This window comes from Pan troglodytes, chromosome 4 (assembly GCF_028858775.2).
Source record: "Pan troglodytes isolate AG18354 chromosome 4, NHGRI_mPanTro3-v2.0_pri, whole genome shotgun sequence".
Taxonomy (NCBI): Eukaryota; Metazoa; Chordata; class Mammalia; order Primates; family Hominidae; genus Pan; species Pan troglodytes.
The window spans coordinates 89,440,303-89,512,391 of record NC_072402.2 but is presented as its reverse complement, the minus strand read 5'-3'; the positions used below and the strand labels follow the sequence as shown (position 1 = coordinate 89,512,391).

At 35.0% G+C, this 72,089-nt stretch overlaps 1 long non-coding RNA gene and 1 pseudogene across 1 annotated transcript; one reads left to right on the top strand and one right to left on the bottom strand.

Annotated features, from left to right (window-relative positions):
- Positions 1 to 22,654: 22,654 nt before the first annotated feature.
- LOC112209198 (uncharacterized) lies at positions 22,655 to 28,282 on the top strand. The gene is made up of 2 exons (XR_002943842.3): positions 22,655 to 25,308; positions 28,135 to 28,282. It is a non-coding gene; the product is annotated as an uncharacterized LOC112209198 (long non-coding RNA).
- A 14,032-nt stretch (positions 28,283 to 42,314) lies between these two features.
- Positions 42,315 to 43,996, bottom strand: LOC100614997 (tyrosine-protein phosphatase non-receptor type 11-like; annotated as a pseudogene).
- Positions 43,997 to 72,089: the final 28,093 nt, after the last annotated feature.

Here is a 72,089-nt window from a genome sequence, read left to right as displayed (position 1 = left end):
TTTTCCATCCATGTTTTTACCTTTACCAATTATTGCTTCATATGTTAAAATATCTTTTCAGGTTTATTCATCTTTTAACACAATTAAAAGGTGAACTACTTTTAATGTAGAGCCTGTGTGTTTGATTTTATTTTTCATTCCTTGTGTTCTTGGTTATTGCTAAAGATCCTTGTTTACATAAAAAAAATTTGTTAAAAAGTAGGTTTGTCTTCATTCTCTCCAAAAGCATTTAATTATTGCGATACAGACATTCTTATTTGTGGGAAGGTGACAGGATTCAGCATTTCTAAAACTGTAATCCAGAAATCAGTTGATCTAACCAGAGAGAAGCAAGAATAGTGAGAAGAGCCATCATCATCATCACAGGTACAGGGGGGCTCCAGAGAGGCTGTAGTGCAATTAGATAGTGTTTTCTGATGCACAGGAGCAGAAAGGATGTCAAATGCTGTGTTTCACTTCTGATGAATCTGCATGGAGCCCTAGGATCTCTTTGCCATGATAAATAAGACTTCCAAGTTTTGCACATAGATTTTTGACAAAGATTGAAAAATCATAAATAGTGCTGACATCATTATACATATAAATATATAATATAATATATATGTAAATATTGGCAAACCCCAAGGAAAATAATACATAATTCATATACCCCTTTTTGGGCCTCAAAAAATATGTTAAAAATTAAAAAAATTTTAGCTGTTCCTTATACTGACTTTCTTTCATAGTAACAACCACCACTCATGTTAGGCCCACTGAATAAAATTCCATATGTAAAACATTAGGCACATTATAAAGGAAATAAACATCTTGGTAAGAAAACAATATATTGCAAGTTTCAATGACTGGATCAGATCTGTAAAACGGCTTTTACCATAGAAGAAAACGTTTTCAAAAACACAAAATATTCTGGGGGGATTGGGTTTTATCCCGGTTTAAAGCTGAAACCACTTTAAGGCACGTTGTGGCAATACAGTGATGGCAGGGTGGTTCTGGAAACTGTTAAATCTACAGCGTTCAGGTAACAAAAAGAATGTTTTACTTTTTTTTTTTTTTTTTTGAGACAGAGTCTCACTCTGTCACCCAGGCTGGAGTGTAGTGGCGCGATCTCAGCTCACTGCAACCTCTGCCTCCTAGGTTCAAGCAATTCTCCTGCCTCAGCCTCCTGAGTAGCTGAGGCAACAGGTGCGTGCCGCCACACCCGGCTAATTTTTTGTATTTTTAGAAGAGATGTAGTTTCACTCTGTTAGCCAGGATGGTCTCCATCTCTTGACCTCGTGATCCGCCCGCCTGGGCCTCCCAAAGTGCTGAGATTACAGGTGTGAGCCACTGGCCCGGCCTAATATTTTACTTTTTAAAAACAGGCAAGAAATGGCAAAGATGACTACTTAAATATGGTACTAATGCTGTGCTACTTTCTTGAAGCAGTGCAGGTATTCTTGATGAGTGTAGACAATCTGACTTGGTATATTTTTTGGATCTTATTTATGATTTGGAAGAAAACAAATATTTACCAATAAATTTAGAATCAGAAAGGACTTTGCTGGTTGCCATTTTTAAAGTCAGGCCAGTAGCTGCAGACTGCAAGTATTTTTTCTGGTTTCTTTGCCACATTTTTCTGTCATCTCAGCCTTTGGAAAACTACCATCTGGGTCTTCAAGCTGTGTACTTATCAGTGGTAACCACTGTGGATAGCAGAGGCCTTTGAGGCCTTTTTCTGAGGTTACAGCTTTCTTGATGGGGCTCATTTCTTCTAAACACTTGTTCCCTTCCTGATCTAACATATATTCTGACCATCTAGTGTTGTGATCAACAGGGATTTGAAGGGTTATCTTGTTGTCAAAGATCGTGACTGTATCAGCTGTCTTGAAAGGACCTGGAGTTTACTGTCATCAGTTTCACCAGAATCCACTATTTCCTTGGACGGTTTTTGCATAGACAGTGGATTCCTTGTCCTAGTAATCTTATGCTAATCTCCTACACAATTTAACTTCTATAGCAAATTTATGTGCTTATCATTCTAAATCTGCATCATTTTAAATGAAGTAAGTATAATGATTTTCACAGTCAATAAATCATATATATTCTGTCACTTGGAGTTGCAGTAAGATGGGCTACCTGAAAGTTCCTAAAAGCTTGGAATCCTGAAAAGGCAAAATCTCATTATAATGATTTTAGTCCTGAAAAATTCTGATGTACTTACAAAATGTTTAATCCTGAAAGCAACCTTGATATTCTGTGCAATTCTATATGCTTGCTTTCTGTAGCACAGCAGAAACAATAATGGGCTATTACCTGGAAATTGTTGTGGAGAGGATAAAATACATATATACCGTCAAAGTAAGCATATTGTGGTGTCCAAATTTTTTTTGAAAGTATTTTCTTTTGGTAAACTGGCAGTCTTTCTTTTTACGCTGAATTGCTTTTTTACTATGCACACACATTTCACCTAACTTTTAAGCAACATTTTATTTTCTAATATATTAGTTATGGAAATGGGATAAGATATTTTGTAATTATACATTATGTTATTATTGTAATACAAAATGGCTTTTTAAATACCAGTAATTCCTGAAGACTGTTTGTATTTTTCTCTTCTTGTAAATATTTTTTCAATATTTAGTAGTAGTATATTCCAGGCACAGGGGCTCAAGCCTATAATCCCAACACTGAGGGAGGCAGAGGCAGGAGGATAGCTTGAGCATAGGGGTTTGAGATCAGCCAGGGCAACACAGTGAGACCCCATTCTCTACAAAATGAAAAAAAAAGTTTGAACCAAATAGTGGTATATGAGGCAAATATATAACATAACTACCTTCATTAGGTAATTGGGAGTTTTGAATGTAAACATTTTTTTTTTTAGCTTATTTCTATGTTTTCATGTCTGGAAAAGCAAGGCATTTGGAAATTTGTCTTAAGGAAAAAGTAAAGCAATGTATCACTTAATACATTCAATTCAGACATCAACCAAATTCATAGTTTAAGTTTAACTACCTTGTCTTTAACATTCATACTTCTTCAACAGATAAAGGGCAGAAATTGTGAAAACATGTATTTTTTAAAACTTAATGAGTTTAAAGAATAAAATAAACATATTTTTCACAAAGTGTCTGATGCTATTTGTAGATTAAAGAACCCATAAGATATACTTTATTGTATGGAATGCTAATAAAGTGAAAATATCTTTAGCATGAGGAACATTTGGACTCTGAAGTAGTTTATTTTAAATTCCAGGTCAGTCACCATTGCAACACAAGGACCAACAATGCATTAAAGTTCTTTCCTTCCAGAAAGAATTTTGAATGAAGTGTTGTCCGAATGCTAGTAAACAAGATTGGCTGCAATGTTCTCACCAAGAAAAACAACATTAAAACATGAACCCGTGAAGATACATAAGTGGCGTCCTTTTTTCTATAATAATGTATAGTTTCGTTATACAATGTGCTGTTGAATAAACACCAGGTAAGAGAATAAATATTTAACAATGACTTTGTGTTATTTAATACAGTGAATAACTGTATCCAATGTAATTTGATTTTAAGGCTGTAGCCATTTTAATACAGTATTGGTTTAAATTGAAATCTCAGTTTTAGTAGGCTTATTATTAATTATCAAATCTACCTTGATATGTAGGAACTAAAGCCATTCATTAAAAAAAATTATACATACTTAGAAACTTAAAGGCAAATAATTTTAAACCAAAGTCTGACACTCAAATTATTTATTATAGTTGTATTGGCAATTCCTTGGGTTATTGTATTTTTTTAATACAGTCATACGTGATGGAAGCTTTTCTATATCTTATAAAAAACATTGTTGTAGAATTACAGGGGTAAAATTATTGTCTGCATTAAGCCTTTATTATGATGGATGACAATGAAACTGGGTCAAAGGCAAATGAGTTTGCCAAATAACATGCTATTTGTAATCATGTTGAAAGATGGTCCCAGGACTCCTGAATCACAGCGAGTACCATTTGTGCTCACAATTATAAATGCTATTACTTGAAACGTCTGAAGAAGAAGACTAGGAACAGAATAATATCATTCCTGTGTGTGGGCCAATATTTACATTAGCATAATAATGTTGACAGGTTTCTCAGCAATCTCTTAGCTAAGCACAAAACATTTATAACAAAGTGTTGATAGACCCAGAAATGGAAATCCCTTTGGAAAGCTCAGTGAGTGTCAAATTCCAGACAGAGCTAATATATTTCCGTGAGTTCTGAGTCCACCATTTAAACCTCCAATTCTGAAAACACCATATTCATCATTTTTAGAGTATAACAGTTTCATCACTGTCAAATACGTCATACTAAAAAATGGAAAAACAGAATCTGCAAAACACATAGAATTCATTCAATTCAACAATGAAGCAGCGTTTATTTCAATGCAGCCTGGTGGAGCAAACCTTGCTAAACTTCAAGAAAGAGGTAGGTAAAGCACCTGCCAAATGGCAGTTCTATTATTTAGAAAGTAAAAAATCAAAGGGCATTCTCAGAAATGCAGACCCCCAAGATCTAACCACAGAGATTCGGTTTAGAAGTGGGGATCAGGAAACTGCAGTTTTAATAATACATTTCAGGCAATTCTGATGCAGGTGGACAGGGGCCACTCCTTGAGGAATGCTTTGTGATCTCAGTCTATTTAAGTCAAAACAATGAGCCCCTAGATGCTACTTATTCCTCCATTTATCAGTTTTCTTTGCATATTCATACCTATCTTACTCAGGATTTCTGAAAGTGTACATATTTTTAGGATTTCTGAAAGTGTACATATTTTGTAAAGCTGCCTGATAATTGATATGGGCAGTAATTGATAACAGTGTAGGATAGAAAGGAAAATTTTTATCTCACATGGAACATGGCAGAGAGAGGTCTAGAAAGAGAGATAAGGGCAACATAGAGCCTGAACACATAATACAGAGGGAAATAAATTCATAAAGTATTACAGACATTGAGCAAAGGCCTCCTCATATCTACTTTGAAACAGGGAAACCAAAACCAGAGATCCTCTCAACTTATCTATTGCAATGGATCTAACAGATTGTGTTAGGAAAAGTAAGTTAGAAGGAGAAGGGAAAGAGATCATAAATTTGTTTTCTACCTCCTCTATTTGATCTAACCTAAATATATGTACACATTTTCATTAGTTTAAAAACCAGTGATGGAAAATATATAATATATATAATAAATAGGCTCCATATACCTAGGTCTAAGAATGTTTTAAACCTCCATATGTTATGTGTAGTTCATTGCTTTTCTAATAATCAGTAATACTCAATTTCAAGTGAGTTAAAATGCCTTAATATTATATATCACTTTTAACTCACAAAGTCTTTTAATATGTGTGTATAGCACAGTGATAAACACACACACAATATATATAACATATATATATTTCAAGTCATGCTTTAAGGTGTTTCTAATTAAGCTAACAAACTATTGGAAAAGACTGTTAAACAATAACAATGTAATGAAATAAACAAGATTTATATTTAAAATATTTAATAACCAGTGGTTATTGGCCAATCAGAATAAATGACATCAACACTTCAAATTCAAATATTAACTAGATGCATATTACTTCACAGTTGTAAAGAATTTTTTTTAAATAAGAGAAAACAATTGTGTGATTTGGAAAAGAAATTAAGAAGATTGTAAGAAAAAAAAGGACAGTATCAAATTGGAACAATGGCAAAATAATATGAACAAAATCATAAAATCATTAAAGGGCAATATATGTTTCAGAAACACATTTTGTGTGGATTTCTGTCATATTGTGTGTGAGTGGCTACAAATGGCCATAAGATCATACTCAGTTTTTATTGGATGCTCATATTAGCCTCAGGAGTAGAGAGGGCAAATCCTGTGTGAGGAAGAATGTTTATGGCTCATGTTTTGTATATCCGTGGAAGCAAACTAAAAGAAAACATAAATAAAATGAATGATGAGAGTTACACTTCCTGCTTTTTCACACCCCATCATTGACCTCCCTAGAAGAGAAAGGATAACTGACTTGATGTGGAAGACTAATTGGGAGAAAGACTCTTTCTCTCTGCAGGTACTTTTCAGTTTCTCTCTTTCATTCCTGCCAACCTCCTGGCATGCCATGCTCTACTGTTTTTCCAGGACATAAACTTATTCAATCAGGCTTTGTCCAAGGAAGACTTGCAGGTAACAATTTAGTTGACTTTAAATAATGAGAAATTGCTTGCATATCCAATTGGAGGAGTTTCTAAAGTTATTTTAACCAATTAGCATTGTCATTATTATAAGTTACATTTTAATAAACATTTATCTCCTCTCATATTCTTTATTGAATCAGAACTAGAGAAGAATGAAGTAATGTTACATATTGATCCCTGAAAACTGCAACAAAAATGAAGGAATAAACTACCCAAGGGCATACATCCTGTCATCCATAAGGACCGAACTTGAGCCCAAGTCTCCTGCTTTTGCTTGGTAGGCAAAGAGATGAAAGGTTTGTGAAGCAATAAATCCATATAAATTACTCACCAAAGATGACTTTATATCCTGCAAAGCCTTCATTCAGGGAAAAAAATAAATCAGATGTACAAGTATCATCCCAAATAAAAAACGTAGTTTTAATATATGCTCAAAGTCAGAAGTAATATCGGCCTCTCATATATAGTATTTTGATTTAATTAACAAATGTAATTACAAATAGCCACAACAAGGTCTTTAGTAGTTAAGACCTCAAAACTTTAGAAACTATTTAAAGACAGTTAGATTTTAGGGACTAATACTAATACATTTCACAGAATATTCCTAAGGGAACATGAAAACTTCTGCTTCTAGCCTTTTTTACGTGATTTCACTGTAACTGTCAGTGTTTGTGACCAAAATTAAATTTGTGATCAAAATATATGTATATACACATGAATACACACACACACACTTACGTGTATATATGCATATATACACACGCATATACAAATGCATATGTATCTGTTTACTATTGATAAAAGAAAAACTTCAGCTGAACTAAATTTAAAGTTTAATTGAGCAATGAATGATTCGAGAATTGGGCAGCCTTCCAAGCCCAGGTAGGCTCAGAGACTCCAGCGCAGCCATGTGGTGGAAGAAGATTTATGGACAGAAAATGGAAGTGAGGTACGGAAACAGCTGGATGGGTTACAGCTCGGTGTTTTCCTTGTTTGAACATGGCTCGAACAGTTGGCTATATGTGCTTGGCCAAAACTCTGTGACTGGCACAAGTGTAGGCTATGGTATGTTTACACCTCCACTTGTTACAGTTCACGATGTACAGAAAAGCCTTTAGGCCAAGCTTAAAATATGTAAGGAGGCAGCTTTAGGTTAAACTTGATTTAACGCTATATTTTAAATTAAGAATATTAACGCAATGAATACAGTGAATAACACTAAAATATATTATAGCTCATTACTTTATAACTTAAATTGTTATAAAAGTAAGTCATGGTTATTTGAAAACGTGAAAAACACAATTAAAAGAAAAAAATGCATCTGTAGTCCTCACTCCTTTGAGGTCCCACAACACTAGTATCATTTGTTTATATTGCCATCTAGCAATTTGTATATAAAATCTGTATAATATTATACTACTCATATTCTAGTATTCAGAAAGACAAAATATATTTATGTTCTATACCTAGTTTTGGTGTAACATTCTACAGTTAATATTTTTACATGTTGTTAAATATTACTCAAAATATGTAAAGACTATATTCTATTCTATTCTATATTAGATTGAATAATAGCTCCCCCAAAATATTTTTCCTTTGAGCGTGAACTTCTTTGAATAAAGAGTCTTTGCAGATGTAATTCAATTAAGTATTTCAAGATGAGATCATCATGGATTAGCCATGGATTAATCCACAATGATATGTGTCCTATAGGAAAGAAAAGAAGACAAAACAATACCCAAAGGCAGGGTTCTTGTGAGGACAGGCTGAGATTGGAGTGACACATCTACTAGTCAAGGAACATCATGGATTGCAGCTTCTAACCAGAAGTGCAGAGAGAGACATAAAATAGGTCCTCCCTCAGAGCCTCTGGAAGAAACTAACACTGCCAATGCCTTGATTTTGGAATTCTGGCCCTCAGAAATGTATAGAATGAAAATCTGTGATCCAAGCTATCTGGTTTTTGGTAATGTATTACAACAACACTAAAAAACCAACACTATTATCTCCTCTTATATGTAAGGATGATGTTCCAAGACTCCCAGTGGATGCTCGAAACCTAAAATGATACTGAGCCCTATACAGTAATGCTCTGTTAGCAACTGACTGCATATACAATGGTGTTTCCATAAGATTATAATGGTGCTGCCCTATACAGGTGTATTTTTTTTTAATATTTTATACCATATTTTTACTGTACCTTTTATATGTGTAGATATGTTTATGTACATAGATATCATCATGTTACAATTGCCTACAGCATTTAGTACAGTAACGTGCTGTAAAAGTGTGTAGCCTAGGAGCAATAGGCTGTACCATGTAACAGAGGTTGTAGCAGGCTATATCCTCTAGGTTTAAGTTCAGTCTATGATGTTCACACGATGACAAAGATCACCTAACAACACATTTCTCTGAAGGTATCTCCATCTTTAAATGATGAATGACTATGTATGCTATACACAAATTTCTTTTTGCTTCTTCACAGTTTTATGGATAGAAGATTTGTTCATACCATAGATGTTAGCACTGTCGGCATATGATTTTTTTCATAATTAGGTAAAATCTAAATTTTTAACTTAGATGAAGCACTTTATAGCTTTTGTTGGACATATTTGAATTACCAACATCACTACTCTTGTGCTCTGAGATCATTATTAAGTAATATGAGTTACTTTAGTACCAGCATTTGGACACCATGGCAGTCAGTCTGATCACCAAGAAGACTACTAAGTGACTAACGAGCTGGTTACATATACAGTTTGGATACACTGTGTAAAGAGATGACTCATGTCCAGGGCAAGACAAAGTGGAATGGTACAACATTTCATCAGGCTACTTGGAATGGCATGCAATTTAATACTTATTAATTTTTAAATTCTGGAAAGTTTCATTTAATATTTTTAGACTGTAGTTAACCCTTGTTTGCAAACCTGCAAGTGAGTAAAGACCGCTATACACATCCTATAGCTATACCAATATTTATTGTATCTCATCACATTTTTAAGGTGCTATTTATTATCCCTATGCAAAAATCTTTATAAGCATGTTCGATTAAGCCTATATTTGAATTATCTAAACATTGAATTTTAATACATTTAAACAATAACAGAGATTTCCAAATTTCTCCCGGCTGGGCATGGTGGCTCACGCCTGTAATCCCAGCACTTTGAGAGGCCGAGGTGGGCGGATCATGGGGTCAGGAGTTCTAGACCAACTTGACTAACATGGTGAAACCCTATCTCTACCAAAAATACAAAAATTTGCCTGGCATGTTGGCGTATGCCTGTAATCCAAGCTACTCAGAAGGCTGATGCGGGAGAATCGTTTGAACCCGGGAGGCAGTGGAGGGGGAGGTTTCAGTGAGCCGAGATCACACCACTGCACTCCAGCCTGGGTGACAGAGCAAGACTCGTCTCAACAACAACAAAAACAAACCTGATATTCCCACTAGTAGTTAATTGTGAAAGAACTTTGAAAAGGAGCAACATTATATTGTATATTTACAATCTGTACAAAATATAGTATGAACAATACTTTTAGTTTGTATAGATTGTAAATATGAAAGGGGTGCTTTTGGAAACAAAAATAAGTGTTTTATAATTTAATATTCATACTTCTGTTATGATCCTGATGTTGTTTGTTGTTTCAGCTCCTAAAGCTTAGAATGTCAACTGAGAATCAGTGAAAGCTTACCCCTCAGTAGGTATTATTCCCACTAATATTTTCCTTCATTAGGGTAGATAATCAGAAATTGACTGCAAAAATATATCTATCTTAGATTAATCTCATACGTATGTAGAGATAATGAAATTTAAATGTGTTTTTCATAACCTATGGGATTTATGGGATTTCAGTAGGAAAAAGATTATATAGCTAGACACAACACAATTATATTTTCATCAAACCTATTTGACTACTTTGCAATAATTATCAAAATTTTTTTTAAATTCAAATATTTAGTTCAAATATTAATTGGTAAGAGTAAAAAGACAATTTATGAAAAGTTATTTCTAATTAAATATTATCTGTATTTAATTCTTTCATATTAGTTTTTAAAGGTAAAACAAAATAACGAGTCTAGGCAGCTAAAAGATAAAATTTGTTAATTTTATCAACTAAGAATGATAAATATGGTTGGGTTTACCCAATAGGAAATAGGGTATAAGTGTTTTATTTTTTGACTTTTTAATTCATTTTAATAACACCTAATGAGTTTATATAAAACATCCAGTTTCCAAATTCTTTTAAGACTATAACGTGTATCTGAGAATTTGCTTCTTAAGGGCAAACTGGCCATTAAAGACAATTGGTAGGGTTGCAACTTCATAAGAGATTGGAATGTTGTCTAAAGCAACAGAATGCAATGCAATAACAATCTCAGAATCTTCCTTTTTCTACCACTTTTGTGAAGAAACATGAGGAAAATATATTATACTCGATTACAAAATTAGGTCACTTGAGGTGGGCTATTATTTATGAAGCCCACATCACTGTTTTCTCAATGTTTTAAGCTGTGTCAAAAATAAGGTCAAGTTCAGTAAGCTTACTTTTATGTAAAAGATTAAAAAAAGATTGCTAGTATATTAATAGTTTCTGATACTTTTGTTTTTGTTTTTGTTTTGAGATAGAGTCTCTCTCTGTTGCCCACGCTGGAGTGCAGTGGTGAGAACTTGGTTCACTGCAAGCTCCACCTCCTGAGTTCAAGTGATTCTCTGGCCTCAGCCTCCCGAGTAGCTGGGACCACAGGCGCATGCCACAATGCCTGGTTAATTTATATATTTTTAGTAGAGATAGGGTTTTGCCATGTTGGCCAAGCTGGTCTCTAACTCCTGACCTCAGGTGATCCACCTGCCTCACCCTCCCAAAATGCTGGGATTAAAGGCATGAGCCACTGTGCCCAGCCAATTTGTGGTACTTTCTAAGAAATTTGATCTCAATTGAAATGGTTTTTTTTAAATAAAATAATAGAAAGGAGTCACTAAAAAGGAAAGTGGCATACAAGTTTAGACATTAGTATCAAAACAGCAGGATGTGTAATTTCAGGTATCTTTATGGAATGTGTTGTTTAAATTTACATTTGTTACAATAGTACAATGGGTATTAGTATTAGGCAGGGCATTTTTTAGAAAAAGATTATATTGTTTATTTGATAAATATTATACAGATTTATCACTTCTGTAGTTCAATAGTTTAAAAAAGTTTATATTTAGCTAATATGTAACTCATAGTTATCTTTTTAATAATACCTTAAATGGTCTAGTTAAAAAATTGATTAGTATGGAGTGTGAATTACCTGGTCACACAAAACAGAAAATAGATGAAGGTATTTCTGTTAATCAAATAAATAATAAACTTATAAACATGTTATATTTAAGACAAAGTTTAATTTGTAGCAGGCAACGTACATATACAATTACTAATTGCCTGCAATTATTGTGTTCTTTCTATGTGTCAGGCACTGTTCAAAGCACTGTTCCTGTGTTATATTATTTAATTCTTGTTCAAGCCCCATCAAGTTTTATTACTCTCATTTTACAAATGAAGAACCTGATGCAATGGGAGGTTTATTCATTTGCTCCAGGAAATAGAGCTGGAAAAATTTAAAGCTAAGATTTGAACCCAAGGACTATGACTAAAGAGCTTACATCTTTATTACTACACTATACTTGTTCATACTTCTAGAGAGAATTACTCAGTTAAGCGGATATTTATAAAGTATTATAAGTTAACGTGAGTATGTAGTCAGGGTAAGTAATCAGACAGTTTCTGAGGAAAGATAGAATGTACACCTACTTTTAGTAAGTTTATTCGTTTACATTAAGTGATAACATGTATTTATTTAAAATTATGTATACTCATATATATACTTACACACAATCATATATATATATATATATACACACACACACTGTTTTTCTTTCTACTGTAAAATATTAGGTCTTAATAGACCACTCATACATTCAAGGACATCTAGAAAATCTGCACAAAAAATATAAAATATCTCATTAAACTCATCAAAGAACTTCTAACGTTGAAAGCTTCAAGGAGTAAGATTTGCAAAAGAAGAAAAATGCAGGTAAATTCAATTTCTGTTTTTTTTTTTTTTTTTTTTTTTTTTGAGACAGAGTCTCGCTCTGTCGCCCAGGCTGGAGTGCAGTGGTGCGATCTCGGCTCACTGCAAGCTCTGCCTCCCAGGTTCACGCCATTCTCCTGCTTCAGCCTCCTGAGTAGCTGGGACTACAGGCTCCCGCCACCACACCCGGCTAATTTTTTGTATTTTTGGTAGAGACGGGGTTTCACCGTGTTAGCCAGGATGGTCTTGATTTCCTGACCTCGTGATCTGCCCGCTTCAGCCTCCCAAAGTGCTGGGATTACAGGTGTGAGCCATCGCGCCCGGCCGGTAAATTCAATTTCTAATTTTACCATTCTAAGAAGTTCACAGGATGAGTGGATGAGAAGTGAAACGGAGTTTCAGGAGCACATAGGTCAAGGAAACAAAAACTTGAAGTTTATAATTCACCAAGAAAAATGTGCAATTTGAAGATATACAAACTAGTCAAATTAGAAATAAACAAACTCACATAAAGAATAAAACCCAGATCCAAATTACATCAGTTGTTGATGCGATATACTTGGTCTGCTTTTAGCCTGAGTTTCCGGTTTTTGTCCTGAAGTTCCCGGCAGAATCAAGGACAAACACAAAACTTCAGTGGGGGGAATACATCATCACCAGGGGCTCAATACTGCTTTATCTTTTTTTTTTTTTTTCAAACACAATCCCACAATTTGATGAAAAATCAATAGAATCTCATCATTCACGTTGCTCCCATTTTCTCAAATGCTGGACATGTTCCATGGATCAGTGCATTTCCATCTGTTCTAAATCACAGCCTAATTTCCTGTGTGCGAGTCTTAACATGTGAGTGTTTTAGTATTGTAATGCTATATTTGTCACCTAACTGAATGTCAGCAACATGGTCCTTGTTGCCATGTGGCTGGCAAGATATTCAATTTCAAATTTCCATCATGACATTTTGTTTTTTAGGATCCTTTTCTGCACCAATAGCCATAATTCAGATTTTTCCCAGAAGCAGACACTTTGACAAAAAGATTGAAGTAGTTTACTGCAAAGATGTTTCTAGGAGTCTCTAACAGTTGAATGGGAAGTAAGATATGTAAGGGAAAGAGGGAAAGATACGTACAAGCAACACTATGGAGAAAGTTACAACTGGAGCTTAACTCCGCTGGGGAAACCTAAGAGATGGTGTGCAACTTGCTCCGCAGAGTTATTCCTCCCAAGAAGCAAGAAAGATGGGATATTTGTGCAGAAACCACCATTGCATGTGGGCCACTCTCAGAAGACTGTTAATTCCTGCATCTCTGGCCTGACTTACATGAGGACTGAAAGGGTTCCAGGCCAGTGAACGTCCTCGAGCAAGGTGGAAGTAACTGAAAGATGGGCTAGTATGCATTTAAGTATCAATGCAAGGGTGATATGGGTAGAACACTGATAGACTCTGTACCACAGTCCCAAGTAGATTTAGCCAGCTACACAGTCAGTCATCTTTTTCTTTCTCTCTTTTGGGATTCTTTGGGAATACCGCAACCTTAGTTTTCTTCCATGAGCCATTTTGCTAACTGATAGTATTTACTGCAAATGATTGTTCCACATAGAAATTGTATCAATGGGCAAGATGTCTAAGATTTTTTGATCCTGTCATAAAGATTAGTGATAAGGCCAAAAGGCATTTATAGTTTTTTTTTTATGAATTGGAATAAGAATTAGTCTTCATTTTCAATCCTGCATATCTAGGCTCGCTGTACTTCCTTCCTATTGTGTCTATTTCCAAACTGGTTACTTTTTTCTTAGATTTCTCCATGTCTTGTTGTATTTTACTATAGAAACTGATTGAAGTTGCCAATGATACTAAAATTATTTCTTCCACACTTTACCTCCAAAGTTACAAATTCTTTTTATTTAAAACTTTAAAAAATTTATTATTTGCCTGCCTTCCTATTTAAATCAGGCAAAAATACAACCAAATATTTCATTGTGACATAAAATTGATTGTCATTATTCTGTCCTCAAATATTATTCTTGTTGTCTGACATTTGTTCATAGAGCCAATTAAAAATGATTTTTTCACACCATGTCACTGTATACAAAAAACTAAAACAGATACAACAATAATTATACACTGCAATAGTACACATTGAATACAATGAAGCTTTGGACTAAAGGAAAGAACAGGAGAAATAATAAGGCAGTTATGTGGAAAACTTCCTACAACATTTGCTGATTAATTGAATTGCAGAAAAAAGGAAAGATATTAAGAGTGACTTCTAAGTTTCTCATTGGAATCTCACAAGAGGATAGTACTATAATGGGGAAGAGTAGAACAGTGAAAGTTGAAGGTGTATGATATAGTTTGAATATTTGTTTCTGCCCAAATCTCATGTATAAATTTAATCCCTAATATTTGGGATGGGGCCTGGGGGAAGTGATTGGATCATGGGGAGCAGAGTTTTAATGAATAAAGTGAGTTCTCTTGAGATCTGGTCATTTAAAAGTGTGGCACCTCCCCTGTCATTTCTCTCGCTCCCTTTCTCACCTTGTGACATGCGTGCTCCCCTTTTGTCTTCTGTCATGATTATAAGCTTCCTGAAGACTCCCCAGAAGCCAAGTAGACATTATCACCATGCTTGCTGTAGAAACATGAGCCAATTAAAACTCTTTTCTTTATAAATTACCCAGTTTCAGATATTTCTTTACAGCAATGCAAGAACAGCTAACAGAAAAATTGGTATTGAGGAATGGGACATTGCTATCAAGACGGAAAATGTGAAAGCACCTTTAGAGCTGGGTAATGGGCAGAGATTGGAAGACTTTGGAGGGCTCAGTAAAAGATAGAAAGATGAAGGAAAGTTTGGAATTTCTTAAGACTGGTTAAATGGTTGTGACCAAAATGTTTAAAGTAATACAAACAGTGAAGGCCAGGCTGCTGAGGGCTCAGATAGAGGTAAGTAACTTACTAGGAACTGGAGGAAGGTCACACGTTATGCTTTAGCAAAAAACTTGGCTGCATTCTATTTATGCTCTAGGGGTCTGTGGAAGTTTCAACTAAAGAATCATGATTTGGGATATCTGGCAAAAGGAATTTCTAAGCATCAAAGAATTCAAAATCTGGTTGCTTCTAACAGCCTGTACTCAGACACATGAGCAAATAAGTGACTTACAGTTGGAATTTATATTAAACAGGAAGCAAAGCATAAAAGTTTGGAAAATTTGCAGCCTGGCCATGTGGTGGAAAACAAAAGCCTAATTTCAGGTGAGGAATTTAAGCAGGCTGTGGAGCAATCACTCACTAGAGATATTTGCATAATTAAAAAAGAACCAAATGCTAATATCCAAGCTAATGCGAAAAAGACCTCAAAGGCATTTTAGAGACCTTCATGGATGTTCCTCCCATTACAGGCCTGGAAACCTAGGAGGACTGAATGATTTTGTGTGCGAGATCCAGAGCCTCATGGCCCTACACAGCCTCAGGATTCTGCTCCCCACATCCCTACTGCTCCAGCTCTAGTCATGGCTCAAGGAGGCCAAAGTACAGCACAGGCTGCCACTTCAGAGAATGCAAGCCATAAGCCTTGGTGGCTTTTATGTGGTGTTAAACCTACAGGTGCACAGAGTGCAAGACTGGTGGATTCTTGGCAGCCTCCACCAATTTTGAAGGATGCATGGAAAATCCTAGATGTCTAAGCAAAAGCTCGCTGCCAGGGTGAAGCCCACACTGAGAACCTCTACTAGGGCAGTGAGGAGGGAAAATGTGGTGTTGGAGGCTCTGTACAGAGTCCCAACCAGGACACTTCCTAGTGGAGCTGCGGGAAGAGGGCCAACATCCTCCAGACCCAAGAATGTTAAATCTACCAGCAGCTTTCACCCTACACCTGAAAATGCCACAGTCACTCAACTCCAGCCCATGAGAGCAGCCTTGGAGGCTGTACCCTGCAAATCCTCCGAAGCAGACCTGCTCAAGGACTTGGGAGCCTACCTCTTGTACCAGTGTGCCCTGGACGTGGGACATGAAGTCAAAGGAGAATATTCTGGAACTTTAGGATTTAATGACTGCCCCACTGGGATTCAAACTTGCACGAGGCCTGTAGCTCCTTTCTTTTGGTAGATTACTCCCTTTTAAGATGCCGATGTCTATCCAATACCTATATCCCCATTGTATCTTGGAAGTAAATAGCTTGTTTTATATTTTACAGGCTCATAGGAAGAAGAGACTCACCTTGTCTCAGATGAGATTTGGGACTTTGGATTTTTGAATTCACGCTGGAATAAGTTAAGACTTTAGGGGACTAATGGGGAGGCATGATTGTGTTTTGAATGTGAGAAGGACATGAGACTTCGGGGGGGCAGGAGTGGAATGATGTACTTTGGATATTTGTTCCATCAAAATCTGCCATTGAAATTGAACGTGGTGGGAAGTGATTGGATCATGGAGGTGGAGTTCCCATAAATGGAGCAAGTTCTCACAAGATTTGGTCATTTAAAAGTGTATGGCACCTCCCCGCCATTAGTCTCTTGTTCCCATTCTTGCCATGTGCTGTGACTGTTCCACCTTCATCTTCCACCATCATGATAAGTTTCCTGTAGCCTCCCAAGAAGCTGAGCAGATGATAGCACCATGCTTCCTGTAAAGCCTGCAGAACCATGAGTCTAATTTTTTTTATAAGTTATCCAGTCTCAGATATGTATGTATATATGTATGTATTTATTTATTTTTATTTTTTTTTCTAGACAGAGTCTCACTCTGTCACCCAGGCTGGAGCGCAGTGATGCAATCTCAGCTCTCTGCAACCTCTGCTTCCTGGATTCAAGTGATCTTCCTACCTCAGCCTCCTAAGTAGCTGGGGCTACAGGCATACAGCACTGCACCAGCTAATTTTTGTATTATTTGTAGAGGCGGGTTTTTGCCATGTTGCCAAGGCTGGTCTCAAACCTCTGAGCTCAAGTGATCTCACCACCTTGGCCTCCCAAAATGCTAGGATTATAGATGTTAGCCACCATCCTCAGCCCAGTATTTCTTTATAGCAATGCAAGAACGTTTTAACACAGTACAAAACATTTAAAGATTTTTGTGGGTGCTAAATTTGGGCTTCTAAGTGAATACTTCACATAGGCAGACAGTGAAGTTTATAGCCCAAGAGAGAAAAGTCAAGAGTAACATCTACATTTGTGAGATGTGATCTACAGAGATATCTTTAAAGCTATTCACGTTTATGTTACTTTGTAGAAAGAAAGTATAGATGATGAAGGATAGTTAAAACCAAGACCAACAAACAGTCCTTCAATATAAGTTTTACCTGGCAAGGAAAAAATAGATTTACCACTATGCAACATATCCAGGTACAAAATTACACTTGTACACCTTAAATTTATAAAGATTAAAAAAAAAGACCAGAGTGATAATAGTCATTGACATAGAATAAAAATATGGTGTGACAAAATATTTTGTTTTGTTTTCTCAGAGTGACTGTACTATAATGTACAAAGAAGAAAAAAATGCCATTTGCATACAGAAAAAAGTGACATTTTCTATTAAATGTAAAATTTTAAAGTTTGTCATAATACTCCTTAAGTAAAAGTATTAACCCTCTAAAAGATTGATTGCTGTCCATTCTTCTTTGTACCTTCACATGCTTATTTCATCATTCATTTCTCAATAATGTTCTATTCAAAGAAGAATAAATAGTAATCAAACAATAGTTCTCATTAAAATAAATTTTATAAAGGCAAATATATGTAATTGTTTTCCAATGTGATAGGAAAACTATTATTCAATTTTTAGATTGCAATATAGTGTAAAATTTTCAAACAGTTGAAAATTGTACTTAATTTATAAGGACTCAGAAACTGCAATGTGTTAGATAAGTGTCAATATCATATATATTTGTAATATATTGATAGAATTAAATTTTATTAGTTTATACAATATGAAATATAATAAAATAAATATGTGTATACATGTATATGTGTATCTATGTTTACACAGTATGAAATACTATAATAAAATAAATATGTGTATACACATGCAAACACTAGCAGACTGTCTTCACATAGGCTTTCTGGCCACAATCCAAACATTTAGATAAAAATATGCTGCTTCTTTGTTCACTGACTTTCCTGTCTTTTCCTGTTGCTGATGACCTGCACTTTTCTACTTTCCTATTCCCTTCAGGATCCATCTAATGTATGAATAGGGATAGTGGTGGTAAATCCAACCAATTATTCTCTGTTAATTCATTAGCCAGATAATGTGTTACCTCTCCAAGGGAATGTAATGCCTAACTCTCTGTATACATCCCCTATAAAGTGTCTACAGAGAAAAACACTAATGGTGGGAATTTTAAAAGATTCAACTAGGAGTTAATTTATTCAAAGGGGATTTTCTTAGAATCCTTCAAATCACATTAATAGAGTAGCTGCCTGCCCTAATTATGCATAAATCAATGCCACATTCTAGAAGTTACTCAAGGAATGGGCACATATTTAGTATGTTGACTTCTAAAAAGGGCAGCAAACAAAATACTTTTTGTCATTATTAGTGAAGATGTTTATTATCACCAAAGTTTTAATAAAACTGGATTTAAATTTAATTGTTATAGAAGATTTGTAAATATAATCTCTTTTTACAATCATGCATAATGATCTATGCATAATGTTTTATGTGGCAAATATGAAATGTAAAATAAAATCATCCCTAATTGATTTCTGATAAATAGGTAATCTATTACCAACCTCAGGCTCATAAGACTTGTCTGTAGTAATTACTACTTGTGAAGAATGAATGAACACAAGGAGGATGATTAAATTAAATTTCTTACTTTACTGTATGTATTGTCTAATTTCAGAGTTTCTTCCAATATCAAAACTTCAATAATCATCTATCTCTATGCAAATTATCTTTCATCTGAGCTTGGGGTATTTTTTTTTAAATTGTGACTAGGCAATCTCTTAATACTGCTAATAAGAAATTTATAAACAATATGGTACAACTTATAACATTATGTTCATTAACTAAAAAAAAAATATTTTTCTCTTTTGATTTGTTCATCTTAAAGTTTATTACTGCATTAATTGTTCATGTCCTATATGCAACCAGTTCATAAATCAGTTTGGCATTATGGTTTCAGTACATTTTTCCTCTCTATCCCATTCCAATCACCATTATGCTGTGTATTTGTTGGGTTATGTTCCCTGCTAGTGTGACTTCTCAATCATAGCCACCCTCCAGACTATACATTGTGACAAAGTTAAATATGAGTTCTTAAATCAATACTTCTCAAATCTAAAAATAGGAGTAAATATGGAAGTCTTGATTAAAGGTAAATGTAATAGTTCAGTACTATGAGGAAACGAGAGTGTTTTCTATAAACGGTGCTGAGACAATTGCAAATCCATGTGGAAAAAATATATATCTTGGCCACTACTTCATACTATGTACAAAAAAGAAATTCTAGATTTGCAGATCTAGATGTAAAAAGGAAACAATAATTAAATAGGAAAATAGAATATTTTTGTGATGTAAGCAAACTGTTCTTAAACTGAAAACAGAAGTGCTAATTTTAAGAGAAAAATAATTTATAAATTAGACTGAATTAAGGCTAAACTCTTATTTATCAAAAGACATACTAAAAAGTAAAAGGCAAGGAACATCATAAGAGACAACTACACAATACTTAACTACAACCATGTATATCCAGAATATATAAACAATTTCAACAGATGAATGGAAAAGAAGACAGAAAATCAAATATGGATATGGGCAAAAGTCAAAAAAATTAATGGAGTTATAAGGAGAAGGCAAATTCAAAACACAATGATATACTACTACATACTCATCATAATGGTAAAAATGGCAAAGAAAGAAAATGCCAAGTTTGGTGAGGATGTAGAATTCTCACGGTGGTGATAACATATATTGATATAATTACATTGGGAAGCTCTTTGGCTTCATCTACCAAAACAGGATATATGAATCAGAAATTCTGCATCAAAGTATATAACCAACAGAAAAACGTAAGTTTACCATAGGACATATACTAGAATCTTCATAGCAGTATTATTCATAGTAGCTAAAAAATTGCAAAATGCCCAAATGCCTAACAGTAAAATAGACATATATATTTTTCACAATGGAATACTATATGATAATCAAAATAAATAATTTATTACTGCATGTACAATATGTATAAATATCCATACATCAAATTAACCACAGTAAACTAGACACAAAAGAGAAAATTAGCATGATTTCATCTATGTAAAAAATAAAATCTATAATACATACAATGAAATATTATTCAGCCACAAAAGCAAATAAATTTCTGATACATACTACAACATGAAAAATCTTGAAAGCATCATGCAAAGTGAAATAATCCAGACACCAAAAAATAAATACTGTACAAGTCCAACTATACGCAATATCTATAATATGCAAATTTGTAGAGTCAGACAGTAGATTAAAGGTTATCACAATTTAGGAGAAGGCAGAGTTATAGCTTAATAGATACAGAGTTTCTATTTGGAATAATGAAATTTTGAAAGTAAATATGCACAACACAATGAATGTAATTAATGCTGTTAAATTTTACACTTAAAATAATTAAAATGGAAAATGTCATGTTGTATGTATTTTACCATAATAAAATTTTTTTAAAAATCAAGCAAGTGTACCGATATTTAACTATCAAAATGTTCATAACAAATAGCAGAGAAAAAAATTATAACAGTCTAAACTGTCAGCAATTGGAGGTAGGTTAAATACATTTTAGCACAAACACTCAATGAAAGATTACGAGACCATTCAAAATCATATAGGAAAGAATATTTAATGGCAAGAAATATATTCACATATACTATAAAACTAAATATACGTCATGCAATCACTGTTTTGTTTTAAAAATTGTATGTGTATGATTAGAAAAGAAGCATCTACACCAAAATTTGTCTCTGGGCAGTGACATTTTTTCTTCTTTTTTAACCTTTATTCTTTCAATTTTTGATGTCACAAATATGTATTACAAATAGACAAATAACACAAGTTTTAGTTTCATATGAGCAAAGAAACAAAATATATTCTTAGAAATTCAGAACTTGGTAGTGATTGGATGACAGCATCAGAAGTCTTCTGGAATATCACAGAAGTACTCTGTGGTGTTTCATTTCTTGACGTGGGTACTGGTCACAAAGGAATGTTTAGATTTTGAATCATACCCTTTATAATATTTATATTGTCCAATATGCATATGAGGCTTTAAGAATTTTTAAATACATTTTGAGAGCACTCTTTGCTAATTTAATTGGGGATAATCATATACCTTATATGGTTTCAATTGCATTTTAGGTTTATTCATTAGATATTTTATAGTCAGTCTCATCATTTTTCAAATGCAATGTTCTCTTAAGAAAGCTTTGTTCAATTTCCAAATGGAAAGTTCTCTATAATACTGTGGGGAACTCATTATGCTTCACTTTCCTAATTTACATATTTAATGTAAATAGGGTTGACATATAATGGACAGCAACTATATCAAGCATGGGACGCAAAAGTTGAACAATTTGCTTCAACATAGTCTTTAATGGACCCTCTCAGAAAAAAAAAAAAAGTGGAGCTTATAGTTCAAAAGCCAAAAGAGATGAAAATTCAGATTAGTGTAAAGAAAGCAAATCCTGGTATGTTGATAGAGACTACTGAGGTTAAGGGTGTTGGTGCATTAGCAAGAAAGATTTTTTTTTTTTTTTAGTCACTTCAGCTATGTTTTGAAGATTCATAATTTTTTGGCATGAAAAGAATGTCATGAGAGTGGGGACACGAAGGTAAAGATATTTCATATGGTCAAGCGTGATAAAAATGGAAATGGACTGGAGGTGGTTATGACTGGCGGTTCAAGGCAGAGGCAGAAAAACATTTGTAGATCTCATTAAGGAGTTTAAATTGTATGGGAAGACCTGTGAAGTTTTTAGAAGACTAATTATATATGTGGTAAAATACTTAAAATATGTCTCAGAATGCTGCATGGAGAATAGATTTAATTTCAGAATCATAGAGAATAATTCAGAAAATATGACTGTTGTGTAGCCAACAGCAATTGCTGTTATTGACTTTGGCAGTCTGGGTTGAGAGAAATATTTACGTTCTCAGCATGTTCTCGAATATATGTTTACTGAGATATGTTTGAGGAGACAGAATGAATGGAAATCAGTGACAAAATCATGGTTGAATAAATTCATGGCCTGAAAAAATATGGCTGATAAGGGAAGACTAAGAAAGGAACGAGTGTGGCAATCAACAATTTAATTACCAAACAGTTATAGTCATACCCATTATAGGCCTACCTCAACGATTTCAGACTTTTTGTCAGACATCTAACAGGAGATTTTAAATATAAAGTTAAATATATACGTAGGGTATAAAGAAAAAAAATGATTGGGGTTAGAGATGCATGTTTGAACTTATCAACAATATTAAAGATATTATACAAAAATATACCAAAAGATATTGGAGATAATATCTAGATGAGATAATATCTAGATGAGATAATATACAAAAAGATATTGGAGAAGGATAAGCAAAGAATTTAGAATTGGAGCCAAAAGCCAACAACAATTTTTAAAACTCAAAACAAAAATTAAAAACAAAACAAGTAGAAAAATAAAACATTCAGGGGTCAAGTAGAGATAGAAGAACAGGAAAGAAGATAAGCGGCTAGAGAGGTAAGAAGCAGTGAAGAGGATGAAACTGAAAAAACATGGTGGCCTGAGAAAAAGCTAAAGGTCTTCTAATCTGAATTATTTTGAGAGAAGATTAAGTCAAAGAAGGACTAAGTAGAAGTAAAACAGTCAACTTCTTCTGCTGCCTTTATGGATGATAAGAGTACACATAAGATCCCAGAGTCAGGAAACCCAAATTTGCCTTCTAAAGCAAACAAAATACATGGCCACACTGTTTAATTATAGTTTCTTAATCAATGCAACTTGGAGACTTCCATCTTTGTTCGATTTCACAAACCAACTGTACTCTGACTTGCAATGTTGATGTCTAAAGGTCTATAACAACCATGAGATATGATAATCATGTACATTTTTTTTTTCTTCGTGATCAGCTTCCTTGTAAACCTGGTTAATTCTGGCAATCTTGTGATTATCATTTTAAATAAAAGTTGTTTTTTTTTTTTAATTTGGTTGGGACCATCTTGCTCCCTTTTCAACCTTTCTTTGCAAGTAAGTCTTTCTCTAAAGCTATCTCAACAATAATTTTTCCTCTTAGCCAGTTCTGCAGATTCTTCCAAAATGCATCAGAGCTGATTAAACTCTGTTTTTAAACATGGCCCCTCAAAGGTTGATTGCGCCAGGGCTATGTTCTTCAGATAATGAAATGAATCTTGTATAATAATGAAACTTTTACACTCATGGACTGGATTGCGCACTATTCCAGTGTGACCCCTGAAACTAACCACTCTATTCTAATGTTAATATTTATACTCAAGAGGCATCGAGCTAGTATTTGCACTGATTGCAAGACTATTTCTTAGTGAATTAAATTACACAGTACAATTTTGCAGAAATTGCTTTGGCTGACTTTAAGATATTTCAAAATGTAATTATCTGTGAAATTGAAAGATTTCATATTTATTGATATAAACTCTTTTATTTGTATTAAATAAACATTTCATTAAATGTGCTGACAAATATATATAAGGGCAATCTGCTTTATATGTTTTTATTTATTTTAGTGATGATGCTTTGTTCTGTTTACTTAAGAATATTATGGTATTTTCTTTTATAAAATTACTACTTGTTCTATTTCTTATTTATTTAAAAGATTGAGATTTCATATTAATATTCAAAGACATATAGAATACTGTGAGGCAATATTTTTCATTCTGCCTTACAAAAATATATATTTTTTTGTTTTAAAGGTGTGAATAATAAAAAATAGTCTAAAATCTCTATGGAAAGAAATGAATATATTGAAAATAATAGTCTTAAAATTAAATACATATTTTCTCACTACCTTGAACACATTGTGAGATTGGAAATCTTTTATTCACTTCCAATCATAGAAACATTATGCTTTCTGTTTTCATTTACTGCCATTTCCTTTCACTTTTCAAAGCATTTTCTGAAAGTAGCCTTTTTCCATCTCTCTTTTTTCTAAATAGCAGATTAAGTCGCCCTAAATAGAAAGAGTGCCAATTACCCACCATTATCAGTACTCTAAAACCTTAGGCCTCTTAAATAAAATGTATTTGGCTATGATTCTGCTGATCATAGTGATTAAATCTGGGCTGTTTAGAAATGAGTAAATAAATAAAGCTTAATTGTTAATCATCAAAGTCTTATAGGGGAAAAAAAGCAATAGAATGGAGTGAAAACTCTTAAAAACAGTTTGAAAAGAATGTAGTGTTATCATATGAACTGAAAAATGTCCTTAATTTTCAGGTATGATTTACATAGGAATCTAATCTTGCTTACTGAAATTTGGTAATATTAGATTATGAGATATAGTAGGTAATTTTCCTCTTTGTAATTAACATAAAATGAAATGACATAATTTCTATCATTAAAACATCTCAATTTCACTGGTAATAAAGCTTTAATTGTATAATAATAATATTATCAATGTTAAAGTATTCAAATGGAGGCAGGTCTCTGTGGGAGAGAAAGATAAAGCATAGAACATTACTTTCTTTTTTAAAATGACCTCTTAATGTAGGAAATTTATTTTCTCATTTATTTATGGATCTGTGCACCTATTTTCAGAAAGTGCAGTTTGTTTCTGTGTGAATGTTAGCACAGACAATGCCAAGTTTATATTAAATCCTCCAAAAGGGTAGAAACACAAATATGAAGTATAATTTTTTATCTAAGATCACCTGTATTACAAATTTAGTCTGGCTTCCAGTTAATTAATTTCTCAAATCTCTCCCTACATGCAGTTAGCACTTCATGGCTACATATATTTCTACATACAAGTGCAAAATGATGAAAAACATTGAGACCATGAAAACACAAGAAGCAGCCACAAAAGCCTCAGCTCCTTCTACTTTCAGGTAGATGGATTATGAGCTATAATATGTCATTTGAAATATCCTCTGGTGATTTGTTAGGACCATCATGACTCGTAACTACCAGGAAGTTTAATGTTTCAATTTCCTGCAGTTTAACACCACCTTAAAGTTGTCAGATATCAAATGGTTCACCTGATGCAATGAGTTACTGGCATACAGAACCTACATTGTGAGTTCAACTGCCAGTCTTTTACTTAAAGCTGGTGGCTTCTTTTTCCTTTTGAGCCTTGAACACCATATATGCAATTAGTCTGAATATTTAATAGTTAATTTATTTCTACCTGTTTTACCAGAAATATGTGTCTAACTGTTGCAGTATAGCTATGCATCTATTAAAAATCCCACCAATTGTAAATAGCTATCAGTGGTTGGTGGTGACAAGCATATGATAGTATTGTCCAATCGAAAAAATTAGGAAAACAAGAATTCATATGTGAACTCTGTGTATATTTATTAGGGAATCAAATTTCACTGCCTGATGGGTCTGGCTACAGAATCCTGCTTCTGTCCAAAACTATATTGTGTGAATGTGTGGGATATGAAATAAGTGATGGATGTGAAGATGCATCTGTTAGATTCTAGCTCCCATTTAAAAATTGTTGAAAAACTTCATTTACTGATTAGAGCAACTCATAGTACTAGTGAGTTAACCAATACTAGGGATAAATATTAATTTAAATATATTTAAATATGATTTAATTAACAATTATAAATTAAATATTCAATTAAATAACTAACTTAACCACAATAATTGTTATGCCTTTCCTATACATCAGGCATTAAGAATTATCTCATTTAATTCTTCCTGTAATTCTATAGTATAATTTTATTATTGTTAGCCTTTTATAGATGAGGAAAATGAGCCCTGAAGAAATTATGTAGTATATCATTGGTTTCATATATAGCAAATTTCAATTTCAGAATTCTGGTTACACTATATTACCTCTAGAACAGATAGACTCTAATGTCAATGTTTCTAAGAATACTAAAGACAGAAGGATATTCATCTATTTATTAATTACAAGACAAATTTCTATGTGACATATATTTAAAAAAACTTCATGTGATGTCATTGTAAATAGCTTATATTTAAATATTAAATAATTAGTTTGAATTATAAAAATAATTGAATTAAATCTTAAATTAAATATTTAATTTGCTATAGAAATTTAACAAGCCCTTAATATCCACCAGGCAGTACATAGCTTAAAAACATTTATTTCATTTACATATATTATTACATTTGAATAAAACTCAGTAATAGGTTATCACATAAAAAAGTTTTGTTTTAAAAAGAATGAAGTTGTAAAATACATTTTTCCATTTTCTTCTGCTAAAACAGAATACCACAGGCTGGGTAATTTATAAACAGTAAAAGTTTATTTGACTCACAGCTCTAGAGACTGGGAAGCAAAATATCAAGGTGCCAGCATCTGGTGAAGACATTTGTGTTGCATTATTCCATGGTGGAAGGCAGTAGGTCAAGGAAAAGCGTGCAACTGAGAGAGAAATTTAGCCAAACTCTTTTTCTTTTTAAATCAAGAGCACACCCTCATGATAACTAGACCGCTCCTGTAATAACTTCATGAATGTATTTATGTATAAGTCCTCTGCCATCATAATCTATTAAAGGCACCACATACCAATAGCATCAAAATGTCAATTAAATTTAATTATAAGGGTACAATGAAACCCTGGCATACAGACAGTATACCTGAATATGTATAGAAGAACATAAAGTAAGGGCCACAAAGAAATGCATCAAATCTAGCCTGGTTTTGAAGGATGAAAGTACTTTCATGGCTATTTATAGTTTCCCCCATAATGATCAGACATCTAACTTATTGCACGTATATTTTGTGAAGACATTTGATACTCTGTATTCATAAATATTGCAGAATAATAAAATGTTATATCACTTAAGAAATGTTGGAATGTATACTAAGAATTTTTGATGTATTATCTTGTTTAGTTTATTCATAAACCTCTTCAAAAAAAGTAAATATTAGTTTCAGTTACTAATAAAATTTATCTCAGATGGTTTGTCACCTGGCCAATATTCCACAGCAATTAAGTGGAAAACACAAGATTGTAACCAAATCCGATTACAGAGCCAACATTTTAAAATGCTGGGTATTCCCGGGTGTTACTTGAAGGCATAATAACTTTAACTCATATTATGGAAAAGAAAAGCAGAAAAATGCATGCAAACTCAGAGAACTAATCAACCATATGGAATATAAACAATTATAATTATTCGAGTCATTATGTGCCAAACACTCTTCTAAACAATTTTATGTCTGTAGATTCATTAAATCTACCCAGCACTCTTATAAAACAGATGTTGCTGTTGTTATTATTATTATTGTTGACATTTTAATGATCATGAGAAACAAGCATGGGGTAGTTTAAACCTTGACAAAGATCACGAACCTAGCACTTGCTTAAGTCTGAATTTGCAATTTGTAAAGGTAGCGCCAGTGCTTGTGCCTTGGACACTATACCTTATTGCATTTCTCTGCTTGCCAATCAAACAACTATTTCCTCATCTTTTGGTAATAGTCCCTACAGGTCTTTAGAGAGGTTAGTCTTATGCCATTCAACTTTATCCTGATTGACTGTCTTAAAACAGCTCTCTGCCTCAATAAAGAGTTGGGTACATAGTTATGTATATTCAGATATAATATCTCCAAAATAATCTATTGCTAAGTTTTATTACTATATATATATATATAAAACAGCCATATATTATTTACAATTAAATCACACGACTCACCTTGATTCAACCTGTGTCTCTGTCTATCCTAGAAATCCTGAGTTGAACTGAATATCTGCGGGAGACAGTTGAAGATGAGTCACTCTGACCTCTGTACCTAAAAATGTAGACATTAAGTCCTTACCCATGCAGAATGTCCTTCCTGAAATCTGATATAATAAAATTTATCTTTATTTTCTACTCTATGGCATTCCAATATTTTATTTTCTTCTCAGGAAAATACATTTTCTGTTACTTGAATTCAAATCATTCCAACTGATATGACATACCATAGGCACAATCTTATTATTTTCACTTAAATTTTCCTCAAATTCCTTTAATTGGTACTTATCAAGCACTTATTACAGGCAAAGCTATGAAATAGGAACTAAATTAAAATTAACAAATTGAGAGTAAGACATGAGATTAACACGAGAGTAGTTTCTAATGGAAGAGCCTGCGTTTAGCTAACAAACGCAAATTAATTATGTCAAACAATTACTAAGCCCTTATTTTGTGCCAGTTTCATATTAGCATTTACTTTTGTGATGAAGCAATTTATTTCTAGAAGAGATGTTTTGTGTTAAGGGATAATCTGAAAATAAATGACTGTAAATTTAACTTGTTCAAATATGGATCTAACATGCTTTCAGTTCAAAGTTACATTATTTCAAGAGGTATTCCTTGTATATCTATTGCATATTCCATAATTTTAAATGTAGTTTAGATTAAAATCACAGAAGTCCTTGCAGTGTATTATGAGCTTAATTCACATTGGAAAAAACTATCTCTTCTATAGTACTATACAATGCACACCTCACCAAAATGTAGAAATCACTTGTCTGTTAATATCTTTATGCTATAATTTCATATATTTTAAATTTGTTATTTAACAAGGTAAAGCTAAAGGGAAGTGAGTTCAACTTGTAGCAATGGGACAGAACTTGACTGGTAAAAACTAAAAATAGGATCCAATTTTATAGTTTGGTTTTATTTTATGTATTTATGTATTTATAGTTCAATTGATTTTGGGGGAACAGGAAGGTGTTTGGTTACATGAATAAGTTCTTTAGTGGTGATTTCTGAGGTTTTGGTGCACCCATCACCCTGTACCCAATGTGTAATCCTTTATTCCTTGCCACCCACCACCCTTTCCTCCAAATCCCTCATGTCCAATCTATCATTCTTATGCCTTTGCGTCTTCATAGTTTAGCCCCCACATATGAGTGAGAACATAAGTTTGGTTTCCCATTCCTGCATTACCTCGCTTAGAATAACAGTCCCCAATTCCATCCAGGTTGCTGGGAATGCCATTATTTTGTTCCTTTTTTTATGGATGAGTAGTATTCCATGGTATATATATACCACATTTTCTTTATTCATCCATTGATTGATGGGAATTTGGGCTGGTTCCATATTTTTGCAATTGCAAATTGTGCTGCTATAAACATGCATATGCAAGTATCTTCTTTGTATAATGACTCCTTTACCTCTGGGTAGATACCTGGTAGTGGGATTGCTGGATCAAATGGTAGATCTACTTTTAGTACTTTAAGGAATCTCCACACTGTTTTCCATAGTGATTGTACTAGTTTACATTTCCACCAACAGTTTAAAAGTGTTCCCATTTCACTGCATCCACACCAACATTTATTATTTTCCCGATTTTTTATTATGGCCATTCTTACAGGAGTGGGGTAATACAGCATTGTGGTTTTGATTTGCATATCCCTGATAACTAGTGATGTTGAACATTTTTCCATATGTTTATTGGCAATTTATATATCTTCTTTTGCGAATTGTCTATTCATGTCCTTAGCCTACTTTTTGATGGGATTGTTTATTTTTTTCTTGCTGATTTATTTGACTTCTTTGTAGATTCTTGATATTAGTCCTTTGTTGGATGTATAGGTTGTAAATATTTTTCTCCCACTCTATGGGTTGTCTGTTAACTCTGCTGATTATTTTTATTTGCTGTGCAGAAGTTTTTTAGTTTAATTAAGTTCCATCTTTATCTTTGCTTTTGTTGCATTTGCTTTTGGGTTCTTGGTCATGAAGTATACCTATGCCAATTTCTAGAAGGGTTTTTTGTTTTGTTTTTCCCAATGTTAGCTTCTAGAATCTTTATGATTTCAGATCTTAGATTTAAGTCTTTGATTCATCTTGGGTTGACTTTTGTATAAGGTGATAAATGAGGATCCAGTTTCATTCTTCTACATGTGGCTTGCCAATTATCCAAGCACCATTCATTGAATAGGGTGTCCTTTCCCCACTTTATGTTTTTGCTTGTTTTGTTGAAGATCAGTTGGCTTTAAGTGATTGGCTTTGTTTTTGCGTTCTCTATTCCATTCTATTGGTCTATGTGCCTATTTTTATACCAGTACCATGCTGTTTTGGTGACTATGGCCCTATAATACAGTTTGAAGTCAGGTAATGTGATGCCACCAGATTTGCTCTTTTTCTTAGTCTTGTTTTGGCTATGTGGGCCCTTTTTTGGTTCCTTACACATTTTAAGATTTTTTTTCTAGTTTTATGAAGAATGATGGTGGTATTTTGATGGGAATTGAATTGAATTTGTAGATAGCTTTTGGCAGTATGGTCATTTTTACGATATTGATTCGACTCATCCATGAACATGGCAAGTGTTTCTGTATGTTTGTGTCATCTATGATTTCTTTGAGCAGTGTTTTGTAGTTTTCGTTGTAGAGGTCTTTTACCTCCTTGGTTAGGTTATTTCCCTTTTATTTTTGAGATTAAGTTTTGCTCTTGTTGCCCAGGCTGGAATGCAATGGTGCGATCTCAGCTCACTGCAACCTCCATCTCCTGGGTTCAAGTGATTCTCCTGGCTAAGCCTCATGAGTAGCTGGGATTACAGGCATGCACCACTATGCCCAGCTAATTTTGTATTTTTGGTAGAGACGGGGTTTCTCCATGTTGGTCAGGCTGGTCTCGAACTCCCAACCTTAGGTGATCTGCCCACCTCAGCCTCCCAAAGTGCTGGGATTACAGACGAGAGCCATCGCACCCAGCCTGGTTAGGTATATTTCTGTTTTTTGTTTTGTTTTGTTTTGTTTTGTTTTTGCAGCTATTGTGAAAGGGGTTGAGTTCTTCATTTCTTTCTCAGCTAGGTCACTGTTGGTATATAGCAGAGCTACAGATTACAGATTTGTGTACATTAATTTCATATCCTGAAACTTTGCTGAATTCATTTGCCAGTTCTAGGAACTTTTTGAATGAGTCTTTAGGGTTTTCTATGTATACAAACATCATCAGCAAACAGCAACAATTTGATAAGTTTGATTTCCTTGTTACTGATTTGGATGCCCTTTATTTCTTTCTCTTGTTTGATTGTCCATTACTATGTTGAATAGAAATGGTAAACGTAGGCATCCCTGTCTTGTTCCAGTTCTCAGAGGGAACACTTTCAATTTTTCCCCATTCAGTATTATGTTGGCTGTGAGTTTGTCATAGATGGCTTTTATTACATTGAGATACATCGCTTGTATGCTGATTTTGCTGAGGGTTTTAATCATAAATGGATGCTGTACTTTGTCAATCGCTTTTTCTGTCTATTGAGATGATCCTGTGATTTTTGTTTTTTATTGTGTTTTAGTGATGTATCACATTTATTGACTTACATAGGTAAAACCATCCCTGCATCTCTGGTATGCAACCCACTTGATCATGGTGGATTATCTTTTTGATATGCTATTGGATTCAGTTCACCAGCATTTTGTTGAGGATTTTTGCATCTATGTTCATTAGGAATATTGGTCTATAGTTTTCTTTTTTTGTTATGTCCTTCCCTGGGTTTGGTATTAGGGTTGTACTGGCTTTTTAGAATGATTTAGGGAGGATTACCTTTCTGTCTATCTTTTGGAATAGTATCAATAGGATTGGTACCAATTCTTCTTTGAATGTCCAATCAAATTTAGGTGTAAATCCATCCTGTCCTGGACTCTTTTTGTTGTCATTTTTAAAAATTACTATTTCAATCTCGCTGCCTGTTTTTGTTCTGTTCAGAGATTCTATATCTTCCTGGTTTAATCTAAGAGGGTTATATATTTCCAGGAATTTATCCAACTCCTCTAGGTTTTCTAGTTTACCTATGTAAGATGTTCATAGTAGCCTTGAATAATCTTTTATATTTCTGTGGTATTGGTTGTAGTATCCCATTTTGTTTTCAATTGATCTTATTTGAATCATCTCTCTACTTTTCTTGGTTAATCTCACTAATGGTGTATTAATTTTATATATCTTTTCAAAAAATCAGCTGTTTGTTTCACTTATCTTTGAATTTTTGGCCTGTTTGTTTCAATTTCATTTAGTCTGCTCTGATCTTTGTTATTTCTTTTCTTCTGCTGGGTTTGGGTTTCCATTGTTCTATTTTACTCCAGTTCCTTGAGGCATAACCTTTGATTTTCTATTTGTCCTCTTTCAGACTTTTTGATGTAAGCATTTAATGTAATGAACTTTCCTCTTGCACTTTTCCTGTATCACAGAGGTTTTGATAGGTGGTGTCACTATTATCATTCAGTTCAAATAATTTTTTGATTTCCATCTTGATTTCAATGTTGACCCAACAATCCTTCAGGACCAGGGTATTTTATTTCCATGTATTTTCATGGTTTTGAGGGTTCTTTTTAGAGTTGATTTCCAGTTTCATTCCACTGTGGTCTGAGAGAGTACTTGATATAATTTCAATTTCTTAAACTTACTGAAACTTGTTTTGTGGCCTATCATATGGTCTATCTTGGAGAATGTTCCATGTACTGATGAATAGAGTGTATTTTCTGCAGTTATTGTGCAGAATGTTTTGTGAATATCTGTTAAGTCAATTTGTTTTAAGGTATAATTTAAGTCCATGGTTTCTTAGTTAACTTTCTGTCTTGATGACCTGTCTAGTGCTGTCAATGGAGGATTAAAGTCCCCCATCTATCTCATTCCTTAGGTCCAATAGTAATTATTTTATAAATTTAGGAGCTCTTGTGTTAGGTGCATATATATTTAGAATTCTGATATTTTCCTGTTGGACAAGTCCTAGTCCTTGTATCATTACATAATGTCCCTATTTGTCTTTTGTAATTACTGTTGCTTTAAAGTTTGTTTTGTCCGATGTAAGAGTAGCTACTTCTGCTTGTTTTTGGTGTGCATTTGCATGGTATATCTTTTTCTACTCTCCTGAAAATAGCACATACTTGGTTGGTGAATGCTTATCCATCCTGCCATTCTGTATCTTTTAAGTTGAGCATTTAGCCTATTTACATTCAGTGTTAGTATTGAGGTGTGAGGTGTCATTCTATTCATTGTGCTCTTCGTTGCTTGAATACTCTCAGCATTTGTTTTCTGGAAAAGACTGTATCTTTCCTTCATTCATGAGCCTTAGCTTCGCTGGATACAAAATTCTTGGCTGATACTTGTTTTGTTGAGGAGGTTAAAAATAGGACCCCAACCCCCTCTACCTAGTAGGGTTTCTGCTGAGAAATCTGCTGTTAATCTGTCAGGTTATCTTTTATAGGTTACGTAATGCTTTATCTCACAGCTCTTAAGAGTCTTTCCTTTGTCTTGACTTTAGATAACCTGAGGAGTATGTGCCTAAGTGATGATCTTTTTTCTATGAATTTTCCAGGTGTTCTTTGAGCTTTTAGTATTTGGATGTCTAGATCACTAGCAAAGCCGGGTAAGTTTTTCTTGATTATTCCCTCAAATATGTTTTCCAAACTTTTAGATTTCTCTTCTTCCTCAGGAACACCAATTATTCTTACTTTTGGACATTAACATAGTCCCAAACTTCTTGGACACATCTTTTATTTTTAAAAATTCTTTTTTCTTTGTCTTTGATGGATTGGGTTAATTCAAAAGCCTTGCCTGTGAGCTCTGAAGTTCTTTCTTCTGCTTGTTTGATTCTATTGCCGACACTTTCCAGTGTGTTTTGCATTTCTCTAAGTGTGTCCTTGATTCCTAGAAGTTGTGATTTTTTTTATTTCACTGAAAATTTTTCCTTTCATATCGTGTATCATGTTTTTGATTTCTTTAAATTGGACTTCACCTTTCTCTGGTGCCTCCTTGACTAGCTTAATAGTTGACTTTCTGAATTCTTTTTCTGGCAATTCAGAGATTATTTTCTTGGTTTAGATACATTGCTGGTGAGCTGGTATGATCTTTTGGGGGTGTTAAAGAACCTTGTTTTGTCATATTACTAGAATTGTTTTTCTGGTTCCTTCTCATTTGGGCAGAATATGTCAGAGGGAAGATCTGGGATTCAAGGGCTGCCATTCAGATTCTTTTGTCCCACAGGGTGCTCCTTTGATGTGGTGTTCTCCCTGTTCCCATAGAAATGGGGCTTCCTGAGAGCTGAACTGGGTAGTAATTGTTTTTGCTCTTCTGGGTCTAGCCACTCAGGGTCCCGGCTGGTATTGGGGAGTGTCTGCAAAGTGTCCTGTGATGCGATCAGTCTTCAGATCTTGCAGCCGCGAATACCGGCACCTGCTTCAGTGGAGGTAGCAGGGGAGTGAAGTGGACTCTGTGAGGGTCCACAGTTGTGTTTTTGTTTAGTGGGCTGGTTTTGTGTTAGTTGGCCTCCAGCCAGGAGGTGGACTTTCAAGAGTCCATCAGCTGTGGTCCTATAGGGAGGATGCAAACTTGCCCTAGGGACACCTGGTTAAGTATTCAGGAATCTCAGATGGTGATCAGGGCTGTAGAGCTCCCAAGAGATAATGACTTTTGTCTTTGGCTACCAGGGTAGGTAGAGACAGACCTACCAGGTCGGGGGCATGGATAGGCATATCTGAGCTCAGCCTCTCCTTGGGAAGGGCTTCCTGTGGCTATTGTGGGGAATGGGGCATGGTTCCCAGTTCAATGGAGTTATATTCCCAGGGGGATTATGGCTGCCTCTGCTGACTCATACAGGTCACCAGGGAGGTGGGGAAAAGCCAGGAGTCATTGGTTTCACTCTGCTTCTCTGCAGTCGGTAGTCCTAAAGGTCAATTTCACTCCCACTTGTGGTCCCCTAAGAGTACCATGTCTATTTCCAGGCAACTGCTGACTAGGGCAGAGAATTTGCCTCAGAACACAAGCTTCGCCATTGAGAAAGCAAGCAGACTCTCAGTTTTTTGGCACCTCAGGTAGCCTGCATGGGTGATCCAGTTCCTTCAAAGGGTCTGTGGATTCTCTCACCTTTCCTAGTATGTTCCTGTGGTAGTTCTTGGAGCAAAAGACTCACAAAAATGTGAGTCTTCACGTGCTGCTGTGTCTGACCAAGAGGGAGCTGCAGACTTTAGTCCTGTCTTCTATCCATCATCTTAATCTTCAGTATCCAATTTTAGACACTCCTTATGTTGTAGTTATCAGAGTGCTTCTACAGCGTGGAAGCCTTACAAATTCACTCTCCTGGATGGCAGAGAAGCCCAGAGATGTGAGGCAGACACTTGGAACCACTTTTTCACCAAGGATTTGCTCTGAGGAGGGTGGGGATCTGAGAAGCTGAACAGTCGTCTGTGGTTGAGAAGTAAGAAACTTACCAGAGTTTTGGACAATTGCACAGAGTTGATGAGAGGACATAAATTGGAATTTGAGGCTAACCTGGGAGAAGGATCCTGGATTCCACATGAAAATTTCAGTTGGGCCCCTGAGAGGATATGCCTTAGGTTAGGTGAAGAGAAAATATGCCGGCAATCACAGTAACTGAAGCCAGCTTCAAAGTAAGTCAATGTCCATTTGTATTAAGGTTACCTGAACACTGTTTAATTGACTCTTGAAGCAAACATTTTTGGATGAAAAAACAATTTGAGTTTAAAGTTATCTTGCAATGTTTTATACATAATTTCTTGCTCTCATGCAAAAATAATCAGGCATGCAGCAACACAATAAAAGCAGCAACAACAACAACACACACACACACACAAACTGAAAGCAAACCAAAGAAAGGAAGAAAGAAAAGAAACAGAAATATCACAGTAAAACTGCCAAAAACAAAGACAAAGAGGAAAATTATAAAGGCAGCAAGAAAATAGAATTAGAGAAGCCAGAAAAAAGAATGTAACCTTCAAAAAACTTCCCCAAAGAAACAATAGAAGCCAGCAGACAATGGGCTGAAATCATTGAAGTGCCACCCTAGAACCCCAGAATTCAATACCTTGTGAAAATATCACTCATAAATGAAGATAAGTGTTAATTTCTGAAAAACAAAAACTGGAAGAAATCAGCTGTGTAAGTCCCGATTAAAGAAAATGCTACAGGAAGATTTTTTTGGCACTGGAAAACAATCACAGATAGAAACATGGGGATAAAGAAAGCAGAGGGAAGAATGTGGCAGGCAAATTTGAAGGTGGATTAAATGAAATTGACTAAGGAAATAATTATATGTTGTAGAACTTTGTATATAATACTTATGCACAATTAAGTACATATTATATATATGCATGCACCTTAATTAAAGCACATATCTACAATAAAACTAAAGGCATGGGGAAATAACTGGAGACAGGTGTTCTAAGAATTCTGAGACCCTGATATTGTCTGAAATCTGGAAATATGCTGGGAAACACACTCTGTCTTATATTAGTCCTGTATTTTATTTTATCATTAATGAGTTAAGTGTATCTTATAAATTTTATATGAGTTGTCAACTAAAAGTAAAATAATAACTAGCAAATTATCAAAAAAGAAAACGGAAATGGATTAAAAAACATATAATACATCCAAAAAATGGAAGAAAGAATGAAAACATTATAAAATAGAAAAGACTCTACCTAAACACACGTCAGTAATTAGGGTAATTATAAATGAATTAAACAACATATTTTTTAAAAGTTTGTCACACTGGTTTTAAAATATATATATACTGCCTATTACTATCAAAACTCCATATAGTAAATATAAGATAGGTAGAGTAGTATGAAAAAAATAAACACAATGAAGACATTTATCAAAATAGAATTTGCTTACCAATATACAGAGAAACTTTAACCTGTGCTGGCATGTGATTTGCATTAAAAAAAAAAAGCAATTATTTTTATTACATCTCAAGTTTGACCTCGAGATGTTATTGTCTGGGTTTATTTTTCATTCTCTACCCTTCACAATGTTTAATTTTTCTCCCACATTGCTTATTTCAGAGTTTTCTCATTCCAGAATTATCTGATATTGATACTACCATTGATGTATTTATTAGAATTCTGCAATAAATTCTTCATAACAAACTCAAAATCTCAATGGCTTACAGAAAGTTTTTTTTTTCTTTTTTACTTATAGAAACATGGGCTTACATATTCCCCATGAGTTCCTCATTCTGGAATTAGCACTAGCCTTGGTTATGCTCTTTTCAAGGCAGATGGTAGAAGAAATGTAAGAGCTTCACAAGCACATTTTAAGCAGAAACTCATGGCATCTCCTAATATCCTATTATCGGCCACAAGAATAATTTGGTGAAGCCTTCATCAATGTGATATGCTGGATGGTCTGTGTTCTCTCCTGGAGGCACTGCAGTCACATGGCAAGTGTTGATGTATCATTTTATTACAAGAAGGGAGTGAAGAGATGGAACAATAATTTTATGTATTACATTTGGCAAATTTACCTTTACATTTGTTCAATTGTCACTTCCATAAGAAATCATGTACACAATCCCACAGTGTAGGCACAATACAGTAATATATTCCAGCAGTGTACCATTTTGTCCTAGGAGTTTTATTGTGTTTCTTGCCCATACATACACATTTGTTGAGAATAAGCTCTGTGTAGATGTATATGTATGTGCAATTTACATATAAGTTTATATAAATTACATATTTTTAAAATTAGTTCAATATGATTATAATGTGTTCATTAAATACTTGAAGAGGCTTGTCCAGAGATAACGCATTATCTCAATTGATTGTTCACAGTCACAGATCGAACTTCTGTTCTACTCTTTTCCTCCTTCTCATTATTGCACTTGACTAGTCTTAAAAAAATAAAAATAAAAAAATAAGTACTTGTTAAGGAAATAAAATTTTTGAGATGGAGTCTCACTCTGTCACCCAGGCTGGAGTGCAGTCGCATGATCTTGGCTCATTGTAACACCTACCTCTTGGGTTCAAGTGATTCTCCTGCCTCAGCCTCCCGGGTAGCTGGGATTACAGGCACCCGCCACCACGCTTGGCTAATTTTTTTTTTTCATATAAGAAAATGGTTTTATTCCTAATTTTTAGTTCCCATACAGTTTACAAATACACTTTTACTGTGATAATACAGCTTTGCAACTAGCAAAGCTGTTGCACTAACGTTCATAAATATAGGTGGGGAGAAAATTAGCATTCACTAATATTTCTCTACATAAACTATTCTTTTAATGTCATTTTTTAAAAAAACAGTTGCAAATAGACTACATAATACACTTGGGCAAAAAGGCAATTAAGTGAATCTCTTGAAACACTAAATGTATGATAAACAGCATATTATCAACATTTACATGAGTCACATCAAAATGATGACATCCTAAAACATATTCCTTTTAAAGGATAGATTTATCAATAAATATTACATATCTTTTAATACTCTGGTGCAATACTTCATATATTGCAGGAAAATTAATTGTAGGTCTAGTCATCAGCTTAATCAGGGTTCCTTTTCCTATTAGCTTTTATTAATAAAAGAATCACAATTAGGTCATAAATAAACAGGCAAATTATTAATTACATGATTTGAGGCTTATGATGAAAGCTTGTCAAAATTAGTTTGATACACAGCAAAGTTATACGACACACTAAAACCAACTGTTCAATGGTTTTTGCCTTGTGTGAACTGCCCGTAGTGAAAAACAAACAAATTTTTAGTGATGAAAGATACTATAAACTATAGTTTGGAATGTTTCAAGAGGAAGAAGGAAAAAAGATTTCAACAAAATTAAGGGCAAATACAGATCCTAACAAAGGCATCCTGACATCAGGGAGGCCACATGCTTGCTATATGTGAAACTTGAGTTCCCCAACAACATACAGAAAACAAAAGCTGCACTGGCTTTGTAGTTATGTCTGTAGTCTAAGTTTCCCTTATGGATACTAAGCTACAACAAAACACTTCAAAATTGCAAACCTTTCCACATCATCCTGAATTAAAAAAACTCAAGATGTTATTGGTTCTTAAAATCCCCAATAAAATAACCTCTAAAAATAATATTGACCATTTTCTTGGCTTCCCCAAAGCAAATGGGCTCTTTAAAGAATGCACACACACCAAGAAAGTCCTACCCATGTTTTCTCATCCCCAATTAGCCACATTTGAAAAGACCTTGATTTCAGTGGGAGAGATGACCATAAGTTTCAGAAGGGCCACATACTAGACACGAAGTGCCTTTTAGTTTTTCTTTTTTTTTTGAAAAAGTTACTAAGACTGTGAAATTTGGCTTTTTTTAACCCCAATACCATGTGCCAGATAAATCTTTCACCCCGAAATATAAAATCCTATGCTTACAATTTTAAAATCCTCAGTGAGCTATGGAATATTGTGCATATTTAATACCTACCAGAAACCTAGAAGTAAATGGCATCCATGTGTCTGTCATACCGACTTTCCAAATAACCTGATTCAGCCATTGCTGACTGCTCTGGCCCTGGGCTCTCTGACTGCCTCAGAAACCACCTCTTTGGAACTTGCATTTCCACAATTTTTTTTAAACTTGCACCTCGAGCTTTCTCCATCATCCCAGCCTCTCTGCCTGATTCCATCCCGTGTAAAGTAAACTCTTCTGAGAACTTGCGATCACCTTTTACCAAACACATGATAAGCCTTAGCAATCTAGGGTCTATGATAACTCTGGCCCTGGCCTAAGTTCACATAAGAACCTGATAGTTTGTTGACCTCATGGAGGGAAATCTAAATGAAATCAGTATCTTGTAACAAACAAAGCTAGCCAAGATCAGGTATTTCCATTCTGAGTATAAAAGCAACTGATCTTAAGCAACAGGCAGAGATGTTAATGCAGGAGATACATTTGCACAAACTCTTGTGTGCTGGTGAAAGACTTTACCCCCAAAGTCAAGTCAAGACAAAACCAAAGCAAAATGGAGAGTGAATATATGTAACAATGCAATAAAAAGAACAGGATTCAAGCTTCTTGCTGCAAATACTGAACTGAAATCTTTTTCTTTACAAGTTTGACTAGAAGACAGCAGTCACAACATTTCCCTAATAAGGGAATACCTTCAGGCCACACCTGTGTTCTGAAGCAATTCAAAGTTCAATGAATATTGGGGGGCGGGGTAGGGGCTGATATGTATTTTGTCAGTGAGAATGGCAGCCAAACTACCTTAGAGTGTCAAGAGACTGAGAGACCTCAGAAAGCAACTACTACCAGGGCTGGATCTCGGCCTTCCTTTCAGGAGCCACAGTCAGAAGAATCCAAGGAGACCATAACTTCACGGCAAAGATGCCATAGCATTTTATTACCGTTACAAAAGACAACCAATGATGTTTTCATTGAAATATCTGCATTGAATGATGATTCAACATATGAGGCAAAGGGATGTCTTTGGAGAAGGGACTTAAGGTAGAATATTAGCAAATCTGACCAGTTGGCTAAAACAAAAATGAGCTTGTTCAACCTGGCTGGAGGCCAGTTAGGGCTGTTCCTTCTCACTGTGGCCTGACTGAAAACCAGTGGCATTAAGAAAGAGTCACATTTCCCAAGTCTGGGGGTGCCCCAGTGGGGTGGTGCTGCTCTCAAAAGCCCTGAGCCCCTAAACACTTCCATCCTCACAAGATCAGTTTCCCCAAGTGCTGTTTCCAAAAATAGGCTCAGGGTTGGCAGAAATCATTCAGGAAGCTTCTTGAAGGCCCTTTCTTCATTTCTCAGTCTGACTTTCAGCTTGTCCCAGCTACTGTAAGCACCTTCGGCTTCCCAAGTTCACTAGCAACTTCTACTTTTGCTAATATCCTTGGTTTTCCATGGCCAAGGTTGTGGTTGTGACCATCTGTTAGACTAGTGGCCCCCCAATTAGCTGTAACTCAATTTCACACCCTTTTCTTGAATCTGGGCTGGGCTTGTGACTTGTTTAGTAAGTAGAGGGCATACTCCAGCTCTCTTCTGATTAGAAAAAATCATCGTCATCAATAGAGGGCAGTAAAAGGAACACTGTGACAATTCTGCACTTAAGTCTTCAGAAGGCCTGGCTACTGTGCTTTTGAGCTCTTGGGAGCTCTGAGCTGCATGTGAGAGGTCTAGGTACCCTGCCAGCCGCCACTGGCTCCATGAAAGAGACTACATGGAGAAGGAGAGACTCAGGACTGCAGGCAGAGAGATAAGCCCAGCCATCCCAGTCTCCCCGCTGACCTGCTAACCACATGAGTGGCCACCTGCAGGCTGGCAGAAGAACAGCCCAGCTGAGCCCAGCTCAGATTGAAGAACAGTTTGGGGTGGTGATTTTTTAAGCCACTAAAGTTTTAGGGTAAGTTTGTCAGCAATACTTGACAACCAAAAACACTGGTCATTCATAGATGCCTTTTTTCTAAGTACAAGACAATTACTCAAATGCAAAGAAAATATGGCAAACGTTTTCCCACCACAACCTTCTCAGTCAACAGGTGAACTATAATTGGTCATCGACTGAAAAAATATAAAAAAGCCATGCCTCTTATCTTAGTTCATAAATATCCATGATTCTTTTCCTATGACTCTTTAATGCCAATGCAAAAGTAGACCAGTCAGCTTCTGACAGTCTCAGGCACTGGCTTAGTTCTCATTTGGCCAAAAACAGAAGCCATCAAAATGAATTATCCACTACTGGATACATGATGGTAAATGAGATTGTTCTCACTTTTCTAGGATGTCGTTACTTAATTTTCCCAGATCATTTCTTCTTATCATCCCCCACAATGAGGAAAAAAAATTAAACTGGTTAAGGTTATAAAAAGAAAAAAAAAAGCCTATTACTAGAATTTGAATCCCCATCATCTGCAAAATACAGTGCACAAGTTAACTGCTTCCTCAATTTAAAAGAAATTCTATAAAATATAATGTTGTCTACATTGAAGAGATGATTTCTTCTTATCTGAGGAAATAAGTAATTGGGAAGCAGGTATTTTTGAGTTAAAATACAGTGATCTTTAAATGGTTTCAAATTTTGCTTATCAAAAGGTAGTCAACCACAATGCAAGCCTTCCAGATCTAAATTCTGTCTTCACATAAACTTTCTTGCATCTGTTCTTGATCTTTTTAGAGAAAGGGTGAAAGTCCACTTCTATTTCTGTGCTGAAGTTTTGGCAGGTTTTCTCATCTGAAACTTTTCTGCTGCTGCATCAGGCCCACGTTTTCGACTCTAGCACTGTCTTCTCTCATTTCTGCGCAGGGTGGCGTTGGAGTACAAGGCAGGAGGGGGCTCTGATCTCCACTCGTCTGGTCCACTAGAGAATACTTAATATTTATATATTCGTGCCCTTTCCTCTTGCTTTTTTGCTCTTCTTCAATCCTGAGCTGCAGTGTTTCAATATAATGCTGGACTGCCGTATAGATAAATCGGTACTATGCTTCTGTCTGGACCATCCCTGACCTCTGAGACCGCATCATCTGGATGGTTTTGGGAACGTCAATGTTGCAGTCAACACCTTTCTCTCTGACGATGTCAGTAAGAATATCAATCACAATGAACGTCCCTGTCAGGCCAATTCCAGCACTGCAGTGCACCACGACCAGCCCTGCATCCGTGATGCTCTCCTGCTTATGGTACACCTCCTCCAGGAAGTCCAGCACGCCTCTGGGGTCGCTGGGCACTCCATGGTCCGGCCAGGCCCGAAAGTGATATTGCCCGACCGTTCTCTCCATATTCCCTGGTCCAACCTTTGAAAGTTTAAGTTCTCTTAGCGTATAGTCATGAGCTGCGCTTTCTTTGACGTTCCTAACACGCATGATGCCATATTCTTTTAGAGCATACTCATCAGGCCAGTATTTGACACATTTACTCTTTCCTCTCTCCACTTCTTTTGTTGTCATGACAATCACTCGGGAGTTTTCTTGGAACTTCATCTGCCAAAAGTCATTCACTGTGTTTTGCAGACAGCCTTGTGTGGCAATGTAACACATTTTGGGCTTTGAATTGTTGCACTTGGTTTCAAATTCAGGCATGATGGTATTTGCACTGATGTAATCTGAAACAGGCTCATTGGGATCACCGTCGTGTAGGACAACCCTCGTATGATCAAAGGATAGGATGTTTTTATATCTATTTTTGGTTTTTTTTTCTTGCCTTTGACCCTCTTTTCGGCTGTAGAGAAGTTTGCACTCCTGTTGTTGTAGTGTCTCAAATTTTTCCCAAAAGCCTTGTTTGACTTTATCTGTGGTCTCAGCTAATTTGCTTAGTTCTCGAACTCTGCTTTCTATTTCAGCAGCATTTATATGAGTCGTGTTAAGGGGATGCTTGAGTTGTAGTACTGTACCCAATGTTTCCACCATGGGATTCTTCTTGTAATGTTCTTCAAGATCTGTCAAAGAATCAAACCGTTCTCCTCCACCAATGTCGTATTTCAGTTCCTTTCAGAGGTATAATCTGCACAGTTCAGAAGATATTTAAGCTCAATAACATCTCCATTCTTCTCTTTTAATTGCCTATGATGTTCCATGTAATACTGGACCAACTCAGCCAAAGTGGCACATTTCTCCCCTCCATAGAGGTCATAGTAATCACCAGTGCTCTACATGTGGGTGACAGCTCCATTTCTTCTAATGGAAAGTGTGAAGTCTCCAGGGTTACTTTTATTAGGCCTTGCTAAAACACTGCCATCAACTCCTCTTGTCAACAGTAGGTTTTCTGCCTCCACACCAGTGATATTTGGGTGAAACCATTTCCGCGATGTCATGTTCCTCCCGCCCTCCAGCTCTGCGACGGACCCGCTGCTTGCTCAGGCTCCGCTGGGCTGGGTCACATCGGGCTAGCCCAAGGGAGGCCTACTCGGGAACAGACGAGGGGACAGAGCCAGCCGGCTGTGCACAGACCCCCTCTCCAGGCCTGGGGATCCCAGAGACTCTGCAGCCGCCCCCCGGTCTGGTTTGCTCCTCCTCCGGCTAATTTTTGTACTTTTAGTGGAGACGGGGTTTCTCACTTTTGGCCAGGCTAGTCTTGAACTCCTGACCCTCCTTGGGCTTCCAAAGTGCTGGGATTACAGGCTTGAGCCACCAGGCCTGGTCAGGCCTCTATTTCAATATGCTTTTTATTTGGATGGACATCTAGAGAAGCCTATACTGTATTATATTGCTTTGCTTTCCATAACTAATCATAGAAATATCTATATTACAAGCTATATATAATTTCATGAATTTCAAATAAAATACTGAAGGTCTGAGCATGGGATTCAAATATACAAAATAGTAATATCCAAAATTAGAAAGATATGGATTTTCTGTTATTGGATTATCTCACTGTATTTTTCTTAGCTTATAGAAACAACTGAAGAAAATTATGGTGTATTATAGGATAGACATGATTTTCCTGAATTTCCAATAAAATTCTAGAGGCTCTCATAAGAAGACCAACAATGTAAAGTAGTAAAACTGATATATTCACTATTAGAAAAATGCAAACTTCATAATGATATTCTTGCCATTTGATAGAATTGCTTTTGTACATCTATACATTCAGAGTTTTGTTTTGTTTTCTGAACTGGTTATGAGAAGAAACAGAATTTTTAGGAAATGAAACTTTATTTTCCGCAGTATTTTAGTTTTGTACATTAAACTTCTCTCACTTACAATATTTTGTATTTATTTTCTAGTATTTTTTCTTCTTCTCATACTTGTGTGTTGACTCAAGGGGTACCTGATAAAACAGATACAATTGATTATTCCTATAAAGATTTATATGCCTCGAAAAGTAGAGGTTGCCTTACTTTTTCATAATGTTTCTTTATGTTTGAATAACACTTAAATGTAAAGATTACATGGTGAATACAGACAAGATAGATCTTATATAGTCTATTGTTTTACTGACCTTTTAATATATACTTCTGAGACTAAAAAGTAATACTTAACATTTATGCTATCTATTAGGCCATGTATTAGACTCATTGCTTCATGAGGATCCTCCTAGTTTCATGAGGATGCATAAGTATATTTTAGGCATCACTGCATTTTTAATGCCTAGTATTGAGACAACAGTATGGGAAGGGCTCAATACATAGTTTTTAAATGTATAAGTCTGGTGACTAATTTCAGCAGGAAATTAATGTATAAATATTTATCAAAACACTATTGAGCCCTTAAAGTTGTCATGATTTTTTATAAGTGTTGATAACAAAAACAGATGTGACTTTGGCCTACTTTGTACTAATAATCCAGATATAGAAAAGCACATTAAACACAACAGACACTATAAATGCGTATCCATCATTACTGCTATATAAAGGAACTAACTCTTTGAGGACTTATGGAAGTAAGATTTGACATAATTATGATTAGTGAAAGTGGAAATCAAATAATGGAATATAATGCATTAATGGTTGAATAATCAAAAAACCAGATAATAAGTTGGGCAGCATAGAGAAACCAAGACACAGGAAATAGCACATGAAGTGTACTGTGATATGCAGGGGCATTATTAATGAGTGCAGAGACCCCAGAAAGTAAAAGGTCAGAGATGACAAAGAATACAATGAGGATGGAAGATATGAAAAAAAGCTGAAGAGACACTTAGGGAGAGGGTGTTAGATTTTTATTGATCAGGATAACAGTTGTCTTTTTCTTTCTTTTTCTTTTTTTTTTTTGAGGCGGAGCCTCACTCTGTTGCCAGGCTGGAGTGCAGTGGAGTGACCTCAGCTCACTGCAACCTCCACCTCCCGGATTCAAGCGATTCTCCTGCCTCACTCTCCTGAGTAGCTGGGACTACAGGCACCCGCCACCACGCCCAGCTAATTTTTGTATTTTTAGTAGAGACGGGGTCTCACTATGTTGACCAGCATGGTCTCGATCTCTTGACCTCGTGATTCACCCGCCTTGGACTCCCAAAGCGCTAGGATTATAGGCGTGAGCCATAGCGCCCAGCCTAACAGTTGTCTTTTTCTAAAAAAGCGTGAAAACAATTAAAATATTTTATGTGTTTGTTGGCATTTTCAGATTTTTAAAATATTATCCTGACTGCTATGGGGAAAATGGAGCACAGGTGATCTATGGCTAGTGTGGGAAAAACAAAAAGTTAACTGCTGATTTCCAAGTGAGTGATATAATTGCATGAGCAGGTATTGTGGTGTAGATGGAGGGAAGGTTAAAAAATACAGTATTTTTTACTAGGTAAAATAAATAAGATTATATGCAATTCTATAGATGATAATGTCATTCACCTACATATGAAACATTGGAAGAGGCACATGTTTGGGGGAACTTTATTTTGTTGTTAGCACATAAACCTGGAATGCTTTAGACATATTTAAGACATGATATTAAATATACATATTGTATTACCCATTACAAAATATCCGCCTTTCAATAAAAGTATTATAAGTCATGCCCATGAAGAACAGAAGCGATAAACAAAGCAAACAAACTAGACTCAGATATGATACAGATAAGAAGTTAGTTATGACCAATATGTTAAAATCTGCAATAGAAAAAGTAGACAACTTAAAAGATGGACAATTTAAGTAAAGAAAATTATAAGAAAAAATCAAAAGGTAACGCTAGAAATGAAAAACAGAAACAGAAATGAAGAATGTTGTTTGATAGCTAATCAGTAGACTGAACATGGCCTAGGAAAGAAATTAATTGAGCTTAAAATTAGACCAATTGAATCGTCTTAAACTTAATGCAAAGTGTCTTTGCAATAATAACAACAACAAAAATAGAACTGAATGTCCCAAAACCAGGATCAATTTGAAAATCTTCAACAAACACATAATAGTAATACTAAAAGAGGAATAAAGAGATAGTGTAGCAGAAGTAATACTTCAAGGAACAATGGCTAAGAACTTTACAAAATTAAGAATAGACACCAAAACAAACACTCAGGAAGCTCAGAGACAACAGGCATGATAAATACACACACACACACACACACACACACACACTCACAAAATAACACATATTATTTTCAAATTGCAGACAGCTAAAAGTGAAAAAAAACTCTTGAGGAAACACAAGAGGGAAAATACCTAGAGAAGAATAAGGTTAGGAATTACAGCAAACTTCTTATCATAAGTCCATAAGCAAGAAAAGATTAGGGTCAAATATTTAACGTATTAAAAACCACTTAGAATTAGATATCATGAGAAATTATCTTTCAAAAGTGAAGGAAAAATAAGACATCCTCTGAAAATTAAACACTGAGGAAATTCATCATCATTTAATCTGCCTTATAATAAATGATAAAAGTTCTCCATGAGGAATAAAAATAATGCAGGCCTGAAACTTAGAAATAAAGGCAAGAGAAAAGAAATAGATTATGATAAACAATATTTTTTATTTTTCTTATTTTTATGAATAAAATATAAAATTTGTGTGTAATTAAATAATTACGACAATTTGTTGTTACATATGTTTATATAATATATGGATAAGTGAAATGCATAACAGCAATGACAAAAGTGATGGAACGGAGGAATTGCGATTATTCTATTCTAAGAAACTTACAGTAAACATGAATAGATACACTATAATTTGAAGATAAGCTTTGATTAGTTAAGTGAATGTATTAGAACCTTAAGGGTAGCCACTTAAAATTTTTAAAAATTACTATGAATGATATACTAAGAACAAACACAATGAATAGAAAACAGTTACACACATGGTAGACAGTAAATCACCTATATCAACAATGGCTTTAAAATGACTAGTTTAGATGCACCATTAAAAGACAGAGATGCAACTCTTTGTTGTCAAAAAGAATCTCATTTGAAGCATATAAACTAAGGTTAAAATTTTTAAAAGGATGAAAAAGATATCATGCTAACACTAATCCAAAGAAAGCAGAAGTAACTATATTAATTTTGGATAAAGCAGACATCAGAAGAAGAAAGCTTATTACAGATAGCAACACAACATAATGAGAAAAGAAACAATTATCCAAATATATATAATATATAACAACCCTAAACCTAATAATAAAGAATCAAAGTGCTCTATTAGACCTGAAGAAGAAATAAATAAATACTCTATTATAGTTAGTGTGCTATAAAATTTCAACATTTCATTTCACAAGTGATATATCAGTAAGCAGAAAATCAGTAAGGACATTGTTGACCTGAACAATACTAAAAATCAACTTGATAAAATTGATACTTATATACCACTTCATTCAATAACAGCAGCACATATATTCTTCTCAAGTTTGCATGGAACATTCAACAATGGAAACCACATTCTTTTCTGGGACATAAAATGCCTATGAATGTGTTAGAAACATATTAATAACTTAAAACACATATGAATAACTTAAAAGCACAGAAATCATGAAAACCATGTGTTCAGAAAACAATACAATTAAACTAGAAATGCATAAAATATAGTTGGGAAATCCCAGAACATTTGAAGATTTAATAGCACACTTTTAAATGATAAATGTATCAAACAGTAGTTTCAAACAAATATTGTAAAGAATGTGAAGTAAATAAAAATAAAATATTTACCTTTGTGCAATGAAGGAAAAGAAGTATTTACAGGGAAATTTATAGTATAATATACACCTACAATAAATCTACAGCTGGTGAGAAATGAAATGTTTTTCTATAAGGTTGGTGTCTTAGAGTTCTCTAGAAAACAGAATCAATAGAAAAAAATACATAATATTATTATTATTTTTAATAATATTATTTATAATAAGAACTTGTCTTGTGTGATTATGGAAGCTAAGAAGGCCCAGGATCTGCCCTTTGAAAGATAAAGACCCAAGACAGCCATATATTTCAGTCCAAGTCTGAAGGCCTAACAACCAGGAGGACTGATGGTGTAAGTCTCAGTCCAAGAGTAAGAGAAGACTGTTGTCTCAATGTTCAAGCAGCCAGACAGAGAGCAAGACTTCAATCTTCCTCCATATTTTAGCTCTATCTGGGACTTAAACAGGTTGGCTGATATTCACCTACATTAGGCCAGGCAATATTCTTTCTTCAGTCTACCACTCTAAACACAATCTGCGAATCTCACGGCCCAGTCAATTTGACATAAAATTAAACATCACAACTGGGAACAAGTCAATAATATCCTATCTCATAGCTTCTATTCAACATCATATTGGAATTCCTGTCCAGGGCAATAAGAAAAAAAGCAGGGCAAGGGTGGTAAGGTATAAAGATTGAAAAAGAAGAAATAGAAACTTCCTCATTTGTAATGGAATAATAGTTCATGTAGAAAATTCAAAGGAATAAACAGAAACATCTAAAATTAATGAGTCCAAGAAGATTGTGAAATCTAAGATTAATATACAAAGGCAATCGAGTATTCAAAAAATATTACAGTAGAACTATACATTGGCAGTAAAATACTTCCTTTTAAATCTAAGAAAATGTATGCATGACCTATTTAAGGAAAACTGCAAAACATTATGAAAAAAAATACAAGCTCTAATTAAATTGATACTTTTTTCTCTGTTTATTGATTAGAAGTCTCAATATTGTTAAGATGTCAATTCTCCTCAAATTAATCTATAGATTCAACACAATCTCAATCAAAGTCTGAGCAACCTAGGATATACATATGGGTGAATTGATTGTAACATTTTAGTGGAAAGGCAAACAGCCTACAAAAACCAACGTAATACTGAAGAAGAAGAAAAAATGTTGGATGACAAACCTTATCCAATTTTATAAGACTGCAATAATCAGGAGCATGTGGAACTGATGAAAGAATAGACACGTCAATCCATGAAACAGACTAGAAAGCATAGAAATCCACCCACACACATCTAGACCACTACGTTAGTCTGTTTCATGCTGTTGATGAAGATGTACTTGAGACTGGATAACTTATAAAGAAAAACAGGTTTAATGGACTCACAGTTCCACATGACTGGGGAGTCCTCACAATCATGGCAGAAGGCAAAAAGCACCTCTTGCATGGTAGCAGGCAAGAGAGAATAAGAGCCAAGTGAAAGGGGAAACCCCATATAAAACCATCCGATCTCATGAGACTTATTCACTACCATGAGAACAGTATGGGGGAAACTGCTGCATAATGCAATTATCTCCACCGGATCCCCCCAACAACACATGGGAATTATGGGAACTGCAATTCAAGATGAAATTTGGGTGGAGACACAGCCAAACCATATCATCTACTAATATTTGACAAAGGAACAAAGGCAATTTAGTGAGAAAAAGATAGTATTTTCAGCAATTTATGATGGAATACAATTGGACTTCCATATGCAAAAAAAAAGTGTAGACAGAGACATTATATTGTACCCCAAAATTAACTTGAAATGGATCATTGTATAAAAGGCAAAATGTAAAGTCTGAGGTAAATATGTAAATATACATTTTCATCCTAAATGTAAAATGTGAAACTATGAAACCTCTTGAAAAAAATTTTTAAAAATGTGGAGTTGGATATTGTGATGCGTTAAATTCAGTAACAGTGGCATAATTCAGCAACTAAAAAAGTCATAAGTTGCATTTTATTAAAACCAAAAATTGTCTGCCCTGCAAAAGACACTATTAAGAAAATGAAAATGTAAGCCACATACTGTGAATGAATATTTGATAAGCACAAATGATGAAGGACTTGCACTCAAAATATACAAATAACTTGTAAGCTCAAAAATGTAACAACAAACAGTTAAAACAAAGGGCAAAACACATGAACAGACATCTCACCAAAGAAGATATACAGATGGGCACACAGCAAATGAAAAGCTGCTAAGCATCATTTTTAATTAGTGAATTGCATATTAAAACAACATCTAATAGAATGAATTCAATGTGAACCAAAAAAGTGACAATGCTCCCTGCTGCGGAGGACGTGGAGCAACAGGAAAATAAGTTGGTCATAGGATTGCTGGTAGGATGACAAATTAATAATTTTGGAAGACAGTTTGGCATTTTTTTTCAAAAAATGAAACATATGTTTAATATATAATCCATGAATTGTGCTCCCAGGTATTTAAAAAACTCAGTTAAAAATGTATATCCACAGAAAACCCAGCACATTAATGTTTATAGCAGTATTACTTATAATCATCAAAAACTAGAAGATGGCTATTAACAGGTAGATGGAACAACAAACTGTGATACATTCAGATAGTAGAATATGAGTCAGTGATTAAAAAAGTATATGAACTATCAAGCTATCAAAAAATTATGGCTGAACCTTAAATCTGCCCATTGTTATATTTAAAAAGTCATTCAGAAAAAAATCATATATTGTATAATTCCAATTATGTAAAGTTTTAGAAAGTGCTTAACTATTGAGAAAGTAAACAGATCACTGGTTGCCAGAGGTTCAGATGGGGGGAACTTTAGTAGGTGAATCAGAGGGAATATTTTATTGTGACAAAGCTATTCTGTAATGGTGAATAGAAGAAATTTAACATTTGACATGTTGTGCATTTAAGTTCACACCTTGTGCCATAAACTTCTGTGTGATATATGTGATGCCAATAGAATGGAATGTAGAATGTGAGAAAGTAATCTGAATGTATTACAAATTTATAAAACAACCTCACCGACTGACGTTATGGAATGAGGCACCAATACAAGTAACTTTGGAGTTAGTGGAGTTTTTAAAAATAAGGGCAAAAGGAAGTGTATGTAAGCACCGGTACTCTACTTGATAAAACGATTTTCCATGGAGACACAAATTAATACTTTTGAAACCACAGAACACTGAAATTGAATAATTAGGTAAATAAATGGTGAATGATGGGGCAAGATTTCTAAACATTGGAGTGAGAGATTATAGGCAAGTAAGGAAAAGAGGACAGAATAATCCAGGTGGTCATGGATTAGAGTTGGAGACATCAATACAACATAATGTTTAGTTTAATATAGAAAAATGCAGTTAAATACATGTGTGTATGTGTGTGTGTGTACATGGGTTGATCTATCCACATATGCTTATTTGCTTTACCAGAACTAATAAGCATACTTAACTTTCATAGCTTGGCTTCTAATTTAATGTCATTCTCAAAAAATGTAACCAAACCGTCTTGGAGAAAAAAAAGGTGATTCTAGGACTCGAGCAAGAAATGCATAAAATTAACATGGATTTCATGTAGTACCAGAAAGTTTTGAAAACAACAACAGCAACAAATAGACAAACAACAACAAAAAACAGCAATGATGGCGGTATACCGAAAGAATATCAGAGTCAAATTTAAGCAACAAATAATGTTGTACGAGATAATAACTTAAATTATGAAATAAATATCCTTCGGTGCATACTGATATAAATACATTATTAGCTATATAAACAAATGGGAAAAAATAGACAAATAATGCCCTGAATAGAAATTTTCCAAGTAATTTATAGAGATACTTCAACCTCAATTAGAGGATGCATATCTCCCCATTCCTTAAGTGCAGGCTGTGCATAATGACTTCATTCCAAATAACACATTATTAAAAGGAGGGAAGAATAATAATTTTACAATGGAGATTCCTGAGTGATACTACCTCAGCTGAGTGATAAAAGTCACCATCAACAGATAAATCATGTTGTCAGTATGTACTTGTCTAAAGTGTGTTTTGTGTTGCTATAACGAATACCACAGGCTGGGTAATTTATTTTTTTAAAAAAGTAGTTTATTTGGCGCATAGTTCTGAAAGCTGGGAAGTCAAAGAGCATGGTACCAGCATCTGATGAGGGCCTTTGTGCTGTGTCATTCCATGGCAGAAAGGAGAAAAGCAAAAGCAGATTATGGAAAGAGTGAGAGCAAGAGAGGGCTGAAGCCACTTCCATAACTACCCAGTCCCCCAAGAACAATATAAATCCATTCATGAGGGTACAGACATAGTGGCCTAATTATTTATTAATGGTCCCACTCTTAATACCTTCACGATGGCAATTAAATTCAACTTGAATTCTGGAGGGGACATTCAAACCATAGTAGCGCTGTTGAGTAGTACTTCTGCTGATGTTTTATCATCATAATGTCACTTTACCTTTGTGGTCTTCATCTTAAGAAAATAATATCCACTCAAATAATAAGAAAAACATCAGGAAAATCCCAATAGAAGAATATCCTACCAAGACTTTTCAAAACTGAAAACATCACGAATAACAGAGCAAATTAGAGAAACTGTCAGCCAACAATAACTGTAAGGAGACAGGACTACTAAATGTAATGGAGAATCCTAGATGAGATCTTGCAACAGCAGAAAAAGAAAATATGATGAAATCTGAACTTTACTTAATTATAATGTATCAATATTGGTTCATTAATTACAACAAATATGCCATACTGATATAAAGTGTTAAAAACTGGGAAACTAAGTTATGTGGAAAACTCTCTGTACTATCTTCACTGTAAATGTATAAGTCAAAAAGTGATCAAAAATAAAAAGTATACTTTAAAAACACTATAGAAAATAAGAAGAAATATTTGGTAATCTCCAGAGGCTTCAATTCATATGAATTGTTTTAGATCATATTCCAAATGCACCATCTAAAGTTTGTCCTCTCACCCAGTCCTGATAAAACTGTCAGAGGAGTTCAAACCAGAGCGACCCCATCTTGAATAGGGGCTGGGTAAAATGAAGCTGAGATCTACTGGGCTACATTCCCAGGAGGTTAGGCATTCTTAGTCACAGGATGTTTATGGCTAAGGGAACAGGTTAATAATGTTGACTAAACAGATCCAGGACTTAACAGATCCAGGAAATGTCCTAACGCCCCAATACCTTTTTTTTTTTTTTTTTTTTTTTTTTTTTTGAGACAGAGTTTTACTCTGTCACCCAGGCTGGAGTACAATGGCACGATCTCGGCTCACCACAATCTCTGCCTCCTGGGTTCAAGTGATTCTCCTGCCTTAGCCTCCTGAGTAATTGGGATTACAGGCATACGCCACCACACCTGGCTAATTTTTGTATTTTTAGTAGAGATAGGGTTTCACCATGTTGGCCAGGCTGGTCTTGAACTCCTGACCTCAGATGATCCGCCCACCTAGGCCTCCCAAAGTTCTAGGGTTACAGGCATCAGCCACCATGCCCGGACAGACCAATATCTTATGAAGAAAACAATTCTTAGTTTAAGAATAAGTTCTTCTTTAAAGGTAATAATATAGATTCTTGCCGAAGACAGTAGGTACACAAAGACTAACAATCCTTTGTGAGGAGCCCTGTATAATTGTAGAGCACATCTCTCCCATGCTTTCTTGCTATGTATCTTATATATAAACAGGCATCGTTCCTGAGGTGGTGTATTTCTCCCCTTGCTTTCGAGGACACCCTGCTCTGTCTATGGAGTAGCCCTTCTTTTATTCCTTTACTTTCTTAACAAACTTGCTTTTGCTTTACTCTGTGGACTCATGCTAAATTCTTTCTTGCACAATATCCAAGAACTCTCTCTTGGGGTCTGGATCACAACCCCTTTCTGGTAACAAAACCATTTTTTCCCCTTGACTTTTCAGACCTATGGGTTGTAACTAATTCCTATTGTTGCTTGACTAAGTGCCTCAATATTACTTGTTATATTCCTTAACTTTGTCCATACATGTTGAAATTGTCACTTCCAGTGGCAGATATAGGTTTTATGGAGCCTGAAATTTGTGCAATTTGGAATTCGTTTTTTAAGAAAGGGAGTACACAATTATATACACCAAATCTGAGAGCAAAACTGTTTTACTACAGACTTAAAAGGGTGGATCCCTTTCTCCTGAAATGCCTTTAGGGAATTTATCTGAAATGCTTACTGTAATGATTCCTAATTGAAAACTTGTTGTCCCTCCCCATCCAGAGTACTGAATTGCACAGCAACTCCCAGACTTCACAGAAGCTCATGCAAATGAGGGCCCTGCAGCTTAAACCTCATTAGCTTCACATTAAATCTGTCTCTGGTCCCTTTCTTTAATTCTCTTTAAAATCCCAATTGAATGTGGCTGCTATTCTATGTCAAGAACTCCTACCAGTACAGGCTAGGAGGAGGAAATGGAAAAAGCAGGCTAATTAGAGATCTCTTTAGTCTGTAGAATCAACGCTCTTGGGGGACTTGTGGGAAACAGGAAGTGAGGGAGAGGTACATAGCCAGGCTTTAGCTTCAAAAATAGTGTGGTTGTCAGCGTCATTCATGTTCATAGAAACAGGGAAAAGGCACTGAATTTAAGGAGAATCAAATTTCAGTTTGGAGTTTGGGAAGTTTGATGTGTCTGTATACCATATCCATAGATATATCTAGGAGGAACATGTTCTGATCTGCAATTGTGAGGACAGATTTGAGCTGGGGATATAGGCATGAGAATCATCAACATAGAGTACATTTCTCTCTGTGACTGGTCACTTGAGTCAAAAGACTTAGGAGTAAAGAAGGGCTAATGTGAATCTCAGAAGGGCAGTATTTGAAAGGGCAGCTCATAGAAGCAAATGCAAATTGACTCAGTTGTTAGGAGGAAACCACAACATTCTATTTAAACAAAAGCAAGAGAAACAAATATATAAAGATGAACAGCATAAGTGACAATTCTGATAAGATGGCAAGGCATGCAAATTTAAAAGTTTCTCTCTTGTTTGTTGCAATACTGAGAATTTTATAAGGTAAGAATTACCCCACTTTAAGATGAGTAACCTGAGTTTCAGAAAGAAAAAAATGTTCCTTAATTCATATCTCACATAACAAAAAGATTTCAGATTTGAGTATAAATCAAACTCTGTATTACAAACTATACATGGATTGGTAGCAGGGGCAATCTCCCATTCAAAAATGAGAAGAATAAAAAGCATGAACAATAGCACTGGAAGTATGCTGGTAGGAATGTAAAATGGTACTCCCACTGTGGGAAAAAGTTTAGGAGTTTCTCAATGAGTTAAAGATAGAATTACCCTATAACCTAGTGAAGCTGCTCCCAGGTATGTAGCCAAAAGAACTGAAAACAGATTTTCAAACAAAAATGTGTATAGTCATGTTCCAAGTGGCACTATTTGCAATAGCTAAGACATAGAAACATCTTAAACACCCATCAACAAATGGATGGGTAAACAAAATGTGATGTATTTATAAAATGAAATATTATTCAGCCATGAAAAGGAATGAAGTACTGATACATGCTACAGCATGGATTCACCTTGAAAAAATTATGCTATGTGAAAGAAGCCAGACACAAAAAACACATATCGTATGATTCAACTTATATAAAATATCCAGAATAGGCAAATCCAGAGACAGAGAAAGAAAGCAGATAAGTAACTATTAGGGAATGGAAGAGGAGTTATTCAGGAGTGACTGATTACTGGATATGAACTTTCCTTTTGGGGTGATGAATACATTCTGGAACTAGCTAGTGGTGATGTTTACACTACATTGTGAATGTATTTAATGCCAATGAATTTTTTTTTTTTTTTTTTTTGAGATGGAGTTTCGCTCTTGTTGCCCAGGCTAGAGTGCAATGGCACAATCTCAGCTCACCGCAACCTCCGCCTCCCTGGTTCAAGCAATTCTCCTGCCTCAGCCTCCCGAATAGCTGGGATTATAGGCATGCAACACCACACCCAGCTAATTTTGTGTTTTTAGTAGAGACGGGGTTTCACCATGTTGGTCAGGCTAATCTTGAACTCCCGACCTCAGATGGTTTGCCGGCCTCAGCCTCCCAAAGTGCTGGGATTACAGGCATGAACCACCATGCCTGGCCAGTGAATTATATTTTTAAAAAGAGTTTAAGTGATTAATATTATGTTTATCATAATGAAAAGTTTTTTAAAATTAGCACTGGAAGCTATAGGCCTTCAGAATCTTTAAAGCTTTTACAACAAAACAAAACTCCAAACAATCTCTATCAAAACAGTGAATGAAAGTTATCTCCTTAGAATATTTTTGTGGTTTTACAATTATGTTATTATGGCATAAAAAGGCCAGTCTTCCTGTTATTAGATCTGCTATTATCCATTATATATGTTGAGCAATAAAAAAGAAATGTATCTGTCTACTCTGCTGCCTCCTATTTGTCACCCCTACAACTTGGCTTTGTTCTACAACTCCCACTTTTTCTCCTTTAGTAATGGTAGAGTTTGGCATTTACACAATAGTTTTTATTGTAATCATGCCTTCATGGCTAACAAAGAAGCTTTCTATGTGTATGTGATTGGCGCTAGAACCAACATGCTATCCATTCTGCCCTTCCAAATTTAATATTTTAGGTTGATATTGGGTGTAATTTATGTTTCTGGGAGATGCTTTATAGAATATACCTTGTGCCTAATACAGTGCAATATATTTCATATACATATTAAAGAGTAAGATTTTCATATTTATGGCCAATAATGCAGTGGTTATGAAACAAAACTTTAAAAAATATAAACTCTCTAAATTTTGGAACAGTTATATATTTACAGAAAAATTACAAAGGTGGTACAGACAATTGACATAAACTCCACGCTCAGTTCCCCCTGTTTTTAATGTTTTATATTAGCGTGGAACATTTGTTAAAATTAAGAACAAATGGTCATAAATTATTAAGTCTTTGTTCAGATTTTCTTTCTAATACCCTTTCTTTTCTAAAATCCCATCCAGGATACCACATTCCATTTACTTGACATGTCTCAGTAGGCCACTCTTAGCAGCCAGTCTCTCAGACTTCTCTTGTTTTAGATGACATTGACAGTTTTGAGGGATATTAACCAGGTGTTCTATAGGATTTCCCCAATATATTTTTTTTTCATGATTAAGAGTATATGCTAGCAACATGGTTTATGATCATGTCAGTGTTGGCCGTAAGCCCATGTTTGAGGTAGTGTTGGTCAGGGTTTTCCGTTGTAAGGTTGCCTTACTCTTTCAGGAATGAGGAAATATGCCCTCCACTCCTTGAGGGTAGAGTATCTACATAAATTATTTGGAACTCTGCCAACTTCCACAATGTTCCATTTTTTTTTCACATGGAACAGCACAGGATGAGGGTGAGATGGATCAGCATAAATGGGAATAATCATGAGAAAAAACTGCTGAGGAAGCCATGAACAAAAGCCTTCTGCCATTTTGTGGACCCAGAGAGTCAGATGAACATTTAAAATTACTGATAATGGAAAATTACTGAGCCAGCTTGAAGAAATATCTCAAGGCCACCAATAAGGAGGTCTCAGTAGAGGTTCTGAATACTCTGTCAGTGTAGCCTCCCCAGCCTGCCATAGGAGGCCTCTGAATGGGGATGTCTAAGCTAGGAAGGCATATATGCCTAAAAGTGTGGCCTGCCATTGTGGGGGTGGGGGTGAATCTTTGACTACAACTATCTCCAAAGGTTGCAATGCATTGGCTGTGCACCGAGTGTTGAGTGGGGAGAGCCACCTTCCCCCTTGAAACCTGCCAGTAAAACTTTGTAATTGACTATGACCGGGCCTGAAAGATCAGTTCATCTGTTTCTGCTTGTGTTAAGCTTGGGAGTTTGTGTCCTAAAAAATACTGGTCTATTTCATCAAAGTTGTTTCAATAGAGCATAGAGTGATTCATAATATTCCTCATTACATTTTAATATTCATGGGGTCAGTACCAGTGCGTTTAAACATACAGTAAAGACAGTGGCAAAAATAGAAGCTTGTTCCGAAAGTATAATTCTAATAGCATGCCCACAATCACAGAAACAATTCCATTTTCAATGATTTCAAGATAAAACTACAGGAAGCTTTAAAATGCATTATTAAGCAGAAATTTCCAACTGAAGCTTGCAGAACTCAGCTGCGGTGAATATGATACTGAGGATATTACTCCCACTGAGTGGGAGCAACTTCCCTGGAAATGAGTGCCTGAGTGTTTTTCTCTCTGTGTGCTTTGCTGTTCTCTCTCTATCTCTCTTTTTCCTCAAAGCCTCTATATCCTCTGTCCTCTATCAATTGCATCTTTATCTCTCTATTAAGCAATTTATAATCTATGTACAAAATTTGTCACCCTTTCTTCCCAACTCCAATATTAAAGATGTTTAAACTTTTAACTATTTTATTTCTCTTACTGTCCAAAACAAATGTAATTTAAAAATCGATTCCTATAATTATTTGAATTACCATAAATAACATTAAATATATATTTATTCATGGACAATAATATAATACTAAGAAGATTCTGCTGAAGATTTGAAAAAGTTGCATTAATTTTGTTTGCATTTCAGTCATGTTAAATATAAAGATGTTTTCTTCAAATATCTTAGGTCAGTGTTTAGAAAAGGTGGTCTATGGTATTCTATTCTAGAGTTTTTGCTATATCTAAGTTTACAATTGGGATTTTTGGGTCTCATTCTAGAGCATATGAATCAGAATGTTTGAAGAATGCCCATCCTTTTGACACATTTTAAAGCAGTATCCCCACAGATCTCTGTGTACCCTAATGTATGAGAAAATTTTCTTAAGTCTTGAATTTAAATTTTTATAATATCCTTTTTATTTCTCTGAAGTCATATTTGCAAACGTTTTTTGATTATTCTTCTTGCCATTCTGCCACATTTACTGAGGTATTCAGATAATTTTCTATTACTGGGACTATAAATGCAATTTCCTCAACTATTTTGAAGAGATAATATTTTCAATCAGATTGCTATTTCTTGCTTTTTCTCAATTTTCATAAAATTCTTATTATCCTGGTAAGGTGGCAAGAATTTCAAACAGGTTTTCAAATGTGGCTTCAATTATTTGTCACCTATGTGGTTTTGAGTGAATTTCCAATAAAGTATATTAATTGTTTGCTTTTTAAATTTATCATCAAATTTCATTTGATTATATTCATTGCATTAAAAAGATGAAGATGGAAGTGGGTTTTAAAAGGTATACTATCTTATAGATGCACTTCTTAAATCAGCTTATTGATCATAGTAGGAAAGCTGCAATATTTAAAAAATAATTGCTTAAAGTCATCTTAGAAAGATCAGGGATGTAGAATGATAGAGAAACACAAATTGTAATTTTCACTGTGTGTATGTGTGTACATTTTAATTACTTGTACATAATTAAATTTATCTTTTAAGTTTTAGAAAGTTATAGCAAAATGTCATGACAGTAATTAATAGAAAAATACAAAAAGATCATCCCCTTTAAACATGTATTCCAGCATATAAAAATACTTAAAGCCAGGCATGATGGCATGTATCTGTAATCTTAGCTACTTGGGAGGCTGAGGTGGGAAGATCACTTGTGCCCAGGAGTTCAAGTCTGCAATGGACTCTGATCACCACTGCACTATAGCCTGGGTGACACAGTGAGGCCCTGTCTCCAAGAAAAGATAAAAATACGTAAGTCTCTAACATTGACAATCTTACATTAAATTCCTATAAATTTGAAAGTTATAGGTTATAGGTGCTCTCTCATTAGTCAATATAATTTTCTTTTTCCCTGATTTACCAAAAATGTGATATAAATGATGCCAAATTATGAATTCCTAAAGAAGTGATTTAAGGTTTGTGTTCTGGTGGGAGACTGAGCATATTTTTCTTGGCCAACCTTTCCTTGGCTGGACAGCTAACATTAGAGTGTCCAGATCTCTATAATAAGTCCCCTTGTCTTCTTAAACTGCATACTGGCTGATTCTTTTCATCACTTCTAATTAAATCATTGTCCAGACCATGTCACTCCCCTATTTATAATCCTTAAATAACTTCTGATTGTGCACCGAATAGACTTGACCTGGTTTTAAAAATCCTGCATACGCCTAAACAGAGTTTAGCTCTCTAGTTTATCTCCCATCACTCCCTCACTCATTCATGATATCACAGTCTCACTGAAATTCCTTCTATTCCTTAATCAGGAAAAATTTATTTTGACCTTGAGATTTCCACATTAGGTCTACTTCCTCTTTAAAATGTGCCTTTCCTAAACTTCACATAGCTATCTCCTCCTTACTATTCAGACCACAGTTTAAATGTCTTTTTTGAATAAGAGATGCTGGTGAGGCTGCAGAGAAGAGGGAATGCTTATACACTGCTGGTAGGAATGTAAATTAGTTCAGCCACTGTGGAAAGCAGTTTGGTGATTTCTCAAAAAACTTAAAATAGAACTACCATTTGATCCAGCAACCCCAATATTGGGTATATACCCAAAGGAATATAAATCTTTCTACCGTAAAGGTATATACACTCATATATTCATTACAGCAGTATTCACAATAGCAAAGACATGGAATCAACCTAAATGCCCATCAATAGTAAGCTGATAAAGAAAGTGTGCTACATATATACCGTGAAATACTATGCAACCATAAAAAGAATGATATCATGTCCTTTGCATCAACACACATGGAGCTGGAAACCATTATTCTAAGTGAACTAACACAAAAACTGAAAACCACACATCACATGTTCTCAGTTACAAGTAAGAGCTAAACATGAGTACACATGGACAAAAAAGAAGGGCACAGTGGACACCAGGGCCTGCAACAGGTTGGAAACTGGAAGGAGGGTAAGGATTGAAAAACTACTTTTTGTGTACTATGCTTATTATCTGGGTAATGATATAATATATACATCAAATCCTCGTGACACACAATTTATCTATAGAACCAACCTGTACATGTAACCCAGAAACTAAAAGTTGAAAATAAATAAATAAATAAAATGCTATTTTTGCAATGAAGCTTTCCCTAACCATTCTATTTCCAGCCTATCAGTCCTCTAGTCAATTATTAAAAGTAACAGCAAAAACCGCAATTACTTTGGCACCAACCTAATAACATTCTATCTAATGATTTTAATACGGTACTCATATTTTTTTCATAAATTGTTCTTGTATAAGGCATAAAATTAAGGCTCAATAATATGTGCTGCTTTGACATCCAGTGAAACCAGGAGGGTTTTGAATGGCCTCATTTCAAGTTCCTTCTCCCATTCTGCTTCCATGGATAAGGCCTTGTCACCAAATTTTTTGTTGTTGTTGTTGAGACGGAGTCTCGTCCTGTCGCCCAGGCTGGAGTGCAATGACATGATCTCAGCTCACTGCAACCTCCACCTCCCAGGTTCAAGCAATTCTCCTGCCTCAGCCTCCCAAGTAGCGGGCATTACAGGCACCTGCCACCACGCTCAGCTAATTTTTGTACTTTTAGTAGTGATGGGGTTTCACCATATTGGCCAGGCTGGTCTCGAACTCCTGACCTCAGGTGATCTGCCCACCTCCCAAAGTGCTGGGATTACACGTGTGAGCCACTGCGCCTGGCCACTAAATAACATTTCTTTCAAGGAGATAAGGCATATTCCTTAGATACTTACCTTAGTAAACCCAGAATAGTGGGTTTTGCTTCCCTCCTAGCCTGCAGAATTATTCAGCCAAGTCATATCTTCCTGTGGAAACTAGAGGGCACCCACCTCTGTGATACTAAAAAGCCAGCCTCCTATGGCCCATACTTTTTCACTCTCTTCCTGAATTTAACCTCTGCGTGCCCCCACATGAAACGTGGTGCTCTCCTTCCCTGGATTCTATCTATGATGAGTAAACTGCCGTCTATCTCATCTATGCAGTGTTCAGCCTTCCTATAGCCATTCTGACCAGAATCCCTCCTTCACTGATGGAGTGAAAGAGAGGCTAACAAAACAACTGTTTTTATGCATTTATTAATCTTCTGCTATTTGTCTATCACCATGAAAGGCAAGAGCCATATCAACAAACACATCATCTGTCTCCTTGACCCACATATCCCTGGACTCTTCAGTAATGCAGCATTAATAAAAATTTTGAATAAATGAATGATTACTTAGACTTTTCTTCCTATCTCAAATATTTAGAAATTATCATAATATAGATATTTACAAACATACATATGTATAGGGTTTTCAAGAAAAATATTGGTATTAATGCTAAAAAACATGAGTAACTTCTGGTGGTGAGCCAGGAAAAGGAAGAATCTTTGGAAATAAGAAAGTGTAGTAGGTTAATCTGCAATGATTTTCTAAAATGACCATTCATATTAAATAGATGTTTTTACCCTGAGCCCCAGAACCAGTGAATATCATAAGATATTATCTCCATAATGATTTTATGTTATAAGGTGTAGTTGATCACAAAATAAGAAAATTACCCAGGTAGACTTACTGCAATAACATGAGTCCTTAAAAGCAGAGAACCTTCTCCTGCTGGTGGCAGAAGAGGGTGTCAGGGAGATTTGATGTACAAGAAAGATTCAAGTCACAATTTCTAAATTTAAAAATGGAAAAGACCTGCTGGGCGCAGTGGCTCAAGCCTGTGATCCCAGCACTTTGGGAGGCCGAGGCAGGTGGATCATGAGGTCAGGAGATCGAGACCATCCTGGCTAACACGGTGAAACCCTGTCTCTGCTAAAAAAAAAAATACAAAAAATTAGCCGGGCGTGGTGGCGGGAGCCTGTAGTCCCAGCTACTCAGGAGGCTGAGGAAGGAGAATGGTGTGAACCAGGGAGGCGGAGCTTTCAGTGAGCTGAGATCGCGCCACTGCCCTCCAGCCTGGGCGACAGAGTGAGACTCCGCCTCAAAAAAAAAAAAAAAAAAAAAAAGGAAAAGACCATGATTCAAGAAATACAGGTGATTTCTTGAAGCTGAGGATGAGCAGGACCGATAGCCAATGGTGAAGCAGAGGCTTCAGTCCCAAACATCACAGAGCGACACTGTCCACCAACTAGATGAATTTGGAAGCAGATCCTTCCCCAGACTTTCCAGAAACAACATGATCTAGCTGACACATCAATTTCAACATTGTGAGACCCTGAGCGGAAGACCCAGTCTAACCTGCTCTGACTTCTAAATTACAGGACAGTGAGATGACACATGGATGTTTATAAGTCTGCTAAGTATATGGCAATTTGTTATGTAGCAATAGAAAACTAATGCAGTCAGATCTACAGAGGAAAACACTCTGTAAATCATTCACTACAGAGAAAAAAGAGACAGGAGGGATCAGTTTCAAAATGTACACAGCTTGATAGTAGTGGATACAGGATCAGGAGAGTGCCCGGGAAAGACTGTCAGCGTTTATCTAGCACATTTGATATGGAGATCTAGACTCTGTGACCTTATTTTTGACCCCATTCTCATTGCCTGGGCACCAGAATCTAGATAATACTGCCTTATTCTCTAGAAACCCAAAGAAATTATCAGAATAAAGAGAAAGTCTGAGGCTTTGAATAGCTGGAAACTAGCAGAAAAAAATTATGCTTCTGCATCACATGAACAATTAGTCAAGTTCCTTTCCCGAATGACAACATGTCATATCTCTCCTTCTGTAAACTAAAAACAGAGACTCATTTGAGCAGTCCCACACTCAATAATAAATATAAAACAATGAATTAGTAAAAACGCAATCACCTTAAAAAAGAAGCAATGATTCTCCCTTCACACTCAAACAGCATCAAGATTAAAACTAACATCAGGCCGGACGCGGTGGCTCACGCCTGTAATCCCAGCACTTTGGGAGGATGAGGCGGGTGGATCAAGTGGTCAGGAGATCGAGACCATCCTGGCCAACATGGTGAAACCTCGTCTCTACTAAAAATACAAGAAAATTAGCCGGGCGTGGTGGTGGGCACCTGTAGTCCCAGCTACCGGTGAAGCTGAGGCAGGAGAATGGCGTGAACCCAGGAGGCAGAGCTTGCAGTGAGCCGAGATCACGCCACTGCACTCCAGCCTGGGCAACAGAGCAAGACCCCGTCTCAAAAAAATAATAATAATAAATAAATAAGTAACATCAATTGTTACTGTTTTGATATAGTTACAAACATACTATATAACAATTGCATGGATAAATGTGTAACAGGATGTAACATAGATAACTGCTTAAACACAGGAGAAATTATTATGGGCATGAAAAACAAAAAAAAGGTATGTAGGCTGACTGGCCTACATGTAGGCTGAGTGTCTTCAGAAACAAGATGAAGAATCAGTAATTTTATGTTCAGCCAAACTATATTAAAACTACTCGAATAACATATAAGAGAATTGGAGGGAGAGAATTCAGGGAAGGGGAGATTGACAGAAGAGGAGTGGGGAGGTGTGTGCTTTTTCTTGTGGAAAGCCTCTGTGGATGTTGTCCTACAGCTTTGCACAATGCAATTTTGATGATTGCACAGTAAACAGCTACCTGTAGAAGCTTCTCCCTGGAATATATCGAAGATGCCTCACTCGGTTTGGGTGGGATTAGCTGAGAACTCTACAATTCTACATTATTTCTCTAGGGCTGAAAAAGTTCTATTTTAAATAAATGTTAAAGTCGGGATGAAGATTCTGCTAAATTGTTGTCACTTCCCAATTAGCCTAGATAAGTGCCTCTGCTTCTATGTACTGATTGTTTTTCCCATTATTCATCACCTGATGAATTTTCGGTCAACGTAGAATGTGTTAAAAGACATCAAGGGCTTTCCTTTCTCTCTCCACAGGGGTCTTACAGCTGAGGCACAGAGACTTCTGTTCAGGGCCTCTCTTGCAAATTGATGTCTCTTCTATAATCAATGCTGTGTCAGTGTGATATGCAACTGTATTTTTAATTTTATTTTTGAATGAAACAGTGAGAGGCATTAGAGTAGGAGTCTGCATCTTTTCTTAGTTTTTACTACCAGCAGTGTATAAGCATTCCCTTTTCTCTGCAGCCTCACCAGCATCTCTTATTCAAAAAAGACATTTAAACTGTGGTCTGAATAGTAAGGAGGAGATCACTATAGTACCAGCCACTCAGGAAGCGGAGGCAGGAGAATCGCTTGAACCCAGGAAGTGGAAGTTGCAGTGAGCAGAAATCATGCCACTGCACGCCAGCCTGGCGACAGAGTGAGACTCCATCAAAAAAATAAATAAATAAATAAATAATAACAGTAAAAATAAAAATAATTATAATACTGCAACTCTCTTCACTTCTCTACTTATAGCATGAAAAATTCTGTTTTCCATAGTGATTATTAGTTTTAACTCATGTAACCATGTAGCTATTTAAAGAAGAAGAATAATTTTGATGACAAGGAAAAAATAAAAAGGGAAAGAAAGGTGGATTTAATTGACAAACTCAAACTCTGTTGAGAGAATATTTTCTTTGAAAGAATTAAGCTCAGGGGTTCACAATTTCACTTCAGGCAATAGAACTTAAATTTAAAAAGCTAAATCTCTATCAACTTGCAGAAAGATGCATATAAACCTTGTTTAGGTCATGTAGTGGCCTATGAATCTCTTGGGATCTGAAAAAAAGTTTGATAACATTTGAATTGCATATGGACTTATTAGATGAAAGGATCCATACGCATTAATGTATAAATATTTCCAAACATATCTCCAATTACTGTATACAATAACATTTGAAGAGAAAACAGAAATGTAAAGAGAAAAAAAACAAAACAAAACACTAAATTTGGGCCAGATTAGCTTTCACCGGTTCAAAGAATTTCTATACTTTATAATTCAAGCAAAATAATTTAGTTTGTTTCAAAGAATGACATTCCAATATTCTAAATTTGACCTTGTGTTTGTTTAAACTAGATAAATCACTAAAAATATAATGTCTTGTAATATATTTGTTTATAAAAAGCAAATTGTTATGGGATACCTTTATTTGAAGCCAAGCAAAATACATAGCCAGCATACAAATGTAAGCATCCCTTCATTCTATGGTAAAAGAGTCAAGCACAACTTCAGAGAATTGTTTCTCTTATTCTAGGGAGAAAATTTAATTTCTGCTTTTTGCTACAATACCTTTCGGAAATGAAATTAATTCTTTGAGATTTACCAGTTTCATTCTTTTTCTTGTCGTTAATATAAACAAGTGTACAATTGATTTAATGATCAATAAGGTTACTTGACTACAAATAAAGTATATCCACACAAAAATAACTTTATTAAAGCAAATAACTATCATTTTCAAAAATATTATAGTAAGGGGACCACCTCCATTATGTCTAGCTTATGTATGCATTTCTAAATTGTGCAAAATTGAGTTTATTGTTTTCCAGTGCTGCTGTGTGGATTGCTTTCTATGATCTCACCTTCATTTTTTTCTTCAAAATTTCAACTTTTATTTTAGATACAGGGAGTACATGTGAAGTTTTTGTTACAGGAGAAATATTGTGTGATGCTGAGGTTTGGGGTATGGATCCTTTCACCCAGGTAGTGAGCATAGTACCTATCTCAACTGCATTCATATTACTGCAAAAACAACCATAATTTCATTTTTGTTTCCGGCTACACAGCATTCCATGGTTATATGTATGACTTTTTTTTATCCAGTCTACCATGGATGGGCATCAGGGATGACAGCGTGTCTTTGCTATTGTGAATAGTGTGAAGATGAACATATGAATACATATGTCTTCTTGGTAGAATTACTTACTTTCCTTTCAGTAAAAGAACAGAATAGAAAACTCAAAAATAATGTCAAACACCTACAATCATCTTATCTTTAACTTGGCTGACCAGAGCAAGCAACGGGGAAAAGACTCCCTATTCACTAAATGGTTCTGGGATAATTGGCAAGAAGGTTTATGCAGAAGATTGAAGCTGGACCCTTACATTTTACCACATAAAAAAACTAACTCAAAATACATCAAAGACTTAAATGTGAGACCTCAAACTGCCAAAATATTAGAAGACAACCTAGGAAACACTCCTCTTGATGTTGACCTTGGCAAATAATTTTTGGGTAAGTCCCCAAATACAATGGCAACACAAGCAAAAATAGACAAGTGGGACCTAACTAAACTGAAGAGCTTCTGCACAACAAAAGAAACTATCAGCAGAGTAAACAGACAACCAGAGAATGGGAGAAGATATTCACAAACTATGCAACTGACAGAAGCCTAATGCCCAGAATCTATAAGGAGCTTAAACAAACAAGTAAAAAGCAAATAACTCCATTAAAAATTGGGCAAAGGACATGAACAGACACTTCTCAAAAGAAGACATACATGCAGCCAACAAACATGGAAGAGTTACATATATATGGCATCACCAATCATCAGAGGAATGTCCATCAAAACCAGAATGATGTACCATCTTACACCAGTCAGAATGGCTATTATTAAAAAGTCAAAAAACAAGAGATGCTAGCTAGGCTGCAGAGAAAAGGGAATGCTTATATGCTGCTGGTGGGAATGTAAATGAGTTCGTCCACTTAGAAATCAGTCTGGAGATTTCTCTAACAACTTAAAACAGAGCTACCATTTGACTGAGTCACCTTTATTTCTGATTCTGGTTCTGGAACTTCTAGATCACATTATGTTAGCCTGAGAGTTTGATGTCGTCTGTTCACACCAGGCAAACTGTCTTGTCACCTTCTCTGACCTCTGCTCGTCTTCTGCTGAGTAGATTTTGATGCTAGGGCTGCTTGCATGACATATGCTTGAGAGTCATACATGCTTTTTTATTCTTTTTATTTTACTTTGTACAATGACAGTCATTTTGGCATTCTTTACTGCTACAGCTTAGTTATCATATCCTGTATTCCTCTATTGAATTTTTCTAACTTCATTTTGATTTACTTTAATGATCTCAGACATATTTTATCTTCCACTTGTTCCAGAATCTCATTCAGCAGAACCATAAGATCTTTCATAATCTGCCATCTCTTCCTCTCTCTGCCTCTTTTTCTCTCTCTGCACATCTGTGTGTGTGTTTATTTTTTAATTTTGAAATAAATTCAGGCTTACAAAAAGAGACAAAAATATTTCAAAAAATTTTTAAAAGTCCTTCCTCCAGTGTTTTTCAAATTTTATGTTATATAACCAATGATGTATGTGTATACACACACACATACACATAAACACACACACACATACACATAAACACACCCATATATAGATAATCTATAGATATGTATTTCTCTATATGCACAAATATAGAGTATATATTAATAATTACAAATGGATTAAAAAGTATAATTCAAATTTCTGAAATGATTGGGTTAATTCTTATTCCTACTTTATGTGGGTGCTATGATCTCACAAGAAAGATGAATAACTCATTTTATATTTCAAAATAAAGATTTTAGCAATAAAAACCTATATAATTTTCTGCAACTGTATTTAAATATTCTAACATCTGTCACAATTTTGTGTCATGAGTGTTTATTTTTTAATTTTGAAATAAATGCAGACTTACAAAAAGGGAACCCAAGTTTTTCAAAATATATAAATATATCCTTCATCTAGTGTTTTAAAAATTTCATGTTATATAACCAATGATGAACACTAGGAAAATAAATTAATATGAGTAATAATCTACCAGTATTATTCAAATTAATTTATGTCACAGATTCTAAAGATTAGGGCAAAAAGAAAAATATAATAATTTATGTGTCCAACTAATTTCCTTTTCCTGGTGCAAGATCCAATCTAGGACCAAATATTTAGTTGTCATGTCTCTTTAGTGTCTTCCAACACAATTCCTCATTTTTTTCTCTGCTTTTCATGACTTTAAAACTTTTGAAGAGTATTGGCCAGTTATTTCAAGAGTGTTCTTAATGAGTGTTTATCTAATGTTTTCTCCTGATTATGGTATGTATTTTTAGTAAAAATATAATGGAAGTAATGGTTTATTTTTTTTGATACACCATTTCAGTGGGTGGATGATGTCAATATGAGTCATTACTGGTTACGTTAACTTTGTATGCTTGGTCAAGGTGGTGTATGACAGGTTTCTAAATAGTGAGGTTATGTTTTTATCTTCACAATTAATATGTATCATGGGGAGAAACTTTGAAAGTATGCAAACAAAAATGATTTTATCATATTTGTGCTAATTTTGGAAACATTTCATATCAAGCTTTTGTCTTTTTTAATTAAACAAAGTAGTAACTTACGTCTCTACATTGCACCACCTGTAATAATTGAAGGATAATTTTAGTTTGCTTAAATATGTCGTATGTTTAGTCCTATATATTTGTATTACTTACTTAAACAATACAATAAACTAGAACAATGTGTTTGGAATAAATATAAAAAGAAAATATGTAGCCATGGCTTTAGACAGCTGCAAAGTACATGGCTTTAGGAACATTCTGAAAACCTGCTTAAATAGACAATAAAGAGAGCCTTGATGAGAGTGGAAATTGAAGGCTAGTGCCCGTTTGATATAAAAGAAAAAATAATAGCTTACTATATTATTTCTACTGCCCCATGGAACATTAACAAAACTGAATTTCCCTATAAAGAGAATAATGACTTGGAAATGTGTATGGAAGAGAAGATGTTCAGTATAATGAATATAAAAATTTAGCAAATGAAAAGGTGCCAAATTTTGCATATACTTTAGCAGTATTAGGAGGAACAGAGTTTTTAAATTGATCTGAAGTCTTAAAATCTGGATTTATGTTTTAAGAAAATGATCACACATTAAAGATGGATGCTAATATAATTGAAACTTAGCAGAGCAGCTGAAAATTACCCAATATATGTATGACCTTAGTGATAATGATATCCTTTTAGAGAGCACCTCTAATTGCAAATTTTTACATTTATTGTAGGCATGAAAATGCACGCCAGCATACAATTCATTTTAATTGCCATTAATTTGTTCATCCATGTTCCATCTTACTGGAAGCAAATAAGAAAGTTAATATGCCCTTGGCTTTTTTATGATTATTGGAAATATGCTCCATTCTTTTCCCTTTGACTCCAGATTTAAGAAAATTAAATGGGGCAGCTTTCTGAGGTACCCAAGTCTAGAAGAGTAAAGGAAGGTATACCACAAGCAGTGCATAGGTAGCACACAGATTTTAGCAAAGTATTTATGTCTTTGTTTTCTAGCCCTAAAAACAACTCTAGGCATGTCATTTCACATCAATTGCTTGAAGAAATAGCATAGACAAACATGAGGGACAAACATACTTTTGGACAAGTTGTGTTCTGTTGCACAGTTAAATTACTTGGTGACAGAGTGACTGCTTTGCCTACTTATAGCCCTAGAAGAGTCATCCTTGGCTATACTCCAGATTCTGCGTCTCACAACAAATCAGATCGTAATGCTTAGTATTGTGAAGTAAGTTGATTTATTCTGTAAGTAAGTAAATGTCATAGAAAAGGAATTGAAAACAAGGTTGCATATTGACCAGAATTAAGATGGGTTATAATAAGATCAGCCACATTAATTCAAGAGAAATAAAAGAAAAGGGTTGGAAAATTACCTATTTATTGTAAATGTATTATGAAAATTTAAAAGAAGTTCTTTTATAAGTTGTTTGACTTATATATTTTTGTATTATATTTCAATGGGTTGAAGAGTGTCCCCCCAAATTTATATCTACCAAGAACCTCAGCATGTGACTTTATTTAGAAATACGTTCTTTGCACATGTAATTAAAGATCTAAAGATGAAATTACCCTAAATTTAGGATGGACCCTAAGTCCATTCTTGTATAAGAAAAGGAGAATGCACAGGGAGACCATTTGCAGATGGAGGCAGAAGGTTGAGTTATGCTGCCACAAGCCAAAAACGCTGGTATTACCAGAAATTGGGAGAGGCAAAGGAAGATTCTTTTCTAGGGCCTCTAGAGGGAGCATAACCTCATTGAGACCTTGATTTTTTACTTAACAGCCTCCAGAAATGTGAGAGAGTAAGTGTATTTTGTTTTAAGCTACCTGGATTTTTGTACTGAGATTGGGGCACTGCTGTTATCTAATATAAAAAAATGGAAAGTGCCTTGGAATGGGTTAAAAGATACACAAACCTTGGACAAACTTTGGGGCATATGACAAAAAGTGCCTAGATTGCCTTGAAAAGTCATTGGGTAAAAATATAGATGCTAAAGATGTTATTGGTGAAGGCTTATTGGCTGCAAAAAGCATGGTAGAGAAAGCTTCTATCATCTTGAAGAATACATAAATCATCATGAACAGAATGTTGGTAGAACATTAAAGGTGTTTCTGATGAGTCTCAAAAGGAAATGAGAAACATGATATTGGAAACTGGAGAAAAGGAGATTCTTATTTTAAAATGATAGGAAACTAAGCAGAATTTGGTTATACTGTTGGGTAGAAAACAGACCTTGTAAGCACTGAACTTGAACACACTGAATTTGA